The sequence below is a fragment of the Mesoplodon densirostris genome, chromosome 12 (assembly GCF_025265405.1).
Source record: "Mesoplodon densirostris isolate mMesDen1 chromosome 12, mMesDen1 primary haplotype, whole genome shotgun sequence".
NCBI lineage: Eukaryota > Metazoa > Chordata > Mammalia > Artiodactyla > Ziphiidae > Mesoplodon > Mesoplodon densirostris.
Window position 1 is genome coordinate 71964621 of NC_082672.1, and position 72089 is coordinate 72036709.

At 39.3% G+C, this 72089-nt stretch overlaps 1 pseudogene; it reads right to left on the reverse strand.

Annotated features, from left to right (window-relative positions):
* Positions 1–2634: 2634 nt before the first annotated feature.
* Positions 2635–43958, reverse strand: LOC132500282 (cytochrome b5 reductase 4-like; annotated as a pseudogene).
* Positions 43959–72089: the final 28131 nt, after the last annotated feature.

Below are 72089 nucleotides of genomic sequence, written 5' to 3' on the forward strand. Positions count from 1 at the left end.
GCACCAGTAAATCAGAGAATTCAAGAGGAGGAACAGACCTGGGAGAGACTGAAACCATGGGTTTGCTTAAATCCACTTCAGCTGCCTTCACTGATCAAGGTGGTTTTGCATGTCCTCCAAGCGGCATGTAGCCTAAACAATAAGGTATCCATCTGCCCGAGTTATTTTCCAGGAACTTGGAGTCAGCTGTGTCTAGTTGGAGCTCAGCTGGTTAACACTGGATAGGACCACTGACCCTCCAAATGGGCACACATGAGTGGCCACGCAGGGACCTTCTGACGCCAGTGTCGAAAACTCCACCCTCAGCTCAGGCTAAGCGTCTCCACTCTTGAACGTGCAGAAAAGCCTGTAGCCTCGTTACGCCTGCGCAGAACAACAATCACCCCACCTTTTCCCGGTCACCTTTCCCCACGCTCCCCACGCCTCAGAGGGCCCTGCTTCTTCGTTCATTATCCCATAATTCCCCTGAGCCCCTTGCGGATCTGAGACTTGTTTTCCCATCTTCTCACCTGGCTGCCTTTTAAATAAACCCTCTCTTTGCTGCAATCCTTGGCGTCTCAGCGTTTCGGCTTGCTGAGCGTCAGCCAAACATTAAGCTGGTTTGGTTACAAGATGGTTACGGCAAAAGCTTAGTTTGGGATCTGTTGAATTTGAGGGGGTGGTGGAACATCCAGGTGGTACCTGGATATTGAAAACTGAAGCTCGGCTGATTCTCAAAGATGCCAATTTGGGAATTATTAACATACACGTTCAGAAGATGCTCATGGGTTTTCTTTTGCTTTAAAATACAGTAAGAAGCCCGAGGAAGAGATACAAACAGGGAGTAAGCTGGAGGTAATTAGAAATGGGTTTGGAGGAGAGAGGAAAAAGGAGGGTAGAAAAGATGAGAGAGCTGGCTAAGGTAGAATTATCTGATATATTACTAATAAACTAGAAAAAAAAGGTGTGCCTGGAAAGTTCATGATCTTAGGGGAGAAAAAAAAGAGGTGGTAGGAGGGCAGAGGTAGAAAATGTTCCTGTTAGCCACAGGGAGCACGGCCACCTCCGGCCTGGGTGAATGACGATGCATGGAAGAGGGAGACGCAGGGAAAGAAGACGGTGTTGATCCAGCCACTTGCACCTGGGGAGCTTCCTGGGCTGGGGATTTGTAATTTGAGGAATGTTAATATTGTGTTCCTCCTGAGCACACCATTCATTCAGTAAAGACTTAGCTATTTACAAAATCGTTTCAGGGGAGTTGGAGACTCCCCACACCCCGATTTCTGTAAAAGCAATGCTGCCGTCCTGAATACGACTGTAAAATCTAAGTTAGCTTACTCATAGCCACCTATGCATCCAACACAGTTTCCTCATAAAAAGCTCACAATGGCTTTTCTTTTTTTTTTTAACATCTTTATTGGAGTATAATTGCTTTACAGTGTTGTGTTAGTTTCTTCTGTATAACAAAGTGAATCAGTTATACATATACATATGTCCCTGTATCTCTTCCCTCTTGCGTCTCCCTCCCTCCCTCCCTCCCACCCTCCCTATCCCACCCCTCTAGGTGGTTACAAATCACTGGAGCTGATCTCCCTGTGCTATGCGGCTGCTTCCCACTAGCTATCTATTTTACATTTGGTAGTATATACAATGGCTTTTCTTGATACCCTTTGCAGAATCCCAATCTGTGAAAGCTTTTGAAGGCTGCACACAGCAGCAGGGAGAGAGAATAAGATGCCCACACAGCAGAGCTTAGGAGGGCTCCCTGCTGAACCGCCAGCTGTGGAGCAAGCAGCCAGCCAGGGAATGTACCATTTAGGATGGAGTGTTCCTCATTTTCCCAGCTGGTCTAGATGGGCTCAAAAAGAATTTAAATTTAACCTATTCCAAAGCACCAAATGATTATTTTAGACCATGAGGCCAGATGCTATACTTTCATTATCTTTCCTGATGCCTCTAGTTTTGGCTAAGAATCAAAATAATTGTCAAGGTTATCTTAAACTTTCTAAACACATATAATCCAAAGCAGCCTGTGTGAAGTGTCTCCAGGATCTTTTATTGCTGTTTTTAAAATTCCCCGTAGACACTAACCCATACTGTTGCACTCAAACACATTTCTACCACAAAGATTAAAACGTACTTAAGAATATTTTTTATTCTACTCTGTATCAAGGCCATAGACACACAAAATGTTTACATCACTTAATAAATTATTCCATGTTTTCATAGGAAGAACAAGGACATAAATGATCATTTCCTGAGTTTACAGTGCAATGTAAAATTTAATCTGTATTGCTAATCAGACATCTTACAGCATAGAAATGTGATCAAAATGATCATTTGCTTTATCATGTCATAAAACACAAGAGCTTATTGTAGAACAGTGATACAGTTTAAATGGTAAGGAACTTTGTGATTCATAACAAAGAATCCTGTGTATACTTGTTGCCACAATTGATCTTCCAGGACAAATATCAGTAGTAAAATAAGTTATGGTACAAAATAAAGTCAACAAGGTATCTATAGTGAAGAAACATTTGATTTCATTTAAGAAACTAAAACCTGGATTCTAGTTAACCTATATACAAAAATGTTCTTTTGAAAAACCCTAAGTAATCACAAATTTAGCTGAAACAGTTGAATGACAGCTCTTCATTATGCTGTAAAATTATGGATCTCATCTTTGGAAAAGTTCAAATCATGCAGCAACCTGAAAAACAAATAAAAAGCACATGTTTCTTAGGGAAGATGTTTAAAAATAAAGAAGTAAGATCAAAGTTTACCATTGTAACCATAGTATTTTTTTTCATTTTCCCCATTTAGCGTGTGTTTTCTAAAAAACTCCACAATTATCACTTCTAAAAAATTAACAATAATTCCTTAACATCATCTAATATCTAGTAAGTGTTCACATTTTCAATTGTCTCATAAATGCCATAATTTTTTAAGGTTTGTTTGAATCAAGATCCAGTTAAAGTCTACTCACTGTGATTGGTTTATATGTCTTTTGGGTGTTTTTTGATCTATAACATCCCCTCCATCTCTCTCTCCCTCTCTCTCTCTCTGTGTCCTGCAATTTATTTGTTGACAAAATCAGATTTTTAAGTGTTGAGTCTCCCACGGTTCTCATTTTGCTGCATCCCTGTGGTTTACTTTAATAATATGTTCCTTTTTTCTTTTATCTCCCAAAATTTAATAATTGGATTGAGGGGCTTAATCAGATACAGGCTCAATTCTTTTTGACAAGACTACTTCATAATGCTCTTTCATCAGGAGGCACATAATACCGGGTTGCCTCTCTTTTTGGATGCTAACCACCACTGGTGATCTACGTACAGATCTACTGGTTTCATTAGGGACCGAAGTTGGTGATATTCTACTCCTATCACTCTTTATTCATTTATCAGCCGAGGAATTCTATAAAGAATAACTTCTGCTCATCTATTATGTGGTTATCCAGTAGTATAACTAATACAGAAAAGAGAGAATAAATGCTGGTTTTCTTCCTCTTCATTCACCAGTTTTTGAAGTAAGGAGTTGATCCCCTAGCATTCTATCTTAATTTTCCCCACTGAACAGGAGAAGCAGAAATACTGCTTAAGTATAATTCAACTTGGAAAATACTGTAAATGGAGACTGAAATCTTAAAAGTAGCTCTGTTTAAAATACTACTGAAGGGAACTTCCCTGGTGGTCCAGTGGTTAGGACTCCACGTTTCCACTGCAGGGAGCATGGGTTCGACCCCTGGTTGGGGAACTAAGATCCTGAAAGCCATGTGGCATGGCCAAAAAAAAAAAGAAGTAAAAAATAAATAAATAAAATACTGCTGAAAATAATAAACATTTACTTCATACTCACTCTTTGTAGTCACTGTGCTAAGCATTTCACATGCATAAATATTATCATTTATTCCCTTGGATAGGTGAGTGCACTAAAACTTAGAAGGTTTTGGCCCTAGGACACTTAACTGATGATTGTAGGATGACTCTAAGTGGTGGAGCTGGGACTCTAACCCAAAGTGGCAGCTTCCAGAGCTGACACACACATTCAGACAAAGGGACAGGTCGGCACAGGAGTTATGAGGGCCAATGTGGTGCGGCAGGCAAGCCTCTCACTATCTGAACCCAACCTGCCTTTCCGGACATACCGCCTGTCTTTTTCATAATTAAAATTAAAAATAAAATAGCAAGAGAGAAAATTACCTGGCAAATGTTAGATTCAGTCATATACCAAACAAAGAAATACAGGGCATCTAAGGCAGTCATATTTTAAAGTCATCTAGAAACCCAACAGTGGCTATATCTAACCCAATATTTTAAAGTGTCATGTTAGAGTTAAATAAGATCAAGGTGATTTTTAAATAAGACAATCACTACCACTGGTTGTTCTTTGTGCAGAGTTCAACTCTTGGTCTTGGCTTATTTATGTTCTAGTCTCTGGTTTTTGTCTCGCTGTTTGGCTTTCTCTCACTGTGTTATTAATGCTCACCCAGTTGCAGAGAATGATGGAAGATCAAAAGCTACAATGAGATGAACACTGCTTATTATGATACATTTAAAAATATATATTATATATTATGAAGCTTTGGTGGAAGACGAGGTTGAATCTAGTGTCCCCAAAACTATCTGGCACTAATCTTGTGAAAGTGTCCACACTACCAGCCACTACCAGAGGCCGTCAAGAGCTGGCTGTGTCTGACTTTTGTGTTACGTCTAACTCTGCATAATCCGGGCCTCTGACACTTCACCTGCACACAGATTAAACACTTTGTTATTATTTTCTTATGCTGTAACATACTACTGAAGTGCAGGTTCATATGAATAGGAAGAAATGAGAGCCATGTCAACTGCTGTTTATAGGAGGTCGTCATTTCACAGTTCTGGGATTCTCTCTCTTACCATGTTGCTACTCACTTCATTCCTTGTTCTGTAAATGGCATTGGTCCACAAATGCAGATGAGGACTTTGGACATATCTAAACTTCTTTTCAAAAATTCAGAAAGCAGAGCTGGTGAAATATATCCCCGTTTGTCGTTCCATTCAGAAGTAGGCGCTGAGAGAACAAATTCAAGGTCAAATCTGGAGAAAAGAAACATTTTTTAAAAGTCTATTACATTAAATATATTATGAACATGTTTCCAGTTCAGTAACTCATCTTTTTCTCCCCTGGAGAACAAATGAATATGTGAAGGTTGACACACTTGCTAGAAAAGCACTAGAACAGAATGTAAACAAACATTTTGCAAAAACATACAGGTATATCCACATTTACTAAAGATAAACTTTTGCTACAGATAAGAGAATAATATGACATTTTCTTTTAAACTCATTAGAAAGAGACCTCCAAAGGATCTCAGAGAACTCCACATTTTTATTAATAATTCACTTGTATAAAACACAGTAAAGAGCAACAACCAGTGACATGTGCATTTTCATCTGACTCAAACCCCTCCAATGAGTCCTGGACTCCGATAGCCAACGGCCTATCTGACTTCTTACTGTTACTGTCTTCATGGCTTCAGCCTTGACTTACAGTATTCCTGTGCCACACCCGATGTCACTGCTGTGAATGGCACCACAGTCCGTTTGGTTGCACAAACCAGAAACCCGGGACTGATCTGCCTCACCCTCCACATCCAAATCCTCCCCAATCCTGGCTCCTAACTCTGTGCTCTGCTTCTCTCAGCCTTCACTGCCACACCCTGCCTGTTTTCTTTCTCCTTCTGTAATGTTTCTACTACACCCCACTGTTCAGTTTCTTAGCTCAAGCATCATTTCCAGGGAAGCGCTGCAGCCCCACCAGTCTGGAGTCCTTCTGTAATTACATGTGTTGTAGAAACGTTTCCCTTTTCCTCTTCTTTATAGCCTTTCTATCAGGCTGTAAATATGTGGCCACCAAGGTGATTAATCTAGTAATGTCTACCTTCCCCATTAGACCGGAAATGCCGTGAGAGCAGGGACCATGTTTGCTTGGGTTATCACTGCGCCCCTAGTGGCCATCACACAGGAGGCACTCAAACACTATGGAGTGGAACACTTCAAAGAAAAGAAAGGGTACAGAATTACAATCAGAAAGAAGCACATCAAACCAAGCCTCACAAGGGAACCACAGACCATTTCTTCCCACAGCTCTGTAATCTGTTAAGTGAACTGCTGATGAACAGCCATAGCAAATTTAAAATTCTAAGCTCTACCTGCTCCCTTTTCTCCATTTCTGCAAACACAATTAGTTCTTATCATTTTCAGTAGCATCAGATCGAATGTGTTTCTACATTTTCCACTTGAGTAATATGTTAATCTCAATCTTAAGAAAACGCTGAAGTGAATAATTTCTCTTGTGAGGTGGCCCTGGGAGCCAAACATCAGAACAGAAGCAAGATATGGCTGGAGCTGTGGTCCTCGCCTGGCTGGGCTGCAGCTGGGTGAACGCTCCCAAGAGTGGACGGGCCAGCACAAGCATACAGACCATCTCAGGGCGCCAGCCGGGGCTACAGAACCCGTCCCAGCTCTCACCAGCCCCAGCCTCTAGGGCTTATAGGTCCATCTGTGGATCAAGGTGGGAAAACTATATGCTCTCTTACAATTCTAATATTCTGATTTTATATTTAAAAACACAACAGAGATGTGCTTTATTTCTTGCCTTCAAGGTTCCCATTTCACTTTAGCAGCAATAGGAATCCACCCTATACAAAACAGTACCCCAAATACTCTCTTTCACTAGCATTTTTTCCTTCCCAGCACTTATCATTAAGATAGCGTTACGTAATTCTGGAATGTGATGTTTGTTTGCTGCTCCGTGAGGCCAGAGTCCTGGCCTGTCTTGTTCATACTGTATCCAGGCCTGGCTTGAGACAAGTGTGCAAAAAATACTTGATGAATGAATAAAGGAATTTATTTAACAAGAAGTCATATTGGTTAAAAATAAACACTATACTCAGAAGAACAAAGCCATACGCTGGCATCTATGAAATTACATATAAAAATGTATGTGAATTTGTAAGGGCATTTTTCTGGGAAGAAGTTCTATAACCTTTCATCAGATTATCAAAGAGGACCCAAAAGCAGCTGTGGAACCACTATCTTAAGACATTTCTAATTATGCATAGAAAATGCAATAAAATATAGCAACTGCCTTGTTAAATTACAAATAAAAGATAGTCTTCTCTGCCTCTATTTCCAATCAGCCTGTCACTGGAATAAAACTGCTAAGATATATAAATCAATACTGGCGTCCTTTGTCATCTGAATAAAAATCTTAATTTTCCTTTAGTGAGATGCTTTAAAAAGAAAAAAGAAAAAAAAATGCGTAATCAGTGGCATGCTTTCTGCAGGCATCTACTAAGGGGTGAAAAATAACTGTGATCCTTACATAAATGGTATAAATTCCTCATGTATTTTGTATTTATTCACATATTGGTCCCCTGGGGATAACTTTGGGTCTCTCAATGGAAAAAGTGACCAGGTGGTATGGATGCAATTTTCAGGGGATTGTAAGGAGGATGCTCTCCTGTTTCTCTTCTCCTTCACAGCCCTGGAAAAGAGCTTTCACTGGAGCGGGAGCAATCCCAAGGTAAGACTCAAGAATACATGAATGAAGGACTTCTTATACCATATCAGGATACAGATGGTTACTGTGGATGGTTGCTTCTGAATTTTTCTGAAGGGCAACTTATTGTCTGAAGCATTTATAGCCTTGAGGCATGAGTGGATGCACTGGCAAATGTCCTGAAACTCCTTTCTGCCCTACGATTTCAGAAGTGCCAGAAAGGACTGGGACTCTTGAAAAGGTTACCTGAAAATAAATTTTGAGAATCCATAAAGTGCAAAGCAACATGAAAGAGAGACAGAGAGACAGACAGAGAGAGAGACAGAGAGAGAGACAGAGAGGCCTGTTTCTGATGAATGTCTATGAGGTCTAAATGTCAATGGAAGTAAACAAGCTTGTCCAAAAAAAAATTACTTTAAAGTAGGCTGATAAATGACCTGAGATAAAAAAAATCTTGAAATATAAATGTATGCATTCAGTCTAAACCATACAGAAAGCCTGAAGTCATTCAACAACGTATTCCCTCCTCCTCCAGGCAATCAGCTTCCCAGACCCACTCCCTCCTATTTCTTACACATACATATCCCTGCCTTCCCATTTTTACTGCCACAACTCCAGGTCTGGCCCTTCTACCTCTTGTCTAAGAGGCTGCTCTCATAAGCTTACCCTCATCTATCTGGCATATCCTTGTTATACTAGTTTTCCTAAAAACCCAGATCCAATCTCACAACTTCTTTGCTAAAGCTTCAGTGGCTTGTCACTGCCCACAAAGTAATATTTCAGAGCATTTGGGGTCCCAGCTTTTCCTGGTTTCTCTAGCTAAAGAAAAACACTAGAATCTGCAGAAAAACTTGCTATTTGCTCATGGGAAAAACAGCTCACAAAATAAACAGCTAGGGGTTAAAAATATTTCTCAAAACGTATCTGATTAAACACTTGTGCTCCTCCAAATGTTAGCGGTCGTCCATGAAAGCAAAAGGCTAACCTGTCAAATAAGTTTGGGACTACTGGGTTAAAAGAAGTTAAATAGATTTGTTTAGAATTTCTCAAAGCCTTGAATATGCTAAGTTCATATTAAACTTCAAGAAGATAACAGAATATACATTATTTCTCAAACTTATTTAATCACAGAGCCCTTTAGGGGGAACACATGAATATTTCAAGGAACACATTCCAAGAAACACACCCCTGGAACTTCCCTGATGGTGCAGTGGTTAAGAATCTGCCTGCCGGGCCTCCCTGGTGGCGCAGTGGTTAAGAGTCCGCCTGCCGATGCAGGGGATACGGGTTCGTGCCCCGGTCTGGGAGGATCCCATATGCCGCGGAGCGGCTGGGCCCGTGAGCCATGGCCACTGGGCCTGCGCATCCAGAGCCTGTGCTCCGCAACGGGAGAGGCCACAACAGTGAGAAGCCCACATACCGCAAAAAAAAAAAATAAAAAAAAAATAAAAAAAGAATCTGCCTGCCAATGCAAGGGACATGGGTTCGATCCCTGGACCGGGAAGATCCCACATGCCACGGAGCAACTAGGCCCATGCACCACAACTACTGAGCTTGCGCTGTAGAGCCACAAGTGCTGAAGCCCACATGCCTTAGGGCCTGTGTGCTGCAACTACTGAGCCTGCGCGCTGCAACTACCGAAGCCCACGCACCTACAACCCATGCTCCGCAACAAGAGAAGCCACCGCAATGAGAAGCCCACGCACCACAATGAAGAGTAGCCTCCGCTCGCCACAACTAGAGAAAGGTCACACACAGCAACGAAGACCCAAGGCAGCCAAAACAAAAATAAATTTTTAAAAAAACCCAAAAACATTGGGAACTGTATTCAATACCTTGTAATAACCTATAATGGAAAATAATCTAAAAAATATATATCTGAATCAATTTGCTGTTCATCTGTAACTAACACAGTATTGTAAATCAACTATACTTCAATTAAAAAACCCAAAAAAACACCACCCCTGGAGGAACATCTGGGAGGAACAGAGAGTGGTATAGGGTCCAGATTAGGGGCCTACATATCTGATTGCCTCACAGGCTGGGGCAAAAGAAAGGCGTTCAAGCATCTTGTTTAACTTACTTGTGCTTCTGGAATCACTGGATTTTGCAGTCTTAAATGGGGCTTACACATTGCTGGTCCCCAAATTGACATCAGAATATAGAAAAACTACCTTTCGAGAGGTTATTGTCAAAATGGATCAATAGGCCTTGGTACACTTTGACTAGTGATTCTTCTGGTGAATCTTTATCCTGAACAGTTAGAGAGGTACAGAAAAAAAAATTTTTTTTCTGTGTTCTAAGAAATCTTTGCCCACCCCTTAACTATAGAGATACTCTGTTTTCTTCTAGAAGTTTTATAATTTTACCTTTTTTGTTTAGGTCTTAATCTATCTGGAATTAATTAGTTTTGTTTTGTTTTTGTTTTTACTGTCAACTTTATTTTTTTCATGATACAAATTTTTATTATTTTTATTTAAAAAAATTTTATTGGAGTATAGTTGATCCACAATGCCCTGTTAGTTTCAGGCGTACAGCAAAAATTTGTACCCACTATGTCAAACAGTAGAGTGTTGGTTAAACAAATTATGGTATGAACTCAATGACCAAATACAGTGCAGCTATTAAAAATCATGGTGTAGTGTGAGTTTTCCCAACTAGCACTACTGGCAGTTTGGGCAGGATAATTCTTTGCTGTCCTATGCTGTCTTGTGCACTGGAGGCTCTTAACAGCATTCTTGTAGGCTCTTAACAGTCTCTACCCACGAGGTGCCAGGGGAACCCCTTCCATCAGTTGTTACGATCAAAAACGTATCGAGACATAAATGTCCCCTAGGGTGTCAGGGTGTTGGGCGGGGAGAAACAGAATCACTCCAGGTCGAGAGCCACAGGTTGAAAGTATTCTATACATAGAATACACAAAATTCACTAAAAATGTAGTTATAAAAAGTATAGTCAGTATGGCCACATTATTTAAAAATACAAAACAAAAATGTGTGCATTTAAGTGTATAAGTGCATGCGTGCATGTATGTATGTGTGTGTCTGTGAGAGAGAGAGGGAGAGAAAGAGAGAGAAAGAGAATGGAAAGATACAAACCATAATGTTGCTCCTTGGATGGTAAGATTATGGGTGATCTTTTCCCTTATATATTTTTCTATACAAATATGTATTAATTTTATAAACGGGGAAGATCAGCGAATCATCAAATTCTACTATTTATAGAAAAGAATATGCTACTAACTTTACTAAAATAAGTTTATTATCTTCAAACATGACTGCTTTGACAGGGAAGGAAAATACTTATTATATTTATATATTACAAAATGCCATCCAGAAGTCAATCTCACTGTCAAACTGTCCTGCACTTCAAAAAGAATTCTGCAAAAGCAGAGAACTCAGAGCGGGTGCATTCTACTGGGGGAGAGGGAAGTACCGGAGTGTAAGACTGAGTCAACCAGGCCTCATAGCACTGCTCAGTAGTCGAGACAGAGATAAGTGAAATTTAATTTGGATTTCAGTTTACATAGTAATTAGCTACACCTGCTGCTGTACATATTTACCATCTACTGGAGTTAACAGTCAAGTGTAATAAAATATTTGGATAAAATTCAGGCAAGCTAACTTTTATTTTCCGTTGAAATTTTATGCTTAATGACATGAAAAGTGAATTGAAACAGAAACATCCTAAAAGAGTACAAATGGTCTACCTATTTTCGGCAATTCTGTTAAGTTTAGCAACATGGGAAAATGAAGAGATCCATTCCCTGGACTGCATGAGAAGATAAGCCAACACAATATCCTGTTCCCTGTTATACCCCCATACAGGCACCTGGGAGACATTCACAGGAAATTCATGAGTAAATGAATGTTACAAATATGCTAATTCTGGACGAGGCACCCACATCCGCTATCTCATGGCCCCCACTTCCAAACAACCCTATGATGGAGATATTGATGTCCCTGTTCTACAGATGGAAAAATTGAAGCTCCGTCAGATCAAGTGACTTGCCCCAGGTCACAGGTTAATAAGTTTCCATCATACAATGTTTCAAAGAATTTCCTTTGCTAACTGTATTATTTGGATAAACTCTGAAGACAAGCACAGCATGCTTGCTGAAAATAAAAATATTAGATAATACATCAGTCTCAGTATACATTTTTCGTATCCCTCCTTGTTCCCCAAAGGAATGAATGGAAAGCTGTGTCCTAATCCTACAGAGCGTAAGGTATTTCATTTGTTTTAACTATAGAACTTATTGTTTTTAATAGTCACAATCCAATAATAATTTAACCAAGGAGATGTGTTCAAGTTTCACATTCTGCCATCAGAAACTTTAGTACTAAAATGAGCAGTGACATAGGAGAGTCAAGATGTAGGAAAGGGTGGTTTAACAGATAAAAAAAATTAAGCCTGACATGTTAACTAAATGACAGATGTGACAAATTAAAACTACCTTATATTAAATTTGAACTTTCACTTTCCTTCTATGTATGGGACTCAACAATTATCCTCTGAATGAACAGTACTACACAGCCATCAGTAAACCTTTAAGTCTAGGTTTCTCCTCTATCTGCATAAAACCTGAGAATATGGAAGGTTCCTGACAAATGTTCCAAAGCCACACAAGGCCTCTGTGTTTCCCACTGAGGGTCTGACCCCAAGGCCTTTGTGTTTTCCAGTGAGAGTCTGACCCCAAGTCTCCAGGGGGGCACAGATTATCCAAAGCTGGAAGTCAGTGCCAGTAGAGAGCCCCCAGTAAGGAGAGTGTACCTCCAGAAAGTGGAAGGAAAGGGAGGGAACAGAGAGTGCACAGTAGTGGGAGCAGGCGGGTGAGAGCCGGGAGAGAGAGAGAGAGCAGAAGAGAGAGGATAAAGGCCGGCCAGAGGCAAACACTCACTTCACCCAGCAAACTGGAGGTCTCACTCACTTAGAGCCAGTCATCCAGAAGTGAAAAAAAAAGGGACCTTTCCTCATCCTCAAGCCTGCAGCCTATGCAATTCCATCAACCCAAATTATGTGGACCAAGCAAGACAAAACAAAACACACAGGGGACGTTGTTAAAAGCACTTCATGTTCAGAAGCTGTCAACACATGCCTTTTTACCAATTCTTTCTTTTTTTAAAAAATTTTTTAAAACTTTTTATTTTATATTGGAGTATAGTTGATTAACAACATTGTGTTAGTTTCAGGTGTAAAACAAAGTGATTCAGTTATACATATACACGTTACTTCTTATGTCGAGTTTAACATCAATGGATAGACTAAGAGCACAATGTCTGTTAGCTGAAGTAATAGTAAATGAATTTTTCTTGTACACGCAAACTATCTTGAAGAATACCACGTCCCCAAACTGCCAGAAATACTTTTTTTTAAAAAACCTAGCTAAAAAAGTGTAGCTATGTTTGCTTAAAGTCTTTTAAATGCTTGTTTAGGAAACAGGCGCTCAAACAGTCAATACAAGAACACATGTATACAGAGGTCGTTCATAACAGCAGCCCAAATATCTGAGTCAGGGCTTCACAATTTCCAAGCATTTACACTATCTTCTCTAGTCCTCACAACAGGCTTATGAAGTAAATAGGAAAGATGTCATTATTCTATTTTGAAAATAAAGGGACAGGCCCACAGAGCTATGTAATTTTTGAATACAGTTTCAAGCTAGTAAAGGGTAGACTGAAAACCAGAATTTAGGCCTTTAAGCTTTTTGATAAATGCTGCTTCCGGTTTTCCACTTTGAAAATTAGTGAAAAAGACGCTTGAAAAACCCGGGAATTTCTACTTCTTTAAATTATGCCCTAAATTGACGTGCAACTACTTAAGTATAGTACATATTCTTAGGTTATGTTTTAAGTATGTAAGAAAACACTTCGATAATTAAATTCAGGTCGTCCTTCATTTGTGCAAATATTTACTAAAAGAGAAAGGGGGGAGGATGGGAGACAACAGAGAGGAAAAGACTAGAAGGAACCACGGCATCACCTTAGTGAGGATGTTCAGAAAATATTCAGAAGAACCTGGAGCCCCTGGGACAGCTGGATTTCTGAGGTCTTTAACTTTTAAAATGTCTAGAACTTTATCTCCACCATATTGTCATAAACATAAATACTTATGTCAGATATTTTGTATGACTTATGAAGTTCTGCAATTCTTAGAAACAGTTTTTAATGATTACAAAAATGCTTCAGAAATATGACAGCTTGTCCAATTCATTCTTCTTCTGAAAATTTTGTCTTGAATTTCCAACTGCTTTCATATCTCTTTAGGGGAGATGGGGCATATGCGTGGTTAAATTATCTCACTTCCTTGGACTGTCCTAGGGCTCTTTTTTCAATGAAACAAATTGCCGCCTTGCTGTCCTTGCTGCCTCGTTTTACCACTGAATTCAGCCTGACTCAGACTTTTTTCTATTACCTATACCAGCATGTCCCAAACTGTGTACTGAGGACCACTAGTGATATTTAATACGTGTTAATGTAAATGAACAAAAATGAAGAGAATCTTGCTAAACAATGCAGAAGGAATCCCCTTCTTGGAAAGTCACAGTGGACATTGGCATAGTAAAGGCTCTAAGGAATCCTGCAGTAAAAAAACATGTTTACTTTTGCTTAACCTATCTCACCAGATTTATTTGATCTGTCCCCATTATAACAAGAAAATCTTGAATTACCAAATTGGCTACACTGGATCATTTTCAATGAAACCTAACTCAGTATAAACAACATAACATAAACATAAAGCCCAGTATATATTTTATTGATACATATTTGATGTCACATTGACCTTATGCAACTATTTCTTTGGGGGAGGTATACTAACATTACTTAACATTACTTACATTTAGTTTTTTTTTTTTTTTTTTTTTTTAAAGAGAATTAGTGATTATTTTTGTTTGAAGGAGTTTCCTGGTCAGTTAAAAACTCCAACCAAAGGAGGCAGGGTAGCAACGGACTAAACCTGTATGAATATTTAAAAACAGAGCTAATACCACTTTTATACCTTTTATCCTTAAATGTTAATTTCTCCAGTTGGCTTCTCCAAATTATGTCATCCTCTGTTTTATTGAAGAACATCAGCTTCAGTTTCCTTAAAAGAGAAAACAACAACTCAAAAAGTATTATTTCAATTATAGAATTAAAAATATGCATGAATGGAAAGTCTAAAAGTGAACTAGCATGAATGTTTTTTTAGTGCCAACTAGGTAACCAAAAATATCAAAAATAAAGGAATCAAGTAAATAAAACAGCTTGGAATGGAGGAAGAAGAGTGAGAAATGACGACTAAGGGATAACATGTCTGTTGAGGTCCACTAAGTATTTAATCGATTTAGAATACCTTCTACTAATCTAGCAGTCTTACAAGGGGTAGTAATTAAAGACAAAATGACATACCTGAGACTGGGTATATTAGTCAAAGCATAACTCAGTACTTTAACCATTGGTGTGAAGCCTGTTCCTGCTGCCAATAAAAAGAGATCTTCCAATTCTTGGAACTGGGATATTTTAAAATTGCCCCGGGATTGCTTACAGAAACATGATCTCCTAAACAATGAAATATACATAAAATCAGGAAAAAGAAAACTGAGACCGTTAACCTAGCTGAATTAAGAACACTAGGAGAAACAGGTTGCATAATTATCAGACTACATCTCAGTTTTTAAGGAATGTAAGGGTTTTTGAGAATACTCATTAGGCTCCCAAGTATGTCATTATACTCAAATTATCATTATAATCAAATTAATAATGAGATTTCATTATACTCGTTTCCCAATATTATTTTCCCAGATCAACTAGAGTCTCTAACATACAAACTACTGCCAAATATTTAACTACAAATTATCAATAAAGGCTTGATTGCTAAACTAAAACTAGGCACTTCAAAAGCAGAGTCCGAGTATACCTGTCTTGCACAGGTGGAAAATAGGGTGGAAAATACATATTCACTACTTACATACTGATTTTTTTTTTTTTTTTTTATGGTACGCGGGCCTTTCACTGTTGTGGCCTCTTCCATTGCAGAGCCCAAGCTCCAGACGCGCAAGCTCAGCAGCCATGGCTCACGGGCCCAGCCGCTCCGTGGCATGTGGGATCTTCTCGGACCGGGACATGAACCCGTGTCCCCTGCATCAGCAGGCGGACTCTCAACCACTGAGCCACCAGGGAAGCCCTACATACTGATTCTTTTTTTTTTTTTTTTCATTTTTTTTTCAATCTATTTAATTTATTTTATTTTTTTTTATTTTACAAATTTAATCAGTTATACATATACATTTGTTCCCATATCCCCTCCCTTTTGCGTCTCCCTCCCACCCTCCCTATCCCACCCCTCCAGGCAGTCACAAAGAACCGAGCTGATCTCTCTGTGCTATGCGGCTGCTTCCCACTAGCTATCTACCTTATGTTTGGTAGTGTATATATGTCCATGCCGCTCTTTCACTTTGTCACAGCTTACCCTTCCCCCTCCCCATATCCTCAAGTCCATTCTCTAGTAGGTCTGTGTCTTTATTCCTGTCTTACTCCTATGTTCTTGATGACATTTTTTTTTCTTAAATTCCATATATATGTGTCAGCATACAGTATTTGTCTTTCTCTTTCTGACTTACTTCACTCTGTATGACAGACTCTAGGTCCATCCACCTCATTACAAATAGCTCAATTTCATTTCTTTTTATGGCTGAGTAATATTCCATTGTATATATGTGCCACATCTTCTTTACCCATTCATCCGATGATGGACACTTAGGTTGTTTCCATCTCCGGGCTATTGTAAATAGGGCTGCTATGAACATTTTGGTACATGTCTCTTTTTGAATTATGGTTTTCTCAGGGTATATGCCCAGTAGTGGGATTGCTGGGTCATATGGTAGTTCTATTTGTAGTTTTTTAAGGAACCTCCATACCGTTCTCCATAGTGGCTGTACCAATTCACATTCCCACCAGCAGTGCAAGAGTGTTCCCTTTTTTCCACACCCTCTCCAGCATTTATTGTTTCTAGATTTTTTGATGATGGCCATTCTGACTGGTGTGAGATGATATCTCATTGTAGTTTTGATTTGCATTTCTCTAATGAGTAAAGATGTTGAGCATCCTTTCATGTGTTTGTTGGCAGTCTGTATATCTTCTGTGGAGAAATGTCTATTTAGGTCTTCTGCCCATTTTTGGATTGGGTTGTTTGTTTTTTTGCTATTGAGCTGCATGAGCTGCTTATAAATTTTGGAGATTAATCCTTTGTCAGTTGCTTCATTTGCAAATATTTTCTCCCATTCTGAGGGTTGTCTTTTGGTCTTATTTATGGTTTCCTTTGCTGTGCAAAAGCTTTTAAGTTTCATTAGGTCCCATGTGTTTATTTTTGTCTTTATTTCCATTTCTCTAGGAGGTGGGTCAAAAAGGATCTTGCTGTGATCATACTGATTCTTAACCACAGTAATAAGCGTAGTAGGAGAGAAAATTGAAATAGAAATGTATTCTAGTATCTTATGTTGTTAGTAAATGTGCTAACTTTGCCTCCATAAAATCTCTGAAAATACCTATCAATTAAAACAAGAGCCGTTCTGCATTTAATTCCCATAAAGACAAAGCAAGATCAGAAACCGTACTTGGGGCATGCTACTTCCAAATTTTCAATCAAAACAGTTGAATAAACCCATTTCTGCTATGCAGTTGATATAATCTCTATGTACCACTCATGTAAGAGAACTGTCTTTAGGACATTTCAAACATTTTCAATGTAACTTTAAAAATACAGAATAAAGCTGACCATATTTTAAAAACAATTTCAAATGCTCTGGCTTATTTTTAAATGTTTGGATGCTCATATTCTTTCCCTTTTTTGTCCATGGCAGGATAGTAAGAATGTAGTAGTAATTGATGAGTTAAACATTAGAAAGTAACAGAAGCTCCTTGTTATAGTTTGAAAGGGACCATAAGATCAGAACATCCTCAGGAAGAAGTCAGCTGGTTGTTTACTAAAGCAGCCTCACAGAATGATATTAACTTGATAACTTTTGTCCACAGTCCAGTCCTTCCAATGTCATAAAATTGATTAGACTCAGGCAAAGACTTGATTGCTAATCAAGTTCACAAAAGATTGAAGCACACATGCCAGAATGGCAATGGATTTTCAGCCTGACTACCTGCATCTAGTGACCTGAGCATTACATGCCCCATCCAGGGCATTTCATTCCCAGTATTGGAAGACCAAATATTTGGAACATTTGGAAGGGCAAAATAATCATTTAAAAGTTACTTGATGGGGCTTCCCTGGTGATGCAGTGGTTGAGAGTCCACCTGCCGATGCAGGGGACGCAGGTTCGTGCCCTGGTCCGGGAAGATCTCACATGCCGCAGAGTGGCTGGGCCCTTGAGCCATGGCCGCTGAGTCTGTGCGTCCGGAGCCTGTGCTCCACAATGGGAGAGGCCACACCAGTGAGGGGTCCGCGTACAGCAAAAAAAAAAAAAAAAAAAAAGTTACTTGATGAACATGGAATTGAAACAAAGAAGTGGATAATCTTATAGGGTAGCTCACATAGGCCATAATGAGGCTTCATGAGTTATCACTGCTCTCATGAAGGCATCTCATTCCCAGTATTGGAAGGGCATCTTCAGGGCATCTCATTCCCAGTACTGGAAGACCAAACCAGGGCATCTCATTCCCAGTATTGGAAGACCAAACATTTGGAAGGGCAAAATAATCATTTAAAAGTTGCTTGATGAACATGGAATTGAAACAAAGAAGTGGATAATTTTATAAGGTAGCTCACATAGGCCATCATGAGACTTCATGAGTTACCACTGCCATGCCAGTGTACAACCCTCTAAGTGGCACCAGTATCTGTGCCATGACTAGTTCCCCTAGATGAAGTTGAAAAAACACTGATCTTGCTATTTTGGCTTTCCTTTCCCATGCTCTATGCTGACGCTCCACCCTGCTCTCTGCTACACAATCTCTATGGATAGGTTATAATACCATCAGTTAAGTTTCCAGCTGCTATATTACAATCATGTTGTCAGTCCTTCACAAGGTGATATCACCTTCACTGGATCTGTAGGTATTCCAAAATTCTTTAGGTTCACATTTATGTTCAATATTTGGATTTATGTAACCAAAGATGACTCATCACATCTGTTATATGTAGACTGCTGAGCTTAACTTTCAGACAGCAGCAAATTTTCTCTATTTCCAAATTTTAGTGATCTATTTCACTCGATATTACTGCTAATACTGTCTTAAAGGGGAAGAGCTCTTTTATTGTTAGGCAAAAGGCAGTGAAAAGTTGAAGACACAGAAAAAGGAGTAGAAACAGGAAGGGGGGCGGTCTCTAAATATTAGTAGATTTCATTATAGTCCCTTTATTAATTCTTTCAAAGTACTTTTATTGAGAGCCTGTTAGGCGCTAACTGCCTTGCTGGGTATGGAAAATACAAAGATAAGACATATCTATCCTTAAACTCAAAGTCCTGTAAAGAAGGAATATTATTTATTCTTATCCTAGATCAATGAACAAAGTGTTAGTTACCGAGGGGTTCAGAAGAGGAAGGAGGCTTCATAAAGTAAGTGATATTTTTAAAAATGTTTTTAAAAAGGTACTTGACAGGTAGAGAGAGGCATTCTAAAAAACTCAAGCACCTAAGAATGAGGATGACAAACTTCTGGACGAACTGATTAAGTCCTCTTCATGGCCTGCAAAGACTTGGATGCTTTTTCCAGCTTCACCTCTCACCGTACAAAATACTTGTGCTACTCAGGTAATGGAGACCCGTCCAAGGCATCAAAGCTGCAGAGCAACATGATTAAGTCTATCATCAAGGCAGTATGGAAAAAGAACTGGAAAATGCAGATTAATAGAAAGATACCAGGTAGAGGCAACTGAGAGAGACCAATTACAGATTAAGAGAGAAATGATGAAGGCTTGATCTAAGAACGTGGCAGAAGGGATAGAAAAGAAAGATTAAAAAGTCACTGAGAGGTAGACTCAATAAAACTTAGTGACTGACTGGATTGGGAGGGAGAAAGTGGGAAGACGCAGGGATGACTCGAGTCTCCAGATTGGGTCGAGGATGAACAGTGATGCTGCAAATAACAGATGAGGAATATGGAAGCAAGGATAGGTTGGTGGGACTAAGAGAACATGACTTTGGTTGCAGACATGATGAGTTTAAGATATTTGACAGACTCCCACAGGGAAATAACTAAAAGAAAGTGTAGCATGTGATCCAATCCAGAACACAATCTAGGTTAAAAAAATGTATACTAACCAATTTGAAGATGATCAAGCTCTAGTGTGAAGAGTCCAGCAGGGTAGATTTTGATCAAAAAGTAGATGTATGGGCTTCCCTGGTGGCGCAGTGTTTGAGAGTCCACCTACCGATGCAGGGGACGTGGGTTCGTGCCCCGGTCTGGGAGGATCCCACATGTTGTGGAGCGGCTGGGCCCATGAGCCATGGCCGCTGAGCCTGCACGTCCGGAGCCTGTGCTCAGCAACGGGAGAGGCCACAACAGTGAGAGGCCCACGTACCACACACACACAAAAAATGTAGATGTATTTATTATTGGGAAGAACTGGTTCCTTGAACTCTGAGAATAAGGAATCAGATACAGGTGTATATGGGTTCACAATTTCAGTACCTGGAAAAAGTCACAACAAAGAAATTCAAATCTAAAAATCTAAATGAAGATGAAGCATACAAATTTTATGATGCTATCAGTATATATTTAAAACTGTAGGGCTTCCCTGGTGGCTCAGTGGTTGAGAGTCCGCCTGCCAATGCAGGGGACACAGGTTCGTGCCCTGGTCCGGGAAGATCCCACATGCCGCGGAGCAGCTAGGCCCGTGAGCCATGGTCGCTAAGCCTGCGTGTCCGGAGCCTGTGCTCCGCAACGGGAGAGGCCACAGCAGTGAGAGGCCCGTGTACTGCAAAAAACAAAACAAAACAAACAGACAAAAAAAAACTGTACACTTAATGTGAACTTAATTCTATGTTCTATACGTATGTAGTACATGTATATATACCCTAACCCTATGTGTGCTGAGATAATTTTAACAAATCAGTAATCTACCCATAATATAATCTGTTTTTATTAAGCATGGCATAAGGTGATGGGGTTTTATGTTAATAAACTTAGACAACCATCTACACTATCAGCATGTAAGCTTTGTAATAGGCCACGACAAAAATGTCATTAAAAGTTTACACAGAGATGCAAGAAGGTACTTACATAATAATTTTAATTATACACCAAATTTTAAAAATATTTTATTTTATTTTATTTATTTATTTATTTATTTATTTTTGGCCTCACCACACGGCATGCGAGATCTTAGTTCTCCGATCAGGGATCAAGCCCGTGCCCCCTGAAGTGGAAGCACGTAGTATTAACCACTGGACCACCGGGGAAGTCCCCATACACCAAATTTTTAACAATGGATTCCGATGGCCAGTGGGATCATTTGAGTTCCAGGAAGGGAAGAATTTCACTTTTTACTTTCTATATTTTGAATTGTTTTAACAATTTAATATTTTATATATTACTTTGGTAACTGAAAAGAATGTTAATCCAACTACTTCTAAGGCTATAGTAATAAAAACAGGGTAAAATTAGTAAGAAGTCATATTTTAGTTAGCCAAATTCCAAAGAAAGAGGAGTCACCACATATTTGAAAGACCAAAATTTTATACATGGTTTCATCACATATACAAAAATTAATCTATGTGTAAATTATAATACATTGACAATAACCACACTGGGGAAGATACCAGCTATTGAATGATAACTTGGCATTAGTGATGATGAAGAGAAAAACTGAACAGCGCCATCATAATAAACCATAGTCACCAAATCCTGGCTGGTAGTCTGTGAGGCTGATTCCTGGAAAGGCTAGGAGTGTTATCTTCTGCAGTTTCAAAAGACTAAGAAGATGTCAGACATGGTAAGAAAAGTACTTAAAACAAGTAAATGAGGTAATTTCAAGACGAAAATGAGGGAAAAAGAATTTACACAGTTAGGAGTATGTTTAGAGAGCTTCTTATACTAGTGGCACATGCAAGGAAATCATTTATAATCATCCACTCATTTTCAGTTTTATAAATTCAACTTCATAAATGACAGACCCGAAAGTGGCTAAATAAGAGACGTTAGTGTGTGTTTCTGGCAGTTGTCTTCACGGAAGACCATCTGTGTGCTCCCTCACCTCTTTCCTTTAAGGCTTTGTTAGTAATAAATTACAATGCTGGTGGCATTATCTCTGTGACTAGTGATAATTTCTTTGTTCATACAGTGATGTAGCACAGCTATAGTTCCCACATGTAGGATCACTGCATCCACAAACCTAGAATCTGGCTATCACGAAGTCTAGCTGCCCAGAAACATTTTATTTATAACCTAAATGGGCACTTCCTCGAGAGATTAGTACTGATTCCGAACTGCTTATAAAAGAAGAAAATGTTTCCGCAAAGCCTCTGCTTGCCTTACCTGTAATAGTTAGCTTGAAATAAACATGATGCCCAGCTGGCACCTGAAGATGTGTGCTTGGTGGAAGCATCAAGCAGAAAAGCTTCGTACCATGAGTCACATCTTCCTTGGAAATTAACTGGCACTTTCTGTAGTACAAACCTAGAAAGTGAGTCATTTTCTCTTAGTGATGAATAAATTAAATAAGAAGTACTCTCAGACCTACCACGCAAAAACACAGGCTCAGCTTTTGCTCTTCAGTGAGCTTGAGTTTCACCAACAGGCCTATGACATTTTAAACATTCATCAGTATTTTGAAAATCTTATAGTGTTAGTTTTCTCCATTTTGTTTCCTGTGAAATCCATTTTCTAAAACCTGTAAGTACTTCTGTAATTTGAAAAATAAGCTCTATAAAATGAGTATTATTTTCTCATGTCTGTTGTTATAGCATGTTAAAACCATTATAGTCTAAGAAATTGAAGTCTAGTTTATTTCTTCTTAAATTTACTTGTTAAAATAATTCCATCCTTTAAGCCTACAACGGCTATATAATTAAATTGTAGATGTGAAAGATATTTGATAATCAACAAAGCTCATTCTAAATTCTTTTCTTACAGAATGAAAATCTCCTGAAACTCAAATATTTAAGGTTTAACAATACCAGCACTATTCAATAACTTAGAAATATTTCTTTGATAAAGGCAGGAAAAATATACATTCTTGTGTCTCTGTATATGTGTATTATATATAAACAAACAAAATTCATATGTATACGAATTATAGAACATTTCAATGGTCAAAAAATGATTAAAACAAAAAATAAACTTAGGTTTAAGAGTGTAAGTTCTGATTATCTGGAAAATTAATTTACGTGAAAAACTGAAGATGCCAAGTTTGTGGTACTAAAATACAAATAAACAAAAGGAATCAAGTATTTCTATAAATATGGGAAATATTTGAAATTAATACCCTAAGCTCAGGAAATATTATTTGTATACAGAGCAAAATAATACCACTTGGATTGGAAGATCTTGTTATAGAAGTTCTGAAAGCATGAATATTTTCACTTGTAAATTTTCTTTCAGATGTAAACAGCATGCCAGAGTAGACTTTGTTTCATAATTTCCTCTCTTTTATAAAACAGCATTTACAGAGATGTCAGGAATTTATCCTAATAAAGCATCTTATATCCTAATTATGCTCTTTTTTTAACCTAAAAATATTTAAGTAGGGCAGAAAGATTTACTCCAGACCTCAGGATGTGAAGGTCCAACATCGAATAATGAATGGTTAGTGGAAAACTAAAATTCACATAGAATCCTAAGAAATCATTTTGGCCACAGTTTCATCCATTTCTCTTCCTCCCTTGTCCCTTTTGCTCCCAAAGACCCTGGTCACTAAATCTTTCCATCTGTCACCATGGTAGCTTGGTATGCACATAAACTTAAGAGTGCATCATTGCCAGGGCAAAGCTTAAACCAGATTACAGCTAAAGGTACCATCCCAGAGTTATCCTGGAAGGCCTAATCCAGTACTGGACCAACGAAGGATCAAAGGACCTAGGCTCATCCCCAAGAAGAAATGAAGGTTCAAATGATCTCCTTATCCCTTCCTCTAGACCTTCCTGGGACCCAGAGTGGTAATACAATATGAAACCCCCATCTATATGTCTAAATACGTGAAAGTTATAAATCAGACAAATAACAACTGCTAAATAAAATATGTTCTATGCTGTACCTTGAAATATACTTTCATAATGTCCTAGAAGGCTAGGTTTGAATTCAGGATTCTTGAACTCCTCAGAGTTCCATGCAGGAAGATGGCGGAGGGGTGACAGCTGCACCCCCTTGACTGCCTATGGCCTGACCCCCTCTTCTCAGCTCCACTATCTGACCCTGAGTGGAGCCTTGTGCAGGTGTGGGCACACCAGCCCATATGTTAAGGCTCATCTACATGCTCTCTCCATAAACAGCCTTGGTCACTTCTTGGATAGAAGCAGATTTAGGGCCATTTGGTCAGGGAATTCTGGGGCTCCAGATACCTGGAGGGCAGTGGTGAAGGAAAGAGCCTGAACTCCATGTGGATAATCCTTCACCTTGCACACTCCTCATCCCGTGGGAGCAGTGCGGCTGGAGGAGAGCCCTTGTGTTTTCCTCCAAGCATGGAGTCCAGGGCAGGTGCCCCTCCTGACAAGTTCACCTCTAGCCTTTACCAGAAAGGATTTTCTAGAGTAAGTATGCACCTCTTTTTTTTTTTTTTTACATCTTTATTGGAATATAATTGCTTCGCAATTGTGTGTTAGTTTCTGCTTTATAACAAAGTGAATCAGTTATACTTATACACATGTTCCCATATCTCCTCCCTCTTGCATCTCCCTTCCTCCCACCCTCCCTATCCTACCCATCCAGGTGGTCACAAAGCACCGAGCTGATCTCCCTGTGCTATGCGGCTGCTTCCCACTAGCTATCTATTATACGTTTGGTAGATATGTCCATGCCACTCTCTCACTTTGTCACAGCTTACCCTTCCCCCTCCCCATATCCTCAAGTCCATTCTCTAGTAGGTCTGTGTCTTTATTCCCGTCTTACCCCTATGTTCTTCATGACATTTTTTTTCTTAGATTCCATGGACCTCTTTGACTATACTTAAAACACAAGGAAATTTTGGGTTCCAGTGATTGACTGGCTTTCCTTGATAGAGAATTAACACAGTATTCCTGCTATTTAACACCACTGAGATAATTTCAACACAACATCTTACCAATAAAATAATAAAACTACCATAATTTCACAAGGACGTGATAATAATCGGTTCTAAAAGTCTTAAGAAAAATTTAAGAATGTTGTCGTCTTTCAGTTGCACTGAGGAGAGAAGTTTCACAAGCATGGACCTGAAAAATGGGGGAAAAGGAGTATAAAGCAGATGCACTGACAACTTCAGTCTGGATAATGCCTGTATTGAAGTGTCAGGTTTTTGGTTTTATAAGCATAATTATACAAGAAAATGAGAAACTGAAAATAAATATGAGATGGTGAAACAAAAACATAAGACAGAAAACTCTCTGCCCAGAAACCTCATTTCTTTTTTTTAATCTTTATTTTTTTTATTGAAGTATAGTTGATCTTCAATGTTTCAGGTGTACAGCAAAGTGATTCAGTTATATATATATACACAAACACACACACACAAACACACATTCTTTTTCAGTTTCTTTTCCATTATAGGTTATTACAAGACATTGAATATATTTCCCTATGCTATGTAGTAGAGGTCCTTGTTGTTTACCTATTTTATATACAGTAGTGTGTATCTGTTAATCTCACATTAAATTCTTTTAATAATATATATATAACATTGAGACATTCAGCGTAACACTGAAATGCTGAGGATAATATGATAATTTGGGTAATCTTTTTTCTTCTTGTTGAAAAGAAACTATAGCTTTCCTTCTAAAGAGTAGACTTCCACAGGCTTAAAATAAAGACAAAGCTCAGTGGGAGAGAGACGTGAAAGAGAGCACTGGACTGGGAGTCCATACTGCCTTCAACCTGTCCTTCAGCTCCTTCCTGCTCCTAGTACACTTTTTGGTTTTCTGGCCATGCTACACAGCATGCGGGACCTCAGTTCCCACACCAGGGATGGAACCTGTGCCCACTGCAGTGGAAGTGCAGAGTCCTAACAACTGGAATTCCCCCAGTACACTTTTAAAGCACGTATCCACTCTCATTTCCCCTGCTGGAAGCAGCGGCTTACAGAAGTTAAACGGCTTGCCCAAGATCACAGAGTTGCTTGAGAAGATGTGGGATGAGGCAACAAGTTATGAGAGTTTCTCGCCCCAACTCATAGGCCTTGTTCAGAAAGTTTGAGAATCATCGTTCTAGAACAGTACATCGTTCTTTAGAATCTTCCTCCTTATTTTAACCATATCAGTTCAAGCATAAATGTTTATAGATTATGCCTCCACCCTTTACAACTCCCTACTAACTATTTAATGTCCAAATTAAGGAACCAGTTCAGCAAGTCACCATCCATCCCAGGTACATCTCTTCTTCAACATCCCCAATTCCTACTGTTCTGATCAACCACAGGTTTTCTTAGCACTGTTTACTACTTTCAATTACCTAAATACAGGTGTCTCCCGCTTTTCGAAATTTCCCTTTACGCCACTTACCTTTTATGAAAAATCTACATTAGTACCTCTTTTTCCTAACTGAAAGAAATCCAAAGAGGATTTTCACTTTTATGAAAAATGGTGAAAAGGGAAAATAGCATTCAGCATTTGTTTTGCAGTGAGCTGTTACGGAGGCAGCGTGCACCCTGAGCAGAGAGAGTAGCACTCCAAGCTCCTTCCCCAGGAACTACACTCAGCATCTCAGCATCAAGCCGCCATAACTTTGAACTGTGCCTGTGAGCATCTGCGCTTCGTCTCAGTTTACCTCATGCATCCGTGAGCTAGATGTGTCCTAGGGTAACTGCTTCTTCCCTTTACACCATTTCCACTTAGGAAAGATTCCACAGGAAGGCTCTGCTTTTGGATAGTGGGGAAACCTGTATGATTTACTTACCTCCTAATTTGCAATCTACCTTTACTCATGTCTTCCTCTAAGATCTTCCTGAACCAACATAGGGCAAGCAGTTAGTGGAACTACACACTTAAAAAATGTTCCAGTGGAAAATAAATAACCCCAAACATCAATACTAACATCTACAATACTTAAAAATATATTGATATACATACCTAGATATGTCCACGCAGAAAAACCCACAACCTACAGCCATTCAATTCAATAGACGTTCCATTTAGAATCTGGGTTATGTAAAGAGGGAAATCCAATATTCCATTAATACCTTGGAAGAGGCTCAGAGCAAGACATGATATTGTCTCTTAGCTCAATTTTATCAGATGCCTGAAAGGGTGAAGCCATATGTTGCTGAGACCACTCGGGTTTCTGGAACCTATTAAGGTTGAATAGAAAGCCTGCACACTTGAGGGGTCTTGCCCTGGGAGACATTTTTCATATGATGTGCTGATGGACTGGAGAGCTATTAATGACTGAATGAGATTCTAGTAAAGCGCCGGTTTCTTCTTAGCTGTGTATCATTTGATATAAATGGTTCACGGCCAGAGACCAGGGGCTGGGCTGTGAGATAAGAGAAAACCTATATATTGGCCTCTGCCCCCGGTTCCTGGCACAGAGTTCCTAAAACTCTTATAATATCCTAAGTGATAAGAACAGAAGGAGCATCTCTTGTCCTTTACACAGTAGTTCCCCCTTATCCATGGGTGATACATCCCAAGGCCCCCAGTGGATGCCTGAAACTTCTGGGGTTTCCTATATATATGTACATATTTTACAGTTGTAATTTATAAATTAGGCACAGTAAGAGATTAACAACAATAACTGATAATAAAATAGAACAATTATAACAATTATACCATAATAAAAGTTATGTGAATGTGGTCTGTCTCCCTCAAAATATCTTACTGTACAAACTTAATGCCGTTTTCACCTTAACTAAGTACTTATCATGAACTGTGGCAGTAACTTTTGCAGTTTAAAGTACAACAGCAAAACTAGCACAGATTCCTTTCTTCTTCTTCATAATTTCACAGAGAAGATTTGTTCTCATGGTAGATCTTAGCAACCTCATAATTTGATTTTTTTTTTCCTTTCCTTGTTAAGACAAGAACTTTCACCCTTTCACTTAAAGGAAGCAATTTATGGCTTCTCTTTGGCATACTGGAATTGCCAGCATCACTTCCCTTGCGCTTTGGGGCCATGACTAAGTAAAATCAGGGTGACCTGAACACAAGCACTGTGTGATCCCGCGAGAGTTGATCTGATAACCCGGAAGGCTACCAAGTGACTAACGGGTGGGATGAGCAGGACAAAGGGATGATTCACATCCCCAGCAGGACGCCTTGAGATCTCATCACACTACTCAGAACGGTGCACAAGTTAAAACTTATGAATTGTTTATTTCTGGAATTTTTCATTTAATATTTCTGGACCACGATTGACTGCGGTAAGTGAAACCTCAGAAAGCAACACCACAAATAAAGGGGGAACCACTGTATTTGTCTTTGACCCTCACCTCTAACACAGGATTCCTAATACTCTTGTAAATTCCTAAGTAATAAGAGAACCAGGAACATTTTTGTTCTCATGAGGTGACTCTGGGTGGGCTCCTGGATGATACAACTGAGCCACTGACACAACATTTTCATTAACCCAGGACTCAAAATAATAGCACAGCCTACCTGTATCTTTCTTTGGAATAAGTGGATTATGATTCTCTAGGGGATGACCAAGGCATTTCCAAGAAGTATTCTATTTTTTTCTTCAGGACAATCTCTATTTTTCCCACATTCTCAACAACTCGCACTGAAAAGAAGATAAATTCCATTTGTATTCATTGATACTAAATATAAGGTTTTACTTTTAAACCAATCTTTCTCAAACAACCCACACGTCCCAATCAGATATGAATGATACTGAGCACTTGTGAGATAAGTAAAATTTTGTGTACATGTTCAATTTTGTTCATAAACAAAATTGTTTATGCCTTATATGGTGTTAAATCCAGTATATGTTAGATTCAGATTATCTTGTTTCAAATTAATTTATCAAGGGCCAAAATAATACATAATGCTAGTTTTCATACAAGCTCAAATAGAGCCATGGCAACTAATTAACAAATAACTTTAAAAAAAAACCTTAAATATACAAATTAGCCATTGAATGAATCCACAAAAGCAAATCTAATTTATACTCTTTTGACATTTCTTGGGATCTGAGGGGTTCTAATGAGTGAATTCAGTAAACCAATATTGAGCCTAATAAACATAGAAAAAGCTTCAGGAGAATGAATCCCAGTAAACTGCATGTCAATATTTGATAATTAAAAATCTTTTAGATTCTCTTTTTATTTTTGAATGTTTAAAATAGTTTAGAATACATGAGTACAATAATAAAGTACACTTTTAAAATTGATTAAATTTTATGAATTGAATGTACTTTTAAAGATCCAAACTATATTTCTTTTCATCTTTAGAAACAATGTCTTTCCTCACTGTAAACACATAATTCAGTAGCAATTTAACAACTTTTAAACACAGATTAATCAAATAAATTCAATTCAATGAGCACTGATTTGAAGCTTAACAAACATAAGAAGTCCTTGACTTTAAAGAGCTTAATTTATACAATTTACAGAACTTACTATGGTATAAAGAAAAGGGAAGGTATAGAACCGGTGTAAGGTACCCTGACGTACTTTAAAACAAGAAACCACATGTATATATGAATATAGAATGGAATATTATTCGGCCTTAAAAAAGGAAGGAAATCCTGCCACTTGCACCGACGTATGATAAATCTAGAGGGCATTATATTAAGTTAAATAAATAAGACAGAGAAGACAAATAGTGCATGGTATCACTTATATGTGGAACTGAAAAAAAAAGTCACACTCATAGAAACAGAGAGTAGCAAAATAGTGCCAGGAGTTAGGGCAGGGGGAGAGGGGAATAGAGAGAGCTTGATAAAAGGGTACAAACTTTTAGCTACAAGATGATTAAGGTCAGAGGATCTAATGTATAACATGGTGACAACAGTTGATGACACTGTCTTGTATAATTGAAATTTGTTAAGACAACAGAACTTGTGTTCATATGCATACACACACACACACACACAAAGGTAAATATGTGAGGTGATGGATGTGTTAATTAATTTGATTGTGTGAATCTTTTCACAGCATATACCTTTATCAAATCATAACATTGTATACTTTAAATCTTTAAATCTATTGTAATTTTGTTAATTATATTTCAATAAAGCTAAAGAAAAACAAAAAAACAAGAAACCACCATTCTCTGATGTCTTCTATTGCTAAACAGCTGTGTAAAATCCACATTGTGTATTTATATGCAGAAATATTCATAATTTTATGTGCTCTGTCAATAGAAAATATTTGAATATATACACCTAAGAAAAATTTGTCTGGTCTGGTCAAGTATATTTCTACAAGCTGCATGTCAGGAGTAGGGCCGGAAGGAAGAATGGGGACAGGAAGTTTTTTCTAAGGAGAGGAAAAGGAAAGGGCAAAGAGATGAGATGAAAATGGGAAAGAAAAAAGGCGTGGGAGGAACTGAAACCAGAGGGAAAAGAGTACATCTAAAAATTAATGTATTTGCTTGTATAGAAAACATCATGTCCTTGTCTGCAACATGAAAATATACAAATGAATAATAAGGCAAGTGCTGTCCACCCTCCCATGTGTGTGTGTATGTATATGTGTGTGTATATATGTACATAGAAATACTATTTTTGGTAGCTTACCAGAAAAATCTTCCTGAATCTCATGACTTAGAGCTGGAGAAAAAAAAATTCAGTTAAGATCCAACTTCAGTTCCTATGATCTACCAACACCATATAAGATGATTTAAATGGTTCTTTCATGCACCATTTCAAATCTCTCAAACATATCCTGAGAAATCAAAAGAAAGAAACTGAACACAACCAAAATACTATATACAATATTTTGAGACAAATTACTTAAATATGTATCTTCAATTTTTCCATTTCTCTCCCTATTAATTAAGGAGTAAATACTCAATTGCCCACAGGTGGATAACCCACACTGGTGCAAGGATAGTCCCAGATGACAATGCTACAAACCAAGAAGGGAGCAAGGCAGGGAGAGAGAGCACATGAAACACATATACTCCAGGGTGTGCATGTGCGTGTGTGAATACAGGCCGGGACTGGGTCTAGCTCAGTGTTTCCTTTCTTACTGTTCTCTAAGTTGAATATTCATTCAGTTATTGAAAAAGAAAATTATTGGGCATCTATGCGTGATATGTACTTTCCAGGTGTTACAGTTATCACAGTGTGTAAAAGAGAAAAATCCCTGCTATTATGGAACCTCATTCCAGAAGGGGGTGATGCAAGAAGTGTTTTTACAAACATCTGCTCTTAAGTTCACTGTGTTAATATAGTGACGTGGAACTTAAGATTCGGCATTATTTTAGTCCTTTCGATCTAATATTAGCAACCAGGGGTTTCACATTTTTGACTGTGGAATTTTTGTTTTTTATATGTGCGCAAGATACAGTTAGCTACAGTGTGAACAGAACTAGCCATAAAGTATTTGAAACATAGTCAATGCTGACACAGAGGTCTTTCTTAAAGAAAAATCATGACAGAGCTAATGAATAATGTATACTTTTCTAGATATCTGAGTTTTTGATTAAAACTCTCCCAAAGAGACAATATATATTAGATATTATGCTAGCAAAAAATAGGGTAGCATGTATTTCTAGAAGAAATGTTTAAGATTTGAGGTTGATTAGTGAATGGGGGAAATAAGAAAGAAAAAAACATTTATCAACTCCAATCAAATTCAGGACTAAAGGTCCTTCATTAATATGGTAAAGCCATGAGCTGAATCGCGAGTCATCTGAGGCCTGGAGAGTTTCAGTCTCTGTTTTGCAAAAGTAAATGAAACGTTCTTTACATAAGAATGTGTGCTTAAAATACAGTTTTCTTCTTGCTGTTTTGGTTTGTTTCATTTCTACTTTCTAACTAGAATAACATTACCTTCTTTAAAGGAGAAAAGGATGAACTCCTAGAGTCATCATGGGTGAGAAATGGATTAAGAATCTGCTACCTTGATTCTAGAGTTTAGTCCTGATTTCTTTCTGATAGATCTGTAACCTCTCAAAACAGACAGAAGTGAACTCTATGGTAGGTCTTTGCCCATGAAGGGACAGGCAGCGGAGGGGTACAGTATAACCTTGTGGCTGGCAAGAGACAGGCCGATAGAACAGCACCTGGTGATGTCTACTCAGAGGGAGCACATGACAGGCAGACCTCCGGAGATTTACTTGTAGGTATTAAGTTACAGAGTCTTACAAAGCTGGGCCAACAAGTATTTCATATGATTATTGATTTTGATCGCACCTAATTTTTTAAACTTGGGAAAAGTGAGGTTGTACTGCCATTTGTTAGTGCTTTCCTTAGTATAAAGAAATAACAGGGAAAAAATCAAAAATGACAAACCAAAATGACAATGGCACATAAAATATTATAGCTCCGTGCTTTGTGACCGCCTGGAGGGGTAGGATAGGGAGGGTGGGAGGGAGGGAGACGCAAGAGGGAAGGGATATGGGAACAGATGTATATAAAAAAAAGAGTTTACATTTTTCATTTTTATATTTTTACATTAATTGGATTAGGGTAAGAGAATATGGCTATAAAAGCTCTACTTTTCAAAAAAGTTTAAGGTTTACTTTGGGACCACATACATAATCATAACTAATTTTATTTGAAATCTATGAATTTATATATGGGTGTGTATCTACATACTCAACATTTTTATTGTATTATTAAATTCTGCTATGTCAAAAAAAAATATTTTAGGTACCGAGACTCTACACCAGTAACTACTATAGCTAAAGGAAACAAAAGTTGTTTCCACTAATACAGAATAAGGTACTTACCAATACGTACAAGATATGAATAATCCTTGATAACTGTTTCTGCTCTAAAGGAATCATCCCGGTGATCAGCTACTACTGAGTCTAAATTGATATCCTTAAATGGAAATCGAAAAGAGAAGATTAAAAAGTAAATTTTCACCAAACTCCTATTACTCTACTTTTAAGCTGATCAGTGGAAGTTCACATGGTACTTATTTACAGAACCCACAAGCTAAATACACATTATTCCTGTTTTTTACTCTCTCATACAACCCAGTTCTTCTCCTTCAAAGCATATATCACAATTTTAACTATGCATTTGTCTATGCTTAATGTCTACCTTACACGCTCGTCTTTAAGCTCTAAGTGTAAGGGGCAGAATATTGTCTTCAGAATATTGCTCAGCACCAAGTAGGTGCTCAAATATTTGTTGGATAAATAATTTGGAAAAAAAATTAGAATCAGACAAGAAGCCAAGATAGGTGGGAGGGAGGGAGGCGCAAGAGGGAAGAGATATGGGAACAGATGTATATGTATAACTGATTCACTTTGTTATAAAGCAGAAACTAACACACCATTGTAAAACAATTATACTCCAATAAAGATGTAATTAAAAAATAATAATAACTCCTCTTCCAAAAAAAAAAGAAGCCAATATATTTGTGTTCATTTTTATCTTTCTACTATTATGTGACACTGCGCAAATAACACCTCAAGCTCAGCTTATCAAAATAATAATAATAATAATAAATTCACTAACAAATTTTTAGATGTCTCTAATTTCTATGTAACTTTGGTTCAAATTATTTTGGTGTCTATCATTTACACCATACACTGAATACATTATTCCACGTAGAAACCTTCAGCCTTCCCTTAATCATCCATCCTCTGCGCTTCACTGATATCACCAATGAGAGCACACAGACCCCAACCTCGCCAGGCCCTGTCCTCTTGGTTCAGGACTGCTTGGTTAGGAGACAATACCGTGAGGGAGTGGAAGGCGGGACAAGCAGTGCCTCTCTGGGCCTCTTGGCTCTTTCAGGCAGAGGCTGGTCACTCCTGTGGAGCCATCAAATCCTGCTGCAGGAGTAGGAGGCACTCACCAGCTCAGATGTGGTTCTGCTACTACAGAAGTAGCATGAGTTCTCAGAAATTCCTAGCTGCCGGAACTTGTCTTTAAATCTCCACAGTTCCTCAAGTGTGGGAACCTTGCCAGTTGCTGGAGGATGTGTCTGGAGATGTTGTAAGTTGCCTGCTTATTTATCTGATTTCCCAGCTGGACTGTAAGCCTGGTGAGAGTTAAGTCTCTATGAGTCTGGCCCATCATTAGATCCCTGAATTCTACAACGGTGTTGAAAATGAAGCAGGGATTCAATAAATACTTAGTGAATGAATTAACTCCTTAATTTTAGTTTTCAGAGGGCATTAACTGAACCCCATTAGTGGCTTAAGCATACTAAGCTCCAGCAGTACAGTCTCTCCTGTCTCTTGAATTCCAATTTAAGTGCAGGAAATTAGTTTGTACGGTGAAGTTAAACTTGGACTCTCAGTGCTGTTATCCATGCTTAAACACAAACAAAAAAATTCACAGAAGAGCACATAAAATATGCTTCTTCCTAGTCTATTTTTTCCCTAAGACGCTATGGCATGGTTGTTAAGAGCATATACTATGGAGCCAGCCTGCCTGGGTTCAAAACGCTAGATCTGCCACTTACCATGTGACTTCGGGTAAATTACTTAATTTCTGTTTCCTCATCTGTAAAATAGTGGTAACGAAAGGATCTACCTCACAGAGTTGCTGTAAGTTAATACAAGAAGAGCTCTTAGAAAAGTACACCTGTGCATAGCTAACATTTATTATTTACTTTTTTGTTTTTTTCTGATCTTAAAAATGTGTTTACCTTCTGTTTAGTATATATGACAATGGTGGCTAAAGCGTCTGTTTGGAACCAGTCGTAGCTGTAAAATATTTTTAAAAGAATAAATAATCATGTGCAGTAACATGTTAAATCATTAAATATATAATTTTAAAATATATACAATTTAAAAATATAAAATATGACACAATAAAAAATGATTTAAAACATATAGTTCAGGGCCTCCCTGGTGGCGCAAGTGGTTGAGAGTCCGCCTGCCGATGCAGGGGATACGGATTCGTGCCCCGGTCTGGGAGGATCCCATATGCCGCGGAGCGGCTGGGCCCGTGAGCCATGGCCGCTGAGCCTGCGCGTCCGGAGCCTGCGCGTCCGGAGCCTGTGCTCCGCAGCGGGGGAGGCCACAACAGTGAGAGGCCCGCATACCGCAAAAAAAAAAAAAAAAAAAAAAAAAAAAAAAAAAAATAAATAAAAAATAAAACATATAGTTCAAAATCTACAGTGAGAAATATATTTCTCTAGGTAAAATTTTTTTTCTAAATAATCAGTGGTGTTACCATGAAATAAATAATAAAGCAATTATTTCTCAATTTAAAATACTTATACTTCCATATATTCCAACTTGGATAAAAACAAACAACATCCTTGACAAGGCACTTTTTATAAAGGTTACATATCTGAAATTCCTTTTATCAGAGCAGTAACACAACATGTTTTCTGAAGGAGCATGACAAAATCTACATGCTTATTACCTTCACTCCTCCCTGTCACAAATATATTATTACTCCTCAAGAAATTAACTCACCAAAGATGCTTAATGGTCAACAGTAAAAACTTAAGGAAAAACTAAGTCTTCGGTTTTTTAATAGCTATTGATCAAATTGATTCTGTTTTTGCACTTACTACCTGTATACAGGCCCCCAATGTGAATGCTAGGAGTTATCCTGAGGCCCTTAACTTAAAATTGAATATGAAATAATTTAACAGGTATAACAAGTAGAGCTGGAAGCTGCTGTTATAGACTCACAATGGGGGAAAGGTGGTAAGAGAAAGACTACAAATAACACACATAACCCTAAGAGCATCTGAAATATCATTAACAAAAATATACATGGATTGCTTAATTTACTAAGACAGGGTACAATACATTTTGAAGGATTTCCATTAAAAACTGATAAACCAAACTAGACACACAAAAAATAGAATAGTTGAATACATTATGGATATTCTATGATCAATTTCCATCATATGATAGAATACAGACAAAAAATGCTTTTGCAGAATCTTTCATGACATAGGAAATTGATCACAGAATATACTGTAACACTGTATTATCAAAATAGAATAGTATGGAAATAGGTATGACATGAATAAACTGTGTGGAATAAACCAAATATTAAGAGTCTATATCCAGGGTTGATGGGATTACAACTGATTTTATCACTTTCTTTTGTATTTCTCTGTATTTTCTAAGTTTTCTACCATGAATGTATATTTTATAATCAGAAAAAAATAGTTCTTTTTTAAAGTTGTGGTGTTTAAAATGGGTTAAACTTCAGTTATGTTAAAAATTCATATTTAGGGGCCTCCCTGGTGGCGCAGTGGTTAAGAGTCCGCCTGCCGATGCAGGGGATACGGGTTCGTGCCCCGGTCTGGGAGGATCCCATATGCTGCGGAGCGGCTGGGCCCGTGAGCCATGGCCGCTGGGCCTGCGCATCCGGAGCCTGTGCTCCGCAACGGGAGAGGCCACAACAGTGAGAGGCCCACATACCGCAAAAAGAAAAAAAAAAAATTCATATTTATGGAACAGCTCATTCTCCAGCAATGCCTGATAAATGAGGCACTACAGTTCTTGTGTCAAAGAAGCATAATTAATATAATAAGCAATAAATCAAACGTAGAGCCATTTTTTTTAACGTGTATATTTTGGTGTAGAACTGATTACGCTTTAAAAAAGTAAAACAAGAATGCATACCTTGGAGAACTCGGCCCTTCTTTGGCAAGTGGATCTGTCGCTTGGCTCTTGGGAAGCCTGCCTTCACAAAGAAAAACAAACAAAATAGCTACAGTTCATCTAAGTAGCATTTTTCTTTTTTTCCCCCGACCTTTTCAGTAAACTTCTTATTGAAATATTATAAAAGGACCCAAGTCATAAATGTACTACTCAATGGATTTTCATAAGTAAAACATACTCTTGTAGCCAGCACATCCCTGTGCCCCCTTCCACTCAGCGCTCCTCCCCCAAGGGTAACCACTATTCTTTTAACATCATGATTAGTTTTTGCCTGCATTTGGCCTTTATAAAAAATGGAATCATAAAATATGTTCTCTTTTGGTCTGGCTTTTTTGGTCCAGCTCTATAGATGTTTCAGTTAATGTCAAATCAGCATGATTAATAGTAAACAATAAATCAGGTCTGGAGCTTTCTGAGATTTTATCCAGGAGGCTGAATGCATCAGTAGTTTGTTCCTTTTTATCACTGAGTATTACTACACTGTACAAACATACCATATACCGGAATCTATTCATTCTCCTGTTGATGGACATTTGGGCAGTTTTTAGCTATTACGTATAGTGCTGTTATAAATGTTTTTGTACATGTACATATACATTCTTAAAGAACATCCATCTACATTCTGGTAGGTATATAGGACATGTATATGTTTAGCTTTAGTAAATACTGCTAAACAGTTTTCCAAAGTGGTCATACCAATTTACACTTTCTACCAGAAGTGTATGGGAGCCCTGTTGCTCCACCACCTTGCTGACACGTGGTATTCTGTCTTTTTTCATTTTAGACATTCTTGTGGATGTGTCCCAGCATCAAATTTTATTTATTTTATTTTATTTTTTTTTAAGATTTAATTTTTAATTTATTTTTGGCTGCATTGGGTCTTTGTTGCTACATGCGGGCTTTCTCTAGTTGTGGCGAGTGGGAGCTACTCTTCATTGTGGTGCACGGGGTTCTCATTGCGGTGACTTCTCTTGTTGCGGAGCATGGGCTCTAGGCACACAGGCTTCGGTAGCTGTAGTTCATGAGCTCTAGAGCACAGGCTCAGTAGTTGTGGCTCACAGGCTTAGTTGCTCCGCAGCATGTGGGATCTTCCCGGACCAGGGCTCGAACCAGTGTTCCCTGCATTGGCAGGCAGATTCTTAACCACTGCGCCACCAGGGAAGTCCTCAACATCGCATTTTCAAGGCTCTGGTTTTCTCATTGTTTTCGAAAACTCTGAGAACACGGAAGAGCTCCAAAGATACTATCAGTGATACTATCAGACAAACAACTTCAGGTGTTACATCATAAATTGCATAAAGTAGTCTACAATAAGACAATCTTTTCTAGTTAAAAAAGAAAGGGTAATTCATCTGGCAATCCAGCTTATTAGCTGAATTTCTATAACTTTCTTGTGCAAACAGGGAGAAAAAAACACCCAATTTTTAAACATACATTAGTAATACGGTTCAGTCAGAGTAGCCCCATGCATGTTGTAAGTGTCATACCAAACTTTTTTGGGGGGTTAGCGACAGTGTCAGTCATAATTCCAAGTCATACTGAACGGCTGAGGAAGCCAGAGCTGCCGAGCCCAGAGGAGGGGAGATTAATAGACTGGCTGCTCAGCATCTGTGTAGACACTGGAAGAGTTTCAGTGTACAAGTGTCCTGAGGGAGGGACACTTTCAGCCTGGCCTCTGAGGGTGGAACTCCTAGTCACCATGAGTATTCAAGCTGAGGGAGATGAACACATGTTCAGGGATGTTATAGAAGGGATTATGGTAAGACTCAGGGCTGTTCGATGTTTTGTGACCCCCTAGAGGGGTGGGAAAAGGAGGGTGGGAGGGAGGCTCAAGAGGGAGGGCATATGGGGAGATATATGTATGCATATGGCTGATTCACTTTGTTGTACAGCGGAAACTAACAACATTGTAAAGCAATTATACTCCAATAAAGATCATATAAAAAAAGAATGTAAACAGTAATTACACTCCTGAAAAAAATCTATCCTATAAAATAAAAACATCAATATTTAAAAATTAAAAAAAGGAGGGCTGCAATAAGCGATCTACAAAGTTCTCTGCCAAATCCTCTAAGCTTAGGCAAGTAAACACATCCTTTGTATAAAACATATCTAAATACCCCAAATAATTCTGTGAGGCAATATTGTACTCAGTCATGTGAATATGATTCATTTTTTACTATAAATGTATATTACTTACCGTTTAAGAGTTTGTTTTCCTCATGATAGTCTGTACAGTGGTTTAGAAAAAAAGTTAGGTAAGAATATTGTAACATCAGAGAGAAGATCGGTAATATTATTGAGTTAAAGGTAACCGCCCTCTTCTTGAAGAGCTTTCTTCCGAGGCCTGAGGAGAGAAATAAGGCTGATAAACAGATGGCCTATGCTTTAAGTAAGAAATTTCATCTCTGAAGACTGCAGGCCATTTCTGCAGGCATTTGTCTCCCATTTCACTGGGCTTTTTCCTCCTTCTTTGGACATTTTTGTTCTAATATCTTGGTTAATTTCTTTAGAAAGCACATAAAGACCCAAGTTTTGTCCTGGTCGTCATATTCTAAATTAGTCAAAACTATCCAAAGTTTATTAGATTACACTTTATAAATGAAACATACATATTAACCCAAAGAAAAACACCTTATTATCTTTCCTATCTAGGTGGGCAGTTAAAATGATTATTATTACTCCAAATTTAAATGGCAAAAATGCTGAAACTATGTTGACTTTCACTTGTATATCAGTGCAATCAATCATTAGGGGTACAAGCCAGAAAAAAATTTAATGGGTGTTTTCTTTCAGGATAGCAGCCAGCTCACAAATCTATATTATATTTTGATCACCACAAGTTTTATAAACATATGTCAAAATAAAACCCTCAGCAAGTTGCCAGAATTTAAAAAAAAAAAGAATGCCAGGCTAACACAAAATATTCAAGTAGTAAACTAAATTGATAGACATTACTTGTTAAGGTGACATCATCTTGTTTTGTAGAAAAAGAAACCAAAGTACATATATCAAAACTTTCAAATTTTTTTATGTTCTGATTTTCAATCAACCAGAGATCCCATAGTTACTACCACTTCACTCACATGCTATAAAATACCCATGATTAAGGAGGTCAGATAACCATTCTTTTTATTTTCCCCTTTTTACCGAAATAAGTTCATAGCTGAAAGGGATCTTAACAACATACACCAAATAATCATCCGCTCCCCTCATTTAAGGCTGAAAATCAGAGGTCAGGACTTGAATGAACCCCACAGTTCTTTAGCAGCAAAGCCAATTAAACTTCATCTCCCTTGAAACTAAGCGACATTTTTCTTAACGTGCCATTGTGAGAGAGAATACTTTCTGAACAAACACAAGACCTGAAAATCATTTAAATTATGCCTCAAAATGAGCTTTGTTTTTCAACTGCCAGATGAAAATCTAGTCATTAGTTTGCAAGGGATCACTGATGTCCCTGCTTGCTGACTTACTTTCATACAATTTCATCTGTCTTTGCTACTTCAGTTGTGATCATTTGTTTTATTGATATCTTAGAACAAATAGCAAACTCACAGTAACATAAGTAAATTAAACCTAGTTTCAGTGTACAACATAGTTGGCAGTTTGATGTATCTCATTTATCATGTAAAACAACTTGTTTTTATCTAAAAGGCTCACAGATTTTGAAAACTTGTCCCCAGGGAATTTGTTTCTAGGGAAAAAATATGTCATCTCATATGATTACTTCCTGTCTGATGTGAATTGATTTAAACCTGTCAGAACTATATGGATCCTGCTAAGTTATTCATTTTTTTCTGAGTCTTTTTTTCTTTAATACAAGAAGTATCAGTAGGAAGAGAACATCTACCTAAATGATCTAAAATATCTTTAAAACTCCACTGGTGTACTTTTGCAACTCTTTTTGAAAACTGAGTCACAGAAATAAGAGAGGCTATTTTTTTTTTTTACTGTTAAGCACATTTACATCAGAGTTACTCTAGGCACATGAGATATTTTCCTCTCTAACAAGAAATCTAACTTTCTGTCTTGATAACTAATACCATCATTTGGTTGGCTCCATGGCCAAGAAGATTTGCATCTTCTTATAATATTGGTTAGACTGCATTACTCTGATCAGAGTCTCTGCTTTCTGGAAAGGTCAGAGTCCTTTAGAAGGCTGGAGCTGTGATCTATCAGCACTCAACTCTTCTTTGGTAAGAGGGCTGGTGACAATTTTTGATTGTGACCCCAATCTAGTTTACCTCTTCTAAGTGGAGCCACAGAAGGATCCCCTGGGATGGGGAAAGTTAAAAAACAAGCAAACAAACAAGCCCTGTCTTACTAGTATACTCATTCATTTAACCAGTACCTGTTGACCATCATCTTAATAGGGATAGTGACACAATATGAAATCCTTTGGATAAAAAGTTAGGAAAATACAACTATATGTTCAGTTTGCTTATACATGCATAAAGATGATTTGAAAGGATACACAATAACACGATTACCTGCATCTGTGCACAGGAGGGAAAAGGGTGGGTGGGAGACAAATGTATGACCATGGCACTTCTCATTCTGGAATCATGTGAATGTATTACTGAAAAAATTAAATAAACTAAATTGAAAACTTCAATATGGTCTTTTCAATATGATATGATAAATGTTTTAAAAGAGATATATAGAAGGTGGTATGGAAGCACAGGGATGAGGGAGGGAATTGTTACTCGGAATATGAAAGGACTTCATTGAGGAAATAGTATTTTAGCTACATTTTGAAAATATGTATGCGTTTGTCAGGAGGCCCTGAACAAAAACATTCTAGGAAGACAAACGCTGCAGTTTTATATCTGAATGTCATATTTATCTATAGCTACATACCCCAACTTCCTTTCTCACTCCAAAAGGCCAATGTCACGTAACCATCAGATAGGAGCTCCGTCTTATTACCAGGGATCTTAGTCACAAAATCCAAAGTGTACCATTCCATGTTCCCTTTACTGCTTTGCCTGGTCAGAAGACGCCCTGGTTCTCTACAATGTGTTTAATAACCATTTTTCTCTAGAAATTCTTCCTCATCTCTAAAGAGAACTAACTCTTCATTACACAACTGAGGCCTAATTCTTGGTTTTGTTTCCGAAGTCATAAACTCATTTCTCAAATTCTATAAAATTTAATAATTTATGTATTTCTAAACTATCCTTCTCTTTTACTCTCCTTAATTTATCTTTGTAAGTATCTTCTGAATCATCTTCAAATTTTGTACATCTCTCAAACGTCAAGGCCCAGAAGTTTACTCCTTATCCTAGAAGTAGTCTACTAGCAGAATTAAAATAAAGGTTTAATAGTTCAAACACATACTCTGAAAAATTCCAGGATTAAAAAGTTCTAAAAGTACCAGAGTATATAGTTACTTATTCCTGGTCAGTTTTTCTCTCCACGATTCACTTAACTAATCACAGCAAATACTGCATTTTTAGAAGTTTGCATTTTCTGTTTTCAAGGCTATACTTGTCATTTTTTATTCAATTCTCCAATTTATTAGTTATTTTCTACTCTTGTCCTGTCCTCAGAGGGATTAACCACTCCTTCCTTATTTGGTATTACCTATACACAAATATACACATGTTCAAAAATCATTTTTCAGGACTTCCCTGGTGGTCCAGTGGCTAAGGTTCCATGCTCCCAGTGCAGGAGGCCCGGGTTCAATCCCACATGCTGCAACTAAAGATCCCGCGTGCTGCAACTAAGACCCGACATGGCCAAATAAATAAATAATTTAAAAAAACACTTTAAAAACAATCATTTCTCTCTGAAAACAAAGTAAATACTAACTTAAACCAAACACTGGCCAGTCACAATCATACAGCAAGACCCACTTCCTGCTCAGGCCTGCATCTGTCCCCTGACCAGGGACTTCTCACCCCCCATTTTTAATTACCTGTCCCTTATATCTTTCTGGCAGGAATCACTCAGACAGTGGGACCTATAGCACAAAAGCAAATGAAGGCAGCCTGGCTGAGAAAGCAAATCTGCTCAGCCAGTAAAGTCTACATCATGACACCCGCCCCTTTCTCTCCACTAGTAACTGTCTTGCTTCCCCTGTACTGAGCCTCTGAGCTTGTGTTCTGTCCACCCACTTGAGCCCTGAACTGTCCCCATTTTATCAATGAGGAAACGGTAGCTCTTAGAAGAGGGAACTTTGACTGACTATACAGAAGCTGACCTCCCAACTGGCAGCCAGCCCACCCAATTAGTGATGCCACTAATACCATCATTTTTAAGAATAAAAAACTAATTCATATATGAGGGTTTCTCCATGTCAGCACTAGGAACATTTGGGCTGGATGATTCTTCATCGTGGGAGTGTATCCTGTGCCTTATAGGGTATTTAGCAGCACCCTTGACCTCTCCTCTACCCACGGCAATGCCAGTAGCATCTAGTTCAGCTGTGACAACCAAATCATCTCCAGACATTGCCAAATGTCCACTGGGGAGCAAAGTCAACCCAGATTAAGAACCACTGGCATATACCAAAGAGAAATAAATTATTTGAAAGAGGATAACTTTAATGAGGTGATTTTCTGCCTTACAAAAGGAAGCACCCAGGATTTCTCTCAATGGTGGGCTTCTCCTATGAAATAACTGTAGCCTTTAAGGAAGGTACATATACCTACAAACCTCAGGATCTTCCCTTTTAAACTGAGGGTGTTAGAACAGCTCTAAATCCCTCTTCCACCTCAAAAGTATTCTACTGATCTATGGTTCTAAGTGCTTTAGAGTCAGCAAGTGCTTGTGAAAACTAAAAACATAAAGTATTAGAAACCATGATAAAACAATGAGAAATTAAGAAGAAACATTCCTGACACTGGGCTATGCCATTAGAAAATGTGACTATTTTACAGAATGGCCATCATTAAAAACTACAAATAATGAATGCTGGAGAGGAGAGGATGTGGAGAAAAGGGAACCCTCCTACACTGTGGGAAGGAATGTAAACTGGTGCAGCCACTATGGAAAACAGTATGGAGGTCCCTCAGAAAACTAACAGTACAGCTACCATATGATCCATCAATCCCACTCCTGGGCATATATCTGGATATCATCTAACACCGGTCAGAATGGCCATCATCAAAAAATCTAGAAACAATAAATGCTGGAGAGGGTGTGGAGAAAAGGGAACACTGCTGGTGGGAATGTAAACTGATACAGCCACTATGAAAAACAGTATGGAGGTTCTTTAAAAAACTACAAATAGAACTACCATACGACCCAGCAATCCCACTACTGGGCATATACCCTGAGAAAACCATAATTCAAAAAGAGTCATGTACCAAAATGTTCATTGCAGCTCTATTTACAATAGCCAGGAGATGGAAGCAACCTAAGTGTCCATCATCGGATGAATGGATAAAGATGTGGCACATATATACAATGGAATATTACTCAGTCATAAAAAGAAATGAAATTGAGTTATTTGTAGTGAGGTGGATGGAGCTAGAGTCTGTCATACAGAGTGAAGTAAGTCAGAAAGAGAAAAAAAATTCCGTATGCTAACACATATATATGGAATCTAAGGGGAAAAAAAAAGGTCATGAAGAACCTAGGGGTAAGACGGGAATAAAGACACAGACCCACTAGAGAATGGACTTGAGGATATGGGGAGGGGGAAGGGTAAGCTGTGACAAAGTGAGAGAGTGGCATGGACATATATACACTACCAAATGTAAAATAGATATCTAGTGGGAAGCAGCTGCATGGCACAGGGAGATCAGCTCGGTGCTTTGTGACCACCTAGAGACGTGGGATAGGGAGGGTGGGAGGGAGGGAGGATGCAAGAGGGAAGAAATATGGGAACATATGTATATGTATAACTGATTCACTTTGTTATAAAGCAGAAACTAACACACCATTGTAAAGCAATTATACTCCAATAAAGATGTTAAAAAAAAGATATATGCACCCCTATGTTCACAGCAGCACTATTCACAGTAGCCAAGACATGGAAACAACCTAAATATCCATTGAGAGATGAGTGGATAAAGAAGATGTGGTACATATATACAATGGAATATTACTCAGCCATAAAAAGAATGAAATAATGCCATTTGCAGCAACATGGATGGACCTAGAGATTATCATACTAAGTGAAGTAAGCCAGAACAAGAAAGACAAATACCATATGATATCACTTACATGTGGAATCTAAAATATGACACAAATGAACCTATCTATGAAACACAAAAAGACTCATAGAGAACAGACTGTTGGTTGCCAAGGGGTAGGGGGTGGGAGAGGGATGGAGTGGGAGGTTGGGTTTAGCAGATGGAAGCTTTTATATATAGAACTGGATAAACCACAAGGTCCTACTGTATAGCACAGAGAACTATATTCAATATCCTATGATAAATCATAATGGAAAAGAATATGTGTGTGTGTGTGTGTGTGTGTGTATATAACTAAATCACTTTTCTGTACAGCAGAAATTAACACAATATTGTAAATCAACTATATTTCAATAAAAAATATATATAAAGAAAATGTGACTATTTAAAAAATATAATATATTAAAATTTTAAGAGTACATTTATGATCTGGAACAGTGCTGTCCAGAAGAAATATAATGTAAGCCACAAATATAATTTAAAATTTTCTAATAACCACATTAACAATGTACAAAGAAACAGGTCAAATTAATTTTAATAATATATTTTTATTTAATGCAACATATCCAGAATCTTGTCATTTCAACATATAATCAATGTGAAGTTACGAGATATTTTACATTATTTTTTCCATCCTAAGTCTTGAAATGCAGTATTTTACACTTGTAGCACATCACAATTTGGAGACTATTTCCATACTCAATAGCAGCCACATGTGACCAGTGGCTATAATAATGAAAGCAAAGGACTCAAAAAAGGACAAGATGAACATTTATCATCTTTGCCAGAGAATGAAGTGTTCCACATAAATAATCAATAACTGAAGCTCACCTTTTCAAGCAAAGTTTCTCCCTTTATTCATTATTGATATCTTTCTAAAGCACAATACAAACCACAATACTTTTTAAACAAAGGATTATAAAAAACTCACTGATTCTTCTCTTGATAAGGACCCACTAGCATTATGTATTTTATATTCTGACACTGTTAGCTCTTCTGTCTTCTTCCCAGATACCACTCCTACCCTAGAAGCCAGTAGATAAATGGAAAACTGTCCTCTCAGGACTGCTCAGCTGTGGGGATGCCTACAAAATACTACTTCTGGCTCCTCCCTGCACTGGGGTCTGGCAGGTCACCCCACCTAAAAGATGGTGTCAAGGATCTCGTATTGAAGGAAGCCCATATATAACATTTCTCTTCAGTATATCCATCACCCCCCAACCCCCTATAAATCCTCATGTCAGCAAGTCTCCACCTACTGTTTCCACTTCATCTCTGTTTTCATCCTCTATTCCTACTTAATCTGTTTTCATCCTCTATTCCCACTTCATCTCTGTTTACACCTCTGTTCCCATTTCATCTAGAAGCTCTAGTTGTGTAGTGAACATAGTCTCTAGTTTGCTACAGTTAACAGTTTACTGCCTGCCCCCTGTTATCTCAGTGTAACTACTAATAGAGGCTCCATTCATTCTCCAATCTGCCCCAGTTTGGACAATTACATGGTCACCCCATCTAATAGTCTCTGTCCTTAAGTCTCAAGCCAGCAGACTTCAAGGATCAATCTCTGCCTATAGACGAAAGGCATAGGAGGTACTGTTAAAACAACATTCACTCTAATTATCATGAACATTCTTGACACATTAAACCTTTCTCTTTAGTTGCTTTGTCCCTTCTATATGATCTACTAGTTCTGGTTAGCTCGGAGTTCAGACTGTATCTTGCTGGATCTTAAGTCTCTACTGTTCCAAAAACCCGATCCATTTACTTGCAGTCAACAACTTTCCTGATTTGTAAAATTCTTGTCTTTGCTTCCTAATGCCTTGCAAGTTCTCTCACATCACTACCTGCTACTGGCCTCATCCTAGCAAAACATTTATAATCCAAAAAGGCTTTATAGTGAAACAGAGATTCATAAACATGTTCCCACATGCCCTGTCAATAATAATGATAATACTTAATTTTTCCCAGAAGCAGAGCCATGGTAAGACACATGCTGATAATTATAGGGATGCAAAGGAATAGAAAACGTAAGCAGCCTCAGTATTGTAGGGGCAGAAGAGCAAAAGTAGCCACCACAGCAATAACCACTTCTACTAACCCCACCTCCTGTTGCTTCTAATGCATCAGGTGATTAGCAAACATCATTTAATCCTCACAATGACTTTGGGATGTTTCATTCTTAGACCCCATTTCACTGCTGAGCAAAACCACTCAGATCTGTTAACTGATGCTGAAGATCAACAGCTCATGAGTGTAATTTGAGGCGGAGAAGAGATCTGAAGCCATGTTAGTTTCTATGAAACTTGTGCTCTTTCTACGGATTATGCAGCCTCAGGAACCAATCCCATGGCCAGAGACAGTGTGAAAAAGGAAACTTTTAATTTATGAATACACAGTATCTAAGAGTCCATTCTCATCTGGATAAGACATATGTTTGCACTTCCCTGAACCAGGTGGTGAGAAGGAGGAGGAATATTCATTATGGTTTAGTTCTTCACCATTAGAATTTAGTCAGAAGCCCCAGTTTCCTCAACCCTTCTGATTTTGGTTTCATAAATCTGTTTGTTTGTTTTTGTTAGTCTTAACTACTTTTATTTCATCCTTGTTACTGAATGACTTTAGGCTGTCAGTTGTTTTCCCTCAGAACTTCCAAGATACTGCTGTCTTTGTCTCCTATTGATGTTCTAGTAAATCAGCAGTAACAGCTAGTAAATTACACTAGTAAATTAGCTGTCAATTTACTAATCACTGGTTTGTTAGTAAACCTATCTCCCTCTGGCTGTTGTCTTTGGTGTTCTGCAGTTTTACCATGAATAGTCTATGTGTGGATTTTTTTTTATTTATCTTGATTGGGGATTTGCTGAACTTGCTAAATCTGAGATTTGTGATTTACCAATTCTGGAAAAGTCTCAGCCATTCAGATGTTACCTCTTCCTTATTCTCACTACTACTTCCTTCTGGAAATCTGATGACAAGTGTTAGATCTTACTGCTCTATCCTCTGCGTCTCTTGCATATTTTTCTATCATTTTGTTTCCATGCACCACGTTCTGTTCAACGTCTGCTGCTCAGTCTTTCTTTCAATTTTACATGATTATTTTAGCAGTCTCTTGCTTTACTCATGTTACCAATTCATTCTTATTTTCCTAATCACTTTAAACATAATTATTTTTATTCATAATTATTTTTATAATTACTTGTTTACAAATAATAAAGTCCAAGGGGTGAAATTCTGCTTTTGTTTCTGCTGACTTGCTTCCTCAAGTGTTGTTTAATTTTTCTACTGTACACTAATAACTGGTGATGTGTCCCTGTGGGAATTTTAAGGGTTTTAGGTTGAACGTTTGTTCCACCATTAAAAATGTGTACATAAATCTGCCAAGCAGGTGGGGAAACTAGTAATGGGAGACAATTTTATTTCTCGGTTTGAGGTTTCTAAGACCACGTAGGTGGTATATATATATTTGAATTCCCAACTCTTACGTGGGCAAGACTGTGGTTACAAATTCTCAGAGGAGATTTCTCTTTCCTCTCCTCCATCACCTCATAAACAAGGTCAAGGCAGACTATCCTGACATCTCCCTTTGTTGTTGCACAGATTTCTTTTCAAGCCTTCCCATTTCACTGATCATATAGATTTCACAAGTCAAGCCATAGGCAGGGATCTCAGCTCCAACTCCCGGCCTTTACAGACCCAAGATCCGGTCTCCCATTTCCTATGTGACCATTAAAATTCCCATGAGGCTCTACATTCCAAGTATCTGATAAGTGCTGTGGGGAAATGGAGGCATCAGAACTAACTTATCATCCTGGACCGCCGTTTCTAGCACCCCCCCCTTTTTAAAATTAAATATCTGGGGACTTCCTTGTGGAATCTGCTCATTTTAAAAGGTGTTTGCCATATTTGATGAAACATTTTGAAGATTATCTGTCTTTCATTTCCAGGGAGGAAGGAAGGAAGGAAACCGGAAAAGTTCTTTTATTAATTTCATGTCTCCTATGACACAGAAGCCTAAGGAGCTGGCACACTTTCTGACCACACTGAACGATATTACAGAGAAGCACATGACCTTTAGTACCGGACTGGTGAACAAGATATGTAATGTTCAGGAAGATGTAAAAGTAGTCAGTTGGAAGTTTTCGTTAAGAACATGGCCCCTGCTGGCAGTGAATAGGTGAACTCAGGAGCAATTATGAGAAGAAAGGAATTTGTTTACAAAAGTAAACTAGTTTGGAAGAACTGCCAGACACTAAAGTTCAAACTAGTTTGCTTTTGGTATACACGCAGACCTCATTTTATTGTGTTTTGCTTTACTGCACTTCACGGATACTGTGTTTTTAAAAATTGAAGGTTTGGGGCAACCTTGCATTGAGCAAGTCTATTGGTGCCATTTTTCCAACCACATTTGCTCGCTTCATGATTCTAGGGCACGTTTTGGTAATTCTGGTAATATTTCAAAGTTTTTCTTCATTATTGTATTTGTTATGGTGATCTGTGAGCAGTGATCTGATGCTACCATTGTAATTATTTTGAGACACCACAAACTGCACCCTCATAAGACTGCAAATTTAATCTATAAATATGTGTGATCTGACTCCTCCATCAACCGGCCATTTCTCCATCTCTCTTCCTCTCGTTGGTCCTCCCTATTCCCTGAGACACAACAATCTGAAATTAGGCCCATTAATATAACCCTACAATGGCCTCTAAGTGTTCAATGAATGGAAGAGTCCCACGACTCTCTCTTTAAATAAAAAACTAGAAATGATTAGGCTTAGTGAGGAAGGCATGTCAAAAGCCAAGACAGTCTGAAAGCTAAGCCTCTTATACTAAACAGTCGGCGAAAGTGTGAATGCAAAGGGAAAGATCTTGAAGGAAATCAAAAGTGCTACTCCAGGAAAGCAAAACAGTCTTATTGCTGACATGGGGAAAGTTTTAGTGATCTGGATAGAAGATTAAACCCGCCATGACATTCCCTTCAGCCAAAGCCTAATGCAGAGCAAGACCCTAATCTCTTCAATTCTATGAAGGTCGAGAGAGGAGAGGAAGGTACAGAAGAAAAGAATGAAGCTAACAGAGGTTGGTGCATGAAGTTTAAGGAGAGAAGCCATCTCTATAACATAAAAGTTCAGAGTGAAGCAGCAAGAGCTGATGTAGAAGCTGTAGCATGTTATCCAGAAGATCTAGGAAGATAATTAATGAAGGTGGCTACACTAAACAACAGATTTTCAATGTAGATGAAACAGCCTTCTACTGGAAGAAGATGCCATCTAGGACCTTCATAGCTAGAGAGGAGAAGTCAATGCCTAGCTTCAATGCTTCAAAGGACAGGTTGACTATCTTGTTAAGGGCTGATGCAGCTGGTGACTTGAAGTTGAAGCCAGGGCTCACTTAACCATTCTGAAATCTTAGGGCCCTTAAGATCTATGCTAAATCTACTCTGCCTGTGCTCTATAAATGGAATAATAAAGCACATCTGTTTATAATATGGTTTACGGAATATTTGAACCCCACTGTTGAAAACTACTGCTCATAAAAGAAAGATTCCTTTCAAAATATTACTGCTCACTGACAATGCACTTGGTCACCCAGGATGTCTGATGGAGAAGTTCAATGAAATTCATGTCGTTTTCACACCTGCTGACACAACATCCATTCTGCGGCCTGTGGATCAAGGAGTCATTTAGATTTTCAAGTCTTATTATTTAAAAAATACATTTTGTAAGGCTATAGCTGCCACAGACAGTGACTTCTCTGATGGATCTGAGCAAAGTCAATTGAAAACCTTCTGGAAAAGAGTCACTATTCTAGATGCCATCAAGAACATTCCTGATTCATGGGAACAGGTCAAAATATCAACATTAACAGGAGATTGGAAGAAGTTGATTCTAACCCACCTGGATGACTTTGAGGGGTTCAAGACATCAGTGGAGGAAGTAATTGCAGTCATGGTAGAAACAGCACGAGAACTGGAATTAGAGGTGGAGCCTGAAGATGTGACTGACTTGCTACAATTTCATGATAAAACTTGAATAGATGAGCAGTTGCTTCTTATGGATGAGCAAAGAAAGTGGTTCCTGAGATGGAATCTACTCCTGGTGTAGATGCTGTTAAGATTGTTGAAAGGACAACAAAGAATTTAGAATAGTACAGAAACTTAGCTGATAAAGCAGCAGCAGCGTTTGAGAGGACTGACTGACTTTGAAAGAAGTTCTACTGTGGGTAAAATGCTACCAAACAGGTCTGCATTCTACAGAAAAATCATCATGAAAGGAAGAATCAATCAACGTGGCATACTTCACTGCTGTCTTATCTTAAGAAGTTGCCACAGCTACCCCAATTTCAGCAGCCACCACCCTGCTCAGTCAGCAGCCATCAGCATCAAGGCAAGACCCTCCACCAGCAAAAAGATTATGACTGAAGGCTCAGATGATGGTTACCTTTTCTCAGTAACAATGTGTCTTTAAATTAAGGTATATACATTGTTTTTTTCAGACATACTGCTATTTCACATTTAATAGACTGGAGTAGAGTTTAAACATAACTTTTATGTGCACTGGGAAACCAAAAAATTCATGTGACTTGCTTTATTGCAATATTTGCTTTATAACAGTGGTCTGGAACTGAATCTGCAATACTTCCAAAGTATGCCTGCATGCATGTACTGCTTATTTGTTTTATAGCAATAGAAAGAAAAAATCCTTTTTGAGCCTCTGTTACATTCATGCTAATTTACTCACATTAATTCTTAGCCCTATGAATCTGTGTACAGACGAAAAAACTTGAGGCTCAGAGACAGAAACTGCCATCGTTATGGCACAGCCAATAGGTCACAGAGCTAGGGTTCAAATCTAGGTACGCCTGTGCTATTTCTATACAGCTGACACAGGCCTCTAACAATAAGGCCTTGAAATACAAAACTCACTGAACTAAATAAATAGTAGTAGAGTCAGGTCAAGCAAGCCAATGTATTCCTAATTTGGATGTCAAAATCAGGAGTTGTTCAAAAGAAAAGACTCTGTTCCATCCACAGTGAAGGATTTAAGCAAAGTACTCCTGCTACTCCAATTGCCTGTCTAAATTTTTCAAAGGGCGCTCTTCCAAAAGAAGCTTAGGAGGAAAGAGATGATCTCCAACACCATGCCAATTGTAGAGTGGCAGTTTGGAAGGTAAGGGAAATAAATCGGGTTTTTTGTATTGTTTTGTTTTTTAACATTTATTTATTTTTTGGCTGCACCAGGTCTTAGCTGCAGCATGTGGGATCTTCGTTCCAGTGTATGGGACCTTTAGTTGCATCATGCAGGATCTCAGTTGTGGCACGCATGCAGGATCTAGTTCCATGACCAGGGATTGAACCCAGGGCCCCTGCATTGCGGGGGCACAGAGTCTTAACTGCTGGAGCTAGTGTATCATTGGTTCCCCGCTTCCCGTTCATCCTCCGGGCAAATTGCAAACTGTACGAAACAGGAGGTTAAAGGCGCTGATTCTCCAAGTGAGGAGATTGTTAGTAAAGTGGCTTGAATGGCTAACCCGAGCACCAGGAGATGAAAAATGAGGTGGGTTTTAGGAACCTTTCCTGGTCACACGGTGCACCATCTTCTGAGTTTCCCATGCATGTTTTAGCTCTAGGAAGATTCCCTTGAACCTGGAGATTTGGGAACCATGGAATGGGTACCACGCAGTACTATTTTAAAGGGTCTGCATTTGCTCACCCAACCTCACCAATCCTCTCAGCCCCAAGAGTGTCCAGCCTTATGTCTCATCCAGCTGTGGGTCTAGATGTGGTCAGTCCAGGTTGCATCACAGCCTCTGAATGAATTTTGTAAGAATTTCTCTCTCTTTCACTGTCTTTTTTTTGTAATTTATTTTTATAATGGGGTTTAGCTGATTTTCACAGCTGTGTTTATGCCACTTTACACCCACTTGATTCACTTACAGAAAGATATCAATAAATAGTTTTTAAGATTCTTTCTAGTCAGATATATTCTTCTGCAGTGAATAGGGTGTGTTGAGTCCAGTTCATTGAGCCAGGAACTGGGCTCAATTACATATTGAGTTTATGGAACGGTATCTGTGCTAATTTCAAACTCCTGTTTTATGCCTCACCCCACCTCACCTTTCCCCTTAAGCAGGCATAAGTGTGTTTTCTAAATGTGAGACTCTGTGCTCTTTGGTAATTCAGTTCATGTGTAGCCATGTTTACATTCCCTTTATAAGTGATATCTTATGATAAATTTCTTTTTCTGTGTGACTTGTTTCACTTAGAATCATCGTACCTGAATCCACTCATTATGCTGCTACTGGCCTTATGACATTGATTTCATGGCTGAGTGATTTTCCATTGTACATAAGTACCACAACTTCTTTATCCATTTCTCTATTTCCTCGGATATTTAAGGTGTACCCAAGTTGAGGTTCTTGTAAACAGAGCAGCACTAAACTTTGGGCTGCATGTGTACTGTCGATTTTTGGTTTTCCCAAGATATACTCCCATGAGCAGAAGTGCTGTTTGCTCTGTAACTCTGTTTTTTAGATGTTTTAGGAAACACCATACACTTCTTCAGAGTGGCCTTTGGCAGTTTACATCCCTCCCCCCCCCATCAACGTAACAAGGCTCCATTTTCTCCATGGCCTGTCCTGCATTTCTGGCTTTTACACTTCTCCAGGATGGCCCTTTTGATGGATGCGAAGTGAGATTCCTTTGTAGTGCTGATTTGCATTGCCCACTTGTTTGGTTGGCCAAAAAGGGCGTATGCGTTTTTCCTGAACATGTTCAGGAAAAACGCATACGCCCTTTTTGGCCAGCTGCATCACTGGAGAAGTTCTGTCGTTTTTCATGTGCTTTAAACGCGAGTCCAATCTACCTCTTGAAAACTGTTTCCTGCAATTCTACCTTGCTTTCAAAGACTTTTCATTGCCTTACCTCAATATATTTTTGGAAGATAGTTATCATTTACAACCCTGAAGGTTTGTGAATTGCAGTGACCCTGAGCTCCATTTTTCAACTTGCTTTTTTGGGAACTGCCCGCAAAACCTCAGGATTGCTTCAGGCCCTATTCTGGTTCCTGGGGCAGGCTGAAACTTTGCTTAATTCTTCTTCCTGATTGGAAATTAGAGTGACATGTGCCCGTCCAAACACTTAGAGCTAGTCTCTCATTGGTTCCCCCTCTTCCCGTTCATCCTCCAGACAAATTGCGAACTGTAAGAAACAAGATGTTAAAGGTGCTGATTCTCCAAGTGGGGAGATTGTTAGTAAAGCAGTTGGAGTGGCAAACCTGAGCACCAGGAGATGAATAGATGAGGTGCCTTTTAGAAACCTTTCCCGATCAGATGGTGTACCATCTTCTGGGTTTCCCATGCATGTTTTAGCTGTAGGAAGATTCCCCTGAACCTGGAGTTTTGGGACCCATGGAATGGGTACCACACAGTATTACTTTAAAGGGTCTGCATTTGCTCACTCAACATCACCAATCCTCTCAGCCTGAACAGTGTCCAGCCTTAAGTCTCATCCAGCTGTGGGCCTAGGTTTGTTCAATCCTGTTGCATCATAGTCCCTGAGCAAAAGTTGTAAGAATTTCTCTCTCACTGTCTTTTTTTTTTTAGTTTATTATTATATTGGTTACAGCTGATTTTCAATGCTCTGTTTCTTGCTGTTGTACATCCACTTGATTCACTTACAGAGAGACATCAATAAATTCTTTTTCAAATTCTTACCAGTCGTATATATTCTTTTCCGGTGACTAGAGTGTGCTGAGTGCAGTTCTTTGAGGTATACTGTAGGCCTTGTTGATTATCTATTTGGTATCTGGAACGGTATCTTTGCTAATTTTAACCTCCTGGGTAATGCCTCACCCCTCCCCACCTTTCCCCTTTAGCAACCTTAAGTGTGTTTTCTACATACTTGACTATGTTTCTGTTTTGTAATTTAGTTCATGTGTAGCCATTTTTGATTCAGTGATATGATATGTGTCTTTTTCTTTCTGACTTATGTCACTTAGAATGATCATATGTAACTCCTCCAGAGTTGTTGCAACTTGCCTTATTTCATTGATTTCTTGACTGAGTAATATTCCACTCTACATAAGTACCACATCTCTTTTATCCATTTTATCCTTCCAGGGACATTTAGGTTGTATCCAAGTCGAGGCTCTTTTAAACAGAGAGCTGGTAAACGTTGGGGTGCCTGTGTCCTGTCGATTTTTGTTTTTCCCAAGATATACGCCCATGAGTGCAAGTGCCCTATGCTCTGTAGCTCATTTTTAAAGATATTTTAGTAAACACAATACACTTTTCCAGAGTGGCCGTTGGCAATTTACATTTCCACTATCAGCCTCACAGGGCTCCCTTTTCTCCTGGCACTATCCTGCATTTCTCATTTTTACACTTTATGAGGATGGCCCTTCCAACTGATGCGAAGTGATACCTCTTTGTAGTGTAGATTTGCAATGCCCACCTGTTTTGTTGGCTAAAAAGGGCGTGTGCCCTTTTCTTGAATATATTCAGCAAAAACGCATACGCCCTCTTTGGCCAGCTGCATTGGTGGCGATATTCAGCCCCTTTTCATGTGCTTTAATGGCAAGTCCTTTCTACCTCTTCAAATCCCTTTCCTGCCATTCTCCCTGGCTTACAAGTCCTTTTTGGTGACTTACCCCAAGACATTTTTCGATGATAGATATCATTTTCAACTCTGCAGTTTAGTGAATTTTAGTGCCCCTGTGTTCCATTTTTCAGCTTGTGTTTTAGGGAACTGGCCACAAATCAGCAGGATTTCCTCAAGCCCGTGTTTCCGTGTTGTGTTTCCGTGGGCCATTCTTAGCCTTTGGTTAATTCTTCTTCCTGATTGGAAATTACTGTGACGTGCCTCTCTGAACACCTAGGGCTTGTCTCTCATTTTTTCTCCTCCTTCCGCTTCATCCTCTGGATAAATTCCAAACTGTGCACAACAGTATGTTGAAGGTGCTGACATCCCCAAGTGGGGAGATTGTTAGGAAAGACGCTGGAGGGGTGAACCCGAGCACCAGGAGATGAGATGCCTTTTCCAAACTCTTCCGAATCAAATGGTGTACCATCCTCTGGCTGTCATAGGCATGTTTTAGCTGTAGGAAGGGTCCCCTGCATGTAAGGGAAACACCAGGGATTTTTCCAAATCAGTGTCTCCCTGAACCCCAAACTGGGAAATTTTTAAGCTATGGGTACATGTATGCTCATTAAGGGCCTTGGGCAGTAGGCCGAGTCTGAACTTTAGATGACTGAAGTCTTCAAGGTCAGAAGTGGTCACCATCAGCCTCCCTTAGGTTACATTTTATCTGTCGTTGATAGATCATGTAGATATAGATATGTATTCTTTTTCAGATTATTTCCCCTTATAGGTTATTACAAAATATTGAGTGTAGTTCCCTGTGCTATACAGTAGTTCCTTGTTGAGGATCTATTTTATACATAGCAGTGTGTATGTATTAATCCCAAACTGTTAATTTATCCCTCCTCCCACCTTTCCCCTTTGGTAATAATAAATTATAAGATTTTATACTTCTCAGAAATGGGGTAGCTGAAAGAGAGGTATCATTTTCAATGGAAAAGCATTCAAAACAAGACTGAAGCTTCAGCCAAGAGTATTAGATGTACATCCTTGGAAAGAAATCACTTCATTTCTCTAATGTTGAACTGACAAATAAGACAAACGTCTTCACTGAACTTGCTTATAATCAAGTGACGGAAATATCAAATGGAAGTGTTAGAAACATCTTATTTTACCCGAGCCTTATACACTGCTCTATGTTAATTACAGTTTGGCTCACACATCTGTTCACTGAAGTTACAATGTTCCCAATTTCTGCTACTGATCCTCCAGAATGGGCTCCAACAAGGGTCCCCCTGCCCAGTGTCATTGGGGCCAACAGAACGAGACTGAGTTTGGTTCAAAAGCAAAGGAAAACTTTATATTTTGATCAGAGAATGGACAGGTGAGAGCGTGCACTCTCCTGCGGGCCATGGGCGGGGCTGCTGTGTAGGGATCCCGTCAGCGTCAGTGGGAGGGAGGGGGCGGAGCTCTCGAGGGCTGGGTTGGCTGCAACTGAGGCTCTATGTCGAGGAGTCTGCTGGGGGCCCGCGAGCTGAGGTGTCGGCCCAGCCAGTCTGCACTAGGAAATCGAATCTGAAGTGCCGGCTGTGAGGCCCCTGCATGCGGAACCCTAGGAGCAAGTGAAATTAGACAAAGCACAAAGGAAAAAAAGGTTAGACTTTATTTTATTGCCCAGATTCTATTCTATTTTGTAGCCCAGATTTTTTATCTCCCAAGAATTTTTAATGGACTTTGCCGGTGACAAAGCCCTCCTCTGCCTTTTGTCCCGTTCCTCATTCTTGGGGGCCTGAGGGTGCAGACCCCTCTTCTGTAACTGCTTCATGCTGAGTTGGGAGTCCTCATACCCGGGGGGGAGGGGCAGGACTTCTCCCCAGCAGCCTCCAGGTGAGGTTGGTTGTCCCCAGGCCTCCTGCCTCACTGCTTGTCCGCCTGAGCACCAGCATTGGAAGTGTTATAGATTCTAATGACCTTTAAGGGTCCAGGAAAGAGATGCGCAGAGACGCTGGGGTGGCAGGTTTTACCCCACCCCACATTTGTTCGGCAACCTTAGGCTGACGGTTTCTGCCAGCCTAGATGCTCTGACCAGTAGTCTGCACTTTCTTCAATTAGGCCCCTGAATTAATGTACAAACAGCACCAGGTGTCAGAGCCCTGCATGCTCAACTCCCAGACAGTCCAGGGCCGGTGGTGATCCAGGACCATGACGGCCACTGAGTCAACGGCCTTTTGAAGTAGCCAGGAGTCCAGCCGGTCTCATTGTCCGCCATCACAGCGGTGTCTGTAGGCTTTTCTATGGTGACAGCATGATATATGGGTCCCCTGTCGAGCTTATTAGCTCCCCTCTGGGTGCAGTAAGTCCTGCAAGCAGTAGTCTGTTCTTTTGGGGGTACACTCTTGTTGTTTTCTGAGAGAAACTCCAGGTCAAGTGATGGTAACACGAGCCGTCATGGGAGCCCATTGCCCCCGGTTGTCTCTCTGGAGGCTGGAGTTGCAGGGCCTTCTCACTCGAGGTCTGTGTGCCCACGGAGTGATCCCTGCAACTTCAGGGCATGGTGGGTGGTTAGAATCACCACGTGGGGTCCTTTTCCCTTAGGAGGAGCTGGCCTTGTGGGCTGCTGATTTCCAGGTTTTAGATACCCCCAGTATCCTGGCCGGATGGGGTGGCAGGCCAAGCCCTTGGTGACCGTAGTTTCTCCTACCTGGAGGGCATTCTTGCGTTGTTCCATTTCAAGTGGTCCCAGTTTTTGCACTAATACTCCAAGGGTGATTCACCTTCCACTGGGAATGTAAAGGTCGAAGAGTTTAGCTAAATAGGGGAGGTCCAGGGCAAGGGACTGAATTAACTGCTCTTTCCATTCTTGGAAGGCCGCTTCTGGATTCTATTCAAAAGGATCATCATCTTTTCCTTTCAGTGTTTCATATAGAGGCCCAGCTATTAGACTGTAGTTAGGGATCCAGATGCAGCAAACCCCAGCCTCCCCAGGAACCCTTAAACTGTCTTCTTATTTTAGGAAGGTATGGCTTCAAGTGGCTTCTTGCCTTTCCTGGAATGGACTTCTCCGACATTCTGTGAGAATGAAGCCCAGGCAAGTCACCTTAGTCTGTGATATTTGAGCCTTTTTCTTGGACACCTTCATCATTTATTGGCTGGGTATTTCAGAGACCTCCTTAGTAGGGCTGGTGATCAGAATGTCATCTGTTTATTGAAGGAGGGTTCCCTTCTCCAGAGCTAGATATTTTAGGTCTTTAGCTAAAGTTTCCCCAAAGATGGTGGGGGAATTTTTGAAACCTTGTGGTAGGACAGACCAGCAGTATTCTTTTTGTTGTATGTTGAGTCCTGCCAGCCAAAGGCTAAAGTTTCTTGTGACTCTGGGACTAATGGAATACAGAAGAAGGCATCTTTTAAGTCTAATACAGAATAGCATGTCCTGGTGGATGGTAGAATGACCAGCAGGGTGTAGGAATTAGGAACTATTGGATGTATATCCTTGGTGGCTTCACTGACTGTCCTGACATCCTTTACAAGGTCCCCAGCAGCCCATGCAGCTCTCGTGGTCAGGGCCCTCCCAGGATATGGAGCTCACCTGGGCAGGTAGACAGCAGCCCACGGGGCTCTCATGGTCAGGCCCCTCTCAGGATATGGAGCTCACCTGGGCAGGTACACAGCAGCCCATGGGGCTCTCATGGTCAGGCCCCTCCCAGGATATGGAGCTCCCCTGGGCAGGTACCCAGCAGGGCTGGGCACAGAGGAACCGTGCACATAGCCTTCATTTCAGAGCACCCCAGATCACCTGTTGGTCAGAGCTGACACAGAGCACCTCAGAGCAGGACTTGAACTAACAAACAGCAGCTCCGACAGGTCTGTGACCCTGGGCTTCACTGTGTGCAGCCTCCCTCCGCCTGGTCTTCCAGAGGCTTCCACTGCAGCCAGGGCACCAGGCCTCTGTCTCCAGCCACCACCCCTCCTCTCCCTCACTCCTGGGTTCCTCTTATTAAGAGAGGGTCTTCTTGAAGTTGTCTCCCACTCATGGGCCAGATAAAATGATTAGAAAACAAGCCACAGCTGCAGCCCCTCATCTATCCTGACTCTCAGGACCCTACACTTGTTCCTTGGACCTGGCTGGGGCAGCAAGGCCCATTTTCTGCAACTATGAGCCCCTGAGGGGCGAGGATTGGCTGACTTGGGCAGCCTGACCTGGCGGGCCAGCCCTCCCCAGGTGTGCCTGGGCTGAGGTCAATATAAACACTGCTCCAGGCAGCAAGAGCCCCTGCAGCTGTGCCTGACGCCATATTCTCTGCCCCGTCAGCAGTCTCAGGGCTGTGGTGGTGGGAGGGAGTGAGGGGGCCACAGCTCTGTGGGTGGCCCGGTGTGAGTGGGGCTCTGCTGGACTTTCTGCAGGAGTTGCCGGGCTGCCACCTGCTAAAGAAGAGAATGTGTCACCAGTACCTGCCGTTGGAATTTCTCCCCGGGCAGAGGCGAGGAAGGAAAAAAGCAGTGGGGGCCGGGACAGGAGTGGTACCTCAGGCAGGGCAATGGAAAGCTTCCAGAAGAGCGCCCGGGGCCAGGACCATCCTGGCTGGCGTGCAGGCAAAAAGTCAGCCTGCGTGCTGTTGCTGATGGGGCTCCATGGACCTTCCTCTAGGCTTTAAGTCCTTGCACACATTCAGGTGTTTTACCTGGGAAGGGTGGGAAAAGTTCAGCAGTAGCTGGCCTGGGGCTCAGCTCACATTTACTCACAGATGCCTCGGCACGGTCCCCCAGCTTTGCAATGAGGATGCTCCTTGTGGGGGTGCTGCTGGCTGCATGGGAGACGATTCCCCACCTCTGACCAACTTCAGAATTGTTTACCACTGGAACAAGTGCCCTGATAGCGTTTTCCTCTGTATGACTGGTGGGTTCTTTTTTTTTTTTTTCTTCTTTGGTTCAAGGTAGGTTTTATTCCTCTTTTTGTATTTATAGATATAAGCATGGAAATAATTCATTCATATAAATACATCTATGGGAAGGGAAGAACTTTTTTTCTGTTTTTTTTTAATATTTATTTTTTAAATTTTTTAGTTTTATTTATTTTTTATACATCAGGTTCTTATTGGTTATTTATTTTATACATATAAGTGTATATATGTCAATTCCAATCTCTCAATTCATCCCAGCACCACCAACCCCCGCCACTTTCCCCCCTTGGTGTCCATACATTTGTTCTCTACATTTGTGTCTCTATTTCTTCCCTGCAAACCGGTTCATCTGTACCATTTTTCTAGGTTCCACGTATATGCATTAGTATACGATATTTGTTTTTCTCTTTCTGACTTCACTCTGTATGACAGTCTCTAGATCCAACCACGTCTCTACAAATGACCCAATTTCATTCCCTTTTATGGCTGAGTTATATTCCATTTTATATATGTACCATATCTTTATCCATTTGTCTGTGTATGGGCATTTAGGTTGCTTTCATGACCTGGCTATTGTAAATAGTACTGCAGTGAACATTGTGGTGAATGTGTCTTTTTCAATTATGGTTTTCTCTGGGTATATGCCCAGTAGTGGGATTCCTGGGTCATATGGTAATTCTATTTTTAGTTTTCTAAGGAACCTCCATACTGTTCTTCAAGGTGACTGTATCAATTTACATTCCCCCAAATAGTGCAAGAGGGTTCCATTTTCTCCACACCCTCTCCAGCATTTGTTGTTTGTAGATTTTCTGATGATGCCCATCCTAACAGGTGTGAGGTGATACCTCATTGTAGTTTTGATTTGCATTTCTCTAATAATTGGTGATGCTGAGCAGCTTTTCATATGCTTCTTGGCCATCTGTATGCCTTCTTGGGACAAATGTCTATTTAGGTCATCTGTCCATTTTTGGATTGGGTTTTTTGTTTTTTTACTATTGAGCTGCATGAGCTGTTTATATATTTTGGAGATTAATCCTTTGTCCATTGATTCGTTTGCAAATATTTTCTCCCATTCTGAGGGTTGTCCTTTCATCTTGTTTGTAGTTTCCTTTGCTTTGCAAAATCTTTTAAGTTTCATTAGGTCCCATTTGTTTATTTTTGTTTTTTATTCCATTACTCTAGGAGGTGGATCAGAAAAGATCTTGCTGTGATTTATGTCAAAGAGTCTTCTTCCTATGTTTTCCTCTAAGAGTTTTATAGTGTCCGGTCTTACATTAAGGTCTCTAATCCATTTTGAGTTTATTTTTGTGTATGGTGTTAGGGAGTGTTCTAATTTCATTCTTTTACATGTAGCTGTCCATTTTCCCCAGCACCACTGATTGAAGAGACTCTCTTTTCTCCATTGTATATCCTTGCCTCCTTTGTCATAGATTAGTAAACCATAGGTGTGTAGGTTTATCTCTGGGCTTTCTTTTTTTCTTTTTTTTCTTTTACATCTTTATTGGAGTATAATTGCTTTACAATTGTGTGTTAGTTGCTGCTGTATAAAAAAGTGAATCAGCTGTACGTATACATATATCCCCATATCCCCTCCCGCTTGCATCTCTCTCTCACCCTCCCTATCACACCCTTTTAGTTGCTCACAAAGGACCGACCTGATCTCCCTGTGCTATGTGGCTGCTTCCCAGTAGCTATCAATTTTACATTTGCTAGTGTATATATGTCCATGCCACTCTCTCACTTTGTCCCATCTTATCCTTTCCCCTCCCCATGTCCTCAAGCCCTTTCTCTACATCTGTGTCCTTAATCTTTTCCTGCCCCTAGGTTCTTCATAAACATTTTTTTTTAGATTCCATATATATGTGTTAGCATATGGTATTTGTTTTTCTCTTTCTGACTTACTTCACTCTGTAGGACAGACTCTAGATCCATCCACCTCACTGCAAAAACTCAATTTCCTTTCTTGTTATGGCTGAGTAATATTCCATTTTATATATGTTCCACATCTTCTTTATCCATTCATCTGTCGATGGACACTTAGGTTGCTTCCATGTCCTGCCTATTGTAAATAGTGCTGCAATGAACATTGTGGTGCATGACTCTTTTTGAATTATGGTTTTCTCTGGGTAAATGCCCAGGAGTGGGATTGCTGGGTCATGTGGTAGTTCTATTTTTAGTTTTTAAGGAAGCTCCATACTGTTCTCCATAGTGGCTATATCAATTTACATTCCCACTAACAGTGTAAGAGGGTTCCCTTTTCTCCAATAAATGCCTCTCTAACATTTATTGTTTGTAGATTTTTTTTTTTTTTTGCCATATGCGGGCCTCTCACTCTTTTGGCCTCTCCCGTTGCAGAGCACAGACTCTGGACGTGCAGGCTCAGCAGCCATGGCTCACGGGCCTCACTGCTCCGCGGCATGTGGGATCTTCCCGGACCAGGGCACAAACCCGTGTCCCCTGCATTGGCAGCCAGACTCGCAACCACTGCGCCACCAGTGAAGCCTGTTTGTAGATTTTTAATGATGGCCTTTCTGACTGGTGTGAGGTGATACCTCACTGTAGGTTTGATTTGCATTTCTCTAATGATTAGTGATGTTCAGCATCCTTTCATGTGTTTGTTGGCAACCTGTATATCTTCTTTGGAGAAATGTCTATTTAGGTCTGCCCATTTTTGGATTGGGTTGTTCGTTTTTGTGATATTGAGCTATGGGAGCTGCTTGTAAATTTTGGAGATTAATCCTTTGTCATTTGCTTCATTTGAAAATATTTTCTCCCATTCTGAGGGTTGTCTTTTTGTCTTGTTTATGTTTTCCTTTGCTGTGCAAAAGATTTTAAGTTTCATTAGGTCCCATTTGTTTATTTTTGTTTTTATTTCCATTTCTCTAGGAGGTGGGTCAAAAAGGATCTTTCTGTGATTGATGTCATAAAGTGTTCTGCTTATGTTTTCCTCTAAGAGTTTTATAGTGTCTGGTCTTATATTTAGGTCTCTAATCCATTTTGAGTTTATTTTTGTGTATGGTGTTAGGGAGTGTTCTAATTTCATCCTTTCACATGTAGCTGTCCAGTTTTCCCAGCACCACTTACTGAAGACATTGTCTTTTCTCCATTGTATATCCTTGCCTCCTTTGTCATAGATTAGTTAACCATAGGTACATGGGTTTATCTCTAGGCTTTCTATCCTGTTCTATTGATCTATATATCTGTTTTTGTGCCAGTACCATATTTTCTTGATTACTGTAGCTTTGTAGTATAGTCTGAAGTCAGGAAGTCTGATTCCTCCACCTCTTTTTTTCCCCCTCAAGACTGCTTTGGCTATCCGGGGTCTTTTGTGTCTCCCTACAAATTTTAAGATTTTTTGTTCTAGTTCTGTAGAAAATGTCACTGGTAATTTGATAGGGATTGAATTGAATCTGTAGATTGCTTTGTGTAGTATAGTCATTTTCACAATATTGATTCTTCTAATCCAAGAACATTGTATATCTCTCCATCTGTTTATATCATCTTTGATTTCTTTCATCAGTGTCTTATAGTTTTCTGAGTACAGGTCTTTTACTTCCTTAGGTAGGTTTATTCCTAGGTATTTTTTTGTTTTGTGTTTTTTTTTTTTTTTTTTTTGTGGTACGCGGGTCTCTCACTGTTGTGGCCTCTCCCGTTGCAGAGCACAGGCTCCGGACGCGCAGGCTCAGCGGCCATGGCTCACGGGCCCAGCCGCTCCGCGGCATGTGGGATCTTCCCGGACCGGGGCACGAACCCGTGTTCCCTGCATCGGCAGGCGGACTCTCAACTGCTGCGCTACCAGGGAAGCCCTATTCCTAGGTATTTTATTCTTTTTGTTGCAATGGTAATGTTATTGTTTCCTTAGTTTCTCTTCTGATCTTTCATTGTTAGTGTATAGGAATGCAAGAGATTTCTGTGCATTAATTTTATATCCTGAAACTTTACCAAATTCATTGATTAGCTCTAGTAGTTTTCTGGTGGCATCTTTAGGATTCACTATGTATACTGTCAAATCATTTGCAAACAGTGACAATTTTACTTCTTCTTTTCCAATTTGTATTCCTTTTATTTCTTTTTCTTCTCTGATAGCTGCAGCTAGGACTTCCAAAACTATGTTGAATAATAGTGGTGAGAGTGGACATCCTCGTCTTGTTCCCAATCTTAGAGGAAATGCTTTCAGTTTTTCACCATTGAGAATGATGTTTGCTGTGGGTTTGTCATATATGACCTTTATTATGTTGAGGTAGTTTCCCTCTATGCCCACTTTCTGGAGTGTTTTCATCATAAACTGGTGTTGAATTTTCTCAAAAGCTTTTCCTGCATCTATTGAGATGATCATATGGTTTTTATTCTACAATTTGTTAATATGGTGTATCATATTGATTGACTTGTGTATATTGAAGAATCCTTGCATCCCTGGGATAAACCCCACTTGATCATGGTGTATGATCCTTTTAATGTGTTGTTGAATTCTGTTTGCTAGTATTTTGTTGAGGATTTTTACATCTATATTCATCAGTGGTATTGGTCTATAATTTTCTTTTTTTGTAGTATCTTTGTCTGGTTTTGGTATCAGGGTGATGGTGGCCTCATAGAATGAGTTTGGGAGTGTTCCTTCCCCTGCAATTTTTTTGAAGAGTTTGAGAAGGTTGGGTGTTAGCTCTTCTCTAAATGTTTGATAGAATTCACCTGCAATGCCATCTGGTTCTGGGCTTTTGTTTGTTGGAAGATTTTTTTTTTTTTTTCTTTTTGCGGTATGTGGGCCTCTCACTGTTGTGGCCTCTCCCGTTGCGGAGCACAGGCTCTGGATGCGCAGGCCCAGCAGCCATGGCTCACGGGCCCAGCCGCTCCGCGGCATATGGGATCCTCCCAGACCGGGGCACGAACCCGTATCCCCTGCATCGGCAGGCGGACTCTTAACCACTTGCGCCACCAGGGAGGCCCTGTTGGAAGATTTTAAATCACAGTTTCAATTTCATTACTTGTGATTGGTCTGTTCATATTTTGTATTTCTTCCTGGTTCAGTCTTGGAAGGTTATCCCTTTCTAAGACTTTGTCCATTTCTTTCAGGTTGTCCATTTTATTAGCATAGAGTTGCTTGCAGTAGTCTCTTAGCATGCTTTCTTTTCTGTGGTGTCTGTTGTAACTTCTCTGTTTTCATTTCTAATTTTATTGATTTCAGTACTCTCCCACTTTTTCTTGAATCTGGCTAAAGGTTTATCATTTTTGTTTATCTTCTCAAAGAACCAGCTTTTAGTTTCATTGATCTTTGCTATTGCTTTCTTTGTTTCTATTTCATTTATTTCTGCTCTGATCTTTATGATTTCTTTCCTTCTACTAACTTTGGGTTTTGTTTGTTCTTCTTTCTCTAGTTCCTCTAGATGTAAGGTTAGATTGTTTATTTGAGATGTTTGTTGTTTCTTGAGGTAGGATTGTATTGCTATAAACTTCCCTCTTAGAACTGCTTTTGCTGTATCCCATAGGTTTTGGATCATCATGTTTTTGTTGTCATATGTCTCTAGGTAGTTTTTGATTTCCTCTTTTATTTCTTCAGTGATCTCTTGGATATTTAGTAACGTGTTGTTTATCCTCCATGTGTTTTTGTTTTTTATGTTTTTTCCCCTGTAATTGATTTCTAATCTCATAGCATTGTAGTCAGAAAAGATGCTTGATATGATTTCAGTTTCCTTAAATTTACTGAGGCTTGATTTGTGACCCAAGATGTGATCTCTCCCAGAGAATGTTCCATGTGCAGTTGAGAAGAACGTGCAATCTGCTGTTTTGTGATGGAATGTCCTATAAATGTCAATTAAATCTATCTGATCTATTGTGTCCTTTAACGCTTGTGTTTCCTTATTAATTTTTTGTCTGGATGATCTCCATTGGTGTAAGTGAGGCGTTAAAGTCCTCCGCTATTATTGTTTACTGTCAATTTTCTCTTTTATAGCTGTTAGCAGTTGCCTTATATATTGAGGTGCTCCTATGTTGGGTACATATATATTTATAATTGTTATATCTTCTTCTTGGATTGATCCCTTGATCATTCTGTAGTGTCCTTTCTTGTCTCTTGTAACATTCTTTATTTTAAAGTCCATTTTATCTGATATGAGTATTGCTACTCCCTCTTTCTTTTGATTTTCATTTGCATTGAATATGTTTTTCCATCCTCTCACTTTCAGTCTGTATGTGTCCCTAGGTCTGAAATGGGTCTCCTGTAGACAGCATATATATAGGTCTTGTTTTTGTATCCATTCAGTGAGCCTGTGTCTTTTGGTTGGAGCATTTAATCTATTCACGTTTAAGGTAATTATCGATATGTATGTTCCTACTACTATTTTCTTAATTGTTATGGGTTTGGTTTTGTAGGTCCTTTTCTTCTCTTGTGTTTCCCATTAAGAGAAGTTCCTTTAGCATTTGTTGTAGAGATGGTTTCGTGGTGCTGAATTCTCTTAGCTTTTGCTTGTCTGTAAAGTTTTTGATTTCTACATCGAATCTGAATGAGATCCTTGCTGGGTGGAGTACTCTTGGTTGTAGGTTCTTCCCTTTCATCGCTTTAGATTTATCATGCCACTCCTTTCTGGCTTGTAGAGTTTCTGCTGAGAAATCAGCTGTTAACCTTATGGGAGTTCCGTTGTATGTTATTTGCCATTTTTACCTTGTTGCTTTCAATAATTTTTCTTTGTCTCTAATTTTTGTCAGTTTGATTACTATGTGTCTCGGCATTTTTCTCCTTTGGTTTATCCTGCCTGGGACTCTCTGCGCATCCTGGACTTGGGTGGCTATTTCCTTTCCCATGCTAGGGAAGTTTTCCACTATAATCTCTTCAAATATTTTCTTGGGCCCTTTTTCTCTCTCTTCTCCTTCTGGGAAACCTATAATGAGAATGTTTTTGCATTTAATGTTGTCCCAGAGGTCTCTTAGGTTGTCTTCATTTATTTTCATTCTTTTTTCTTAATCTGCTCCATGGCTGTGATTTCCACCGTTCTGTCTTCCAGGTCACTTATCCATTCTTCTGCCTTAGGTATTCTGCTATTGATTCCTTCTAGTGTATTTTTCATTTCAGTTATTGTATTGCTCATCTCTGTTTGTTTGTTCTTTAATTCTTCTAGCTGTTTGTTCTTTAATTCTTCTAGGTATTTGTTAAGCATTTCTTGCATCTTCTCGATCTTTGCCTCCATTCTTTTTCCAAGCTCTTGGATCATCTTCAATATCATTATTCCAAATACTTTTTCTAGAAGGTTGCCTATCTCCACCTTATTTAGTTGTTTTTCTGGGGTTTTATATTGTTTCTTGATCTGGTACAAAGTCCTCTGCCTTTTCATTTTGTCTGTCTTTTCTGTGAATGTGGTTTCCCTTGCACAGGCTGCAGAATTGTAGTTCTTCTTGCTTCTGCTCTCTGCCCTCCAGTGGATGAGTCTATCTTAGAGGTTTGTGCAAGCTTCCTGATGGGAGGGACTGGTGGTGGGTAGAGCTGGGTGTTGCTCTGGTGGGCAGCACTCAATAAAACTTTAATCCAATTGTCTGCTGAGGCATGGGGCTGGGTTCACTCCCTGTTGGTTGTTTAGCCTGATGTGACCTAGCACTGGAGCCTACCTTGCTCTTGGTGAGGCTAATGGAGTACTCTGGGAGGGCTCACGCCAATGAATATTTCCCAGAACTTCTGCTGCCAGTGTCATTGTCCCCACGGTGAGTCACAGCCGCCCCCACCTCTGCAGGAGACCCTCTAAAACTAACAGGTAGGTCTGGTCAGTCTCCTACGGGGTCACTGCTCCTTCCCCTGGGTCCTGATGTGCACACTACTTTGTGTGTGCCCTCCAAGAGTGGAGGCTCTGTTGAGACTCTGAGTCTCTGAGTCAAGTTGCACAGACTCTGGGTCCTGTGAAGCTTCAATGTTTTGTGGATCTGCAGCTCCTATAGGAGATGGTCCACAACAGGTGAAGCTAATGCTGTCAGTAGAGGTGGTGAAGCCAACGATCTGCAGTTCTGACTAGAGGTGCCAATGTACATAGAGGACAAAACCATCTCGTGTGAATGTAGTTCAGACACGTTTAACATGAATGCAGTCATGTTAATGCCTAACATCTTCTATCTTTTGTGTCCCATCAGGGACACCCTCCTCAGTTCCTGAAGCTCCTGTAACTCACGTACAGGGGAATGGAGAGTGAGCTCTGTCCAGTCTGAGCCCTGAGTTACCCTGTGTGTATCTTAGGATACTTTGTATTTCTGTGGTGTCTGTTGTAACATCATGTCTTTCATTTCTGATTTATTTGGGCCCTCTCTTTTTAAAAAACCATACTAGTGTTGTCTTTTATTCTTAAAGAAGCTTATTAAGTATTTGATCTGCTACCCTTACTCTATGTATACTTCTTGCAGTGAGATTTTTACTTTTGTTTGTTTTCTTGTTACTATCAATAATTAGTGAGACTTCTATTAAGCTACCTTCAACATTGCTTATAAGGCTGCTTTATTACTGATTACAGAGCCTTAATGGAAGTCGTGTTCTGGTGGTAAATTAGAATGCAATGTGCCAGGAAAAAGCCCCTTAAGTTTATGTCTCATTACTTCTTGATCTTTTTTTAATTTAATTTTTATTTTTTATCAGAGAAAATTTGATTACAATGTTTTGTTTCTTCTAAGTGTGCAAAATGTGGTCCTTTTACACATATACATATATCTATACTTCTTCAGATCCTTTTCCCATGTAGGTTATGACACAATGTTGAGTAGGCTTCTCTTGGTATTCCATAGGTCTTTGGTGATTATATATTTAACATGTGTTTCTATATCTATGTTAACCCCAACATCCTAATGTATCCAATCCTCACACATTTCCATTTGGTGAACCATAAGTTTGTTTAATGAATCTGTGATTGCCTTTCTCTGTGGAAATACCTTCATTGGTATCAATTTTCTGCTAACACCTATAAGTGATACTATAGGATATGTGTCTTTTGCTTTCTGACTTAGTACAATTTGCGTGATTACCTTTAGACTCATCTATGGTGCTGCAAATTGCATTGTTTTATTTTTGTCTCTAGCTAATATCCCATCTGCACATGTAGCAGTTCTTCTTTGTCCACTCACCTCTTGATGGACTTTTTGGTTGCTTCCATGTCTTGGTTATTGTGATGCTGCTGCAATGCACATTTGCCTGCCTGTGTCTTTCCAATTCTGTCTTATGTTATAGGCCCAGGAGTGGGCCTGCTGCATCATATGGTACCTCAGTGTTTACCTTTTAAGGCGCCACCATGCTGTTCTCATTAGTGGTTTTTACCAGGTTACGTCCCACTTCAAATTGAGGGTATGCATTTCACCACAAAACCTTCAGCATTTATTGTTTGTACTATTTTTGCTGATGTTTATTCTGACTGTTGTGAGCTGATACCTCTTTGTGGTTGTATTTGCATGCTTCTCATAATTCCTTGAAATTGAGCTTTAAGCCATGTCCTTTTCTTTCCAAACTGTGAGTAGAGCTTACCTCTTCAAATTGTTTTCTTGAAGTATTTGCCACATTTTGAAATTTCTTGGCCATTACGTCGCTCAAGACTTTTTGAGGGCAGGTTTCATATTCAGCCCTGCAGTGCTTGTGCATATGAAGTGACCATTAGCACATATTTTAAAGCTGCTGTTGAAGGTAACAGCCAGAGAGCAGCAGCATTTCTACATTCCCCACTCTGGTAACTAGGGAAACAGACCTTCCTGCCAGTGGTTTTCCTCAGTTATAAATTGGAGTGGAATGTGCCCAGATAAACCCCCAAAAGCTGATGTTTCCTTACTTATGTTTATTTTTTAAATTTAATTTATATTTTTTAGTAGAGTAATATTCCACTGTGTACATGGACCACTTCTTCTTTGTGCATTCCTCTGTTGATGGACATTTTCATTGCTTCCAACTATTGGCTATGGTAAATATTGCTGGAGGGCAGGATTGCCAGCCTATGTCTTTTTGATTCTCATCTTCTCAGGTGAGAAGCCCAGCAGTGTGTATCCTTGAATGAATGATAGCCCAATGTTTACCTTTCCAAGGCACCTCCATTCTGTTTTCATTAGTGGCTCTTACCACATCCCACTTAGAGCCAAGCATATGCCTTTCTCCACAACACCTTCAGCATTTATTGTTTGCAGAACTTTTGCTGATGGCCATTCTGACTGCTGTGAGCTAATAAATTTTTGTAATTTGGATTTGCTGGTCTTTAATAATTCCTAATATTCAGGATTTTCCACACCTTTTTCTTTTCTTTAAAAAGAAAAAATGTGTGAGTACAATATACCTCTTGAAATTGTCTTCTTGGAATGTTGTCCTCTTTTGAATTTTCTCGTCAATTTTCAACCCAAGAATTTTTTTTTTGGAGCAGGTGTCATTTACAGGCCTGCAATGATTGTGAATATTTAATGCCCATTAGCACTTGGTTGAAAGCTGCTATTGTGGGAATCGGCCACAAGGCAGCAGCATTTCTCCATTCCGAAATCTGGTTAGTAGGGCAGCAGAGGCTTTCTGGAAGTCGTGTTCCTAGGTTGTAAATTAGAATGGAATGTGCCAGGAAAAAGCCCCTGAAGTTTATGTCTCATTATTTCTTCTTCATTGTTTTAATTGTTTCAATCAGAGTAATGATTAGAATATAGTTTGTCCTAGGTGTACAGCATCTGGTTCATTTGTACATTATATATATCTATTCACGTACACATGCTTTTCCCATGTAAAAGATTACAGAGTGTTCCATACCTCCCTTGCTATATGCTTGGTCTTTTTGACATATGTACTTAATCTGTATTTGTATACGTATGGTAAACCTAATCTTAATTTATCCATTGCCACCACCTTCCTTTTAGATACAAATAGTTTGTTTTTTAAGTCTGTGAGTGTCTTTCTCTGTGGAAATATGTCCATTTTTGTCAGTTGTTAGGTAACACCTATAAGTGATATCATAGGATATACGTCTTTTGCTTTCCAACTTACCTCATGTTCTGTGATTGTCTCTAGGCTCATCTCTGGAGCATCAAAGAACAGTGTTTCATTGTTTTCCATGGCTAATACTCCATTGTGTGGACCATTTCTTCCTTATCCGTTCATCTGTTGATGGACATTTTGGTTGCTTCCATGTCTTGGCTAGTGTGAATAAGGCTGCAGTGAAGCTTTTGCAGCCTGTCTTCTCGATTTTGCTCTTCTCAGGTGAGAGGCCCAGCGGTGGGCCTCCTGCATCAAATGGTAGCTCAATTTTTACTTTTAAATGCAGCTCCCTTCTGTTCTCATTATTGGCTATTACCACTTTACATGTCACCAGTGGCTAGAGGGTACACAGTTCTCTAAAACCCCTTCAGAATTTATAGTTTGTAGACTTTTTGCTGATGGTCAGTGACTGGTGTGAGTTGCAACCATTTTGTAGATTAGATTTGCATGAGTCTAATAATTTCTGATGTTGAGCTTTTATCCATTTTCCCTTTTTAAAAAAAGAGTGAGTAAAACTTACTTCTTCATATTATCTCCTTGAAAAATTTGCCAGTTTTGAATTTTTTTGGCCATTCCCTACCTCAGCACAATTTTTGAGGGCAGGTGTCCTTTACAGACCTGAGTCCTTGTGAATATTAAGTGACCATTTGCTGTGGGCTAAAAGCCCCTCTTGCTTGAAACGACCACCAGGAGGCAGAATTTCTACATTTCTAACTCTGGGTTTTTGGGCAAAAGAGCCTTCCTGGAAATGGTGTTAGTAGGCTGCAAATGAGAGTGGAATGTGCCAGGGCAAATCCCCAAGAGCTAATGTCTCCTTACTTCATGTTTGTTTTTTTAATTTAATTTTTATTTATTATCAGAGGAAATTTGATAGAAATGTTGTGCTTGTTCCAGGTGTACTGAATCCGGTTTACTATATCTATGTATCTATCTATTCATCTTTGGATCCTTTCCTGTATAGGTTATTACAGAGTGTTGAGTAGACTTCCCTTGGTATTCCATGGGTATTTTGTGATTATATATTTCATATATATTATTACATGTCTGTTAACCCCTGTATCCTAATTCATCCATTCCTTAAACATTTCCATTTGGTTAAACATAATTTTGTTTTCTTAATCCATGCATGTCCTTCTCTTGGAAATAAGTTCATGTGTATCAATTTTTAGGTAAC